Raw genomic sequence first — 72,089 nt, 5'->3', positions numbered from 1 at the left:
AAGATCAAAAATTCCTCTTGGATAAATATATAGCCAATCTGAAGCAGCCTGCAAAAGAATTTTGAGAAAAAATTGAGATAAAAAAGGCAGCACAAAAAACTTGATCATAAGAAATCTCTGCATATTGCAGAAGGCTTCCTGATATTTTTTGATAGTCATGCACATACCCTTGGACCAATTGGTATTCCGTTACGTTCCGCTGTAGAAAGAAGTTTAAAACATAAGTGAGTTACACTTAGTGGTCTTATGCAAAATCTCAAATAGGAAACAGTTTGATGGACTTACATGTTATATTGATGAGAGAATCAGTATTAAAGTTAGGTTTTCCGTTCCTGAAACTAGGAGCATATGCTGTGTAGCTGCTAGTGTAATAATTTATGCCAATGAAATCAAATGAACCCTTTATCTGGCTAGACTGCTCCCTTGAAAACTTAGGCAATCGACTGCCAACAAGAGAGCGCATCGTATGTGGGTAGTCACCATATGTCATAGGGTCCATGTACCTATCAAAGATGGAACATTCATAGGATTAGAAGCAATACATTGAGTTTGGACTCTTTGGAGTCCATAATAAAAACTCAAGAAACCTCCAGCTTGTAATCAACAATTTCAGACAAAATATCTTAAATCAAGTAGAAACTAGATTTGTAATCTATTCCTCACTAACTTACATACTCACCATCCAAACATAAAGTCAACAGCTCTAAGTGCCGCACTTCGGTCTTGCTTAGCTTGAGAAAAGGGGATGAACCAATTTGAATTCAAAGCAATGCCTATTACACCTTTTTGGGATGCCTGTGGTATGCAAAAGAAGTTACATATAGCTCAGAAATCCTACAATACATGCACTTTATCTGCATCTGATCATATCCATCAATAATCTTAGCATATTAACTTAAATCACGTCTTTTTTCCTATGTTACTTATTGATCAGGCAGCTAATGGAACCAAACATAAGATGAGTAATAAAAAATTCAGCTGAAGTTTAGGGTATAAGATTATCTTGTATATATCCTACCAAATTCAAATTAAAAGGTGTCGTGAATTCGCTATTTTCACTTGTGATTTGAGTGGTATGTAAAGCAAAGGATCACCCAAGTTTTGTCAACAAGGGCTGTGGCAAACTAAGAGACAGACCCAAAAGTAGGGGTGGACACCGGTCCCGGACCGGACCGGAACCGGTTTGGACCTAGACCGGATTGGAAAGAATAAAAACTATATCAACTTATAAGCAAAAAGGAGGCAATGCATATAGTATATAATAGAATGCACATCAGTTTTAGTATTTTTAAAATGTTAAAAGTTCAAATACCAACACTTATACCCATTGGAAAAGTTCAGGATATATGAAGTAAGACCTGATATTTCTGTCTATAAATTTGAACAGCTGCACCATGAGCAAGAATCTGGTAATGCGCAACTTTGTAAGGGTCAGTGGCTAAATCAATATTGCACTTCAGGGGGTTTACTGTAGAACACTGCTTGGACGAAAAGACCCCAGTTGAGTAAATGCCTGTACTATAGGACAATGGCTCATTGAGTGTAATCCAATGCTTCACCTTGTTACCATATTCTCTAAAACAGAGGTCTGCATAGTTCCGAAAATCACCCCTGTCCAGTAAAACAATATGTAACACATCAAATATACATAAAAAGAAAACTATTAGATGCAAAAAGCTGATGAAATGCCCCAAGTCAACGGGATCAAGGTAATAATGTCTTAAAACTGGTAGACAACTTTGAGATTGATTTAACATATTTCGATTATCAAAATTTCCACAATATTATATGTATACCTTTTTTCTTTTTTATTATACGTTTTAGCATTCTATACAAGGATTAACAATTCATTTATATAGTTAATTAACTTAATTTTCTCTCCATTCAAGACTAATCTTAACCAACTACAATTTAATTTTTCCAACATCTATTACTACATACTCAACTCTCATTGAGTTGAACATTGAATTAAAACAAAGCCAACCTTCACTTTCTACTGATATGATTCCAAATTACCAACTACTCAAAAATAACTGAAAAGGGCTAAAATAAGTACTAAAAAATGAAGTATGTGTATGTCTTACAATTAAGCATATTTCCATTATGCTATGAGAAGATCATTTCTAGTAATGAACCAGTGTAACCACTATGACAAAATTTGTAAGATTTCTACAAAGTTAATAACTTACACTATTTGAGGGTTAATAAAACCACCATATTCGTCTTGCAATGACTGAGGAAGATCCCAATGGAAAAGGGTGATGAATGGTTGTATGCCTGCCATTATGTAGCAACAAAATAATCACAATGTCGCATATAATATAACATACGAAGGAGTAACAAAGAGTGACAAAATATTAACCATTCGCCAAAAGTTCATCGATAAGGTTGTGGTAATAGGCTATTCCTTTCTTGTTCACACCCTTGCTTACTTTTCCATCTGAAAATTATCGAAGTATCCAAAGAGAATCAATGTCAGTTTGAGAGATTAAAGAGAAAAGTAGCTCACATTTCACTTATTCTTACAAGGATTTATCAAAAACAAAAAAGTTTTAAGACACAAGTCATAGATCTTTGGACCAAATAATTCGACTTGAATTTTACAAGGATTCGGGTATAGTTGGATCTAGAGCTTAAGTAATCATCAATAAGTGTTCTATAACTTTATCAAGAAAAGTACAGTATGGAGACCAAGTTCTTGGGGCTTATATTTTTATAAAAGACACAACATGGTGGCAGAAATGTAACAAACAAGTGCAGATAAAGTCCATCAAAAGCTTGCCTTTACCTTTTATACAGACTGAAATGTTTTGATACTAACATAGCTAGATTGTTTCAAAACAACAGTTTGGGTATCATCCATCCCTAATTTCAACCATTTACAGCAATGACAGCTTAAACTCCGCTCAAATGTACAAGTTAATGCTTTCTACATGTATAAATCTAGCAGAGAGATGACATACAAGGCAATAATCTGGGCCACGAAATTGAAAACCTGTAAGCATCTAGTCCCATTTCCTTTAAGATCTTCACATCTTCCTACAAAATGACAATTAAGATAAACATTTTCAAACAACGTTACTTTCTTGGAGTCTAAAGAGAGGACGAGAAGGTTGGACAAGAATCCAGCCATCCATTCCAATTTGAGATAATACTCCTGAAAAACTAGTGCATCTATTGATTCTATGAATTGTAACTACTCCCACCATTACAAAATAACGACTACAATTTAACTTTTTACATTTGCCAATATATATTTTGAAAACATTATTGATATGAATACAACAAGATCCCATGTGATTTTTTTTACATATAAAATCATAAAAACGATGGTCAAAGTAGAGTTTGAGTGATGTTAAAATTCAAACCATAACCATTACTCTTTTTTTTTTTGAAACAAAGGTAGAGAAAATTAAGTTTTACAAAGAACCCAATATTCTGTGTACATGCAAAAGTTAGCTACCATCATTTTTTTCAAATTCAATCTTTTATTTTTTTATTTTTTTCCCGGGGAATCTATCTATGGTAGTCATACTAATTACTAATACACATGAATTCTGCATTTCAACAAAAACAAAAACAAAAAATTAAAAAATTAAAAAAAAAAATTAAATAACCACATTAAAATTGTGATCATACGAGTAGTTTGCAAGCAAGGGATCCACACCTTATAACGATGGTATGAATCAACTGCCACATCCCCATTCTTTCCGTCAGCTATTTTTCCTGCATATATTATCACCAATAACCTTAAACAAACCTTCAATGTACATTATACATTACTTGAATAGAGTCCAATCGAATCTCATCTACATCACTGTTCTTTATGAGTCCTCGTATTTATCATACATATATGATATACACAAATAATCTAAATTTTGGTTACCATCCGAGAACATAAAAAAATAATTGATATTAAAAAAAAAAGTTGAAAAAAAAAAAAAAAAAAAAAAAAAAAAAAAACCAACCAGGAAATTTGTGGGTAAATGTATCCCATGTACTAGGCCCTTTTCCATCTTCTTTAGCTGCTCCTTCATACTGCACAAAAAACACACTAAATCATAAATTTACATTTCTACAAATAGAAACATAAATCATTTAAACCAATAAAAAAAAATTAATTAAAACCCCATTTCAAAATGTTTTAAAAAAAAATTTATATCTTTAATTTTCATTTCCAAGTATGAAAATGAAGAACCTATTATAATAACACATACTTAAACAATTTTAAACATTAATTAACAACATTATATTGAAAATAAAACAAGATATTGGGAAAAAAAAAAAAGTGGGGTAATCAATAACCTGGTAAGCAGAAGAAGCTGAGCCAAATAGAAAAGCTGGAGGAAAAGTGGTACGATTAAGGATGCTAATCCCGTAATTAACACCATTAATACCAATGTTGGCGTAATTACTAGTTGTAGCAACATCACCAAAGCTTGAGCTTACAAATGTGAACACAGCTAAGAAAAGAGCTAGAATTTGAAACTCCTTCATTTAATTTTTTTTAATTTTTTTTTTTAGTTTTTGTGTAAGAGAGAATATTTTGAGTTATAGAGATTTGTGTTTGGCGGTTTTGACGAGAGAGTTTTGGGTACTTTCTCTTTTGACGGTGTGTAATTGTGTTTGTGTGAGACAACTATCTTTTTTGTGTAATAGGGTATGCACAATATTGGAATGAATCTATAATGACTTGTGTTCATTTTTGGCGTAGGTGATGTAAGATATATTCAAGACTATAAGAAAATGGATAAAGAACAAAAAAAAAATTAGATGATGTGTTGTGGCGGAATTTAGTAAACAATAGTTGGTGTGACCAGAATGTTAAATTTATTTGCGGATTCTTCTCCAAGGTTAACACAATGCTTATATTAGATGTATGCAATGACTAGTTAATGTTTTGAGTCATACACACTTACTAAAATTAGAAACAATGAAACTTAAAAAGAATTGTAAGAGTGTATCAAAAAATAAGGATATTTTATTTTGTAGAACATCACTAATTGTTATTGTTTCCTTATTTGTGAGTGAAGACTATAATAACTTTAATAAGACAAAAGTGCACTCATTGAGCATTGTTATGAAGTATAATCCAATTAAAACTATGAGAGATGCTACACATAAACCTTGGTTTATGTGGGGGTAAACATAAACTTCCAATGAGAGGTTGACATGTCATTGCTAGCCAAAAAAAAAAAAAAAAAAAAAAGAGGGATAGGAGGGGAAATTATTTGGGTTTAGACCCCTAAATGCAAGGTTGGGCGGGAGAAAAAAGTTAAGCGCCAATAAACTATATTTAATGCATGCTAATTTCAATATTGTGTTACTCCGCACTAAACAATTACTAATAAATAGAATTTGTTACTAGAAATAATAATGTCCTAGTTTAGAGTAATTAATGATGAGAGAGATTTTTAAAAAAAAAATTGAATAATATAACATTTGGTAATGTTTCTTAAATTACAAATAAAAAAATTATTACAAATACACCAATGAAATTCTTTTTTAATGCTCTTTCTAAAGAAATCCATATCAATATATTTTCGAAAAAGTTAAATAGTTGGATAATTTTAACCTTCTATAGTTTTGTATTCTACCTTTATTTTTTTTACTCCTGATACTAGTAAACCTCGTTTTGTTATGCAAAATAGATATAATCTATCTATCTATATATTATACTAAAAGACAAGCGCCTCAATGTGAGGATGACAAATGTCACTCTCTCATTGACTTATCTTATGTATAAAATAAATCTATATAATTACTGTGTACATATTTAAGCATAGTTATTTTTGTTAAACTTCAAACAATAAAAGCAAGTTTCTATACATGCATAAGATTTTCATGATTTCCTAACATAAATATTGATTTAATTTTTTATAATAAATATATACTTTCCAATACTACAAATAATCCATAAAATCTTTCCAATCTTTATTTATAGTTAAGTTAAAGAATAATAACTAATTTGAAGCAATATGATTAAAGTGGCATAATTAAGGAAACAAATATTTCGTATTTTGAAAGGCTAATATTGTTTTTTTTTTATGAAAATTAAATAAAATCGATAATATTTAGTTTGACGTCAATTATGAAATCAATACAAACATTTAAAAAAAATCAGATGTACAATAAAATATTGTGCACCTATTATAAAAGCTACCCTGTAATGAATGAAAGTTATTTATGCTTTATTGATAAAAGTTACCCAAAATATCAGATGTACAATAAAATATTGTGCACCTATTATAAAAGCTACCATGTAATGAATGAAAGTTATTTATGATTTATTGATAAAAGTTACCCAAAATAATGTAAAAGTTTTTGATACAAAAGTTTTTAGTGTAAAAATTACTTTTATCGTTTGTTGTACTCCTTGACAAATACTGAATGTTGAGCCGAAATGTTGTCTTGGAAAAAAATACATAATCTTGAACATAAATTTAATTTTAATCGGCCTTTCATTTTCTATACAATGTCTTTTACAATGACCTTTTGTTTTTCTTGCATAAAAAAAAAATAAAAAACTGAACCAATAACCAATCTACACAAGAGGAATAAAAGTTAAATTGAATTAGACATTTGACGGAAAAGGGATAGATATAAAATATATTATAACTATTACTCATGTTTTAAATTGTAATATTCGTATTAACAATGCAATTACTTATAATTTTTTTTAGAAAAACTAACATTTTGATTTAAAAATCGTGCATTGCTCATGTACTATACTAGATATACAACAATCATGTGCAATAATTTATGTTGTTTTATACATAATAATACTTTTAACTATAATAGTATGTGTATATAATATAATATTTTTATAATATAAAAAAGTATACGTATATAATATAATATTTTATAACATGTGTCCTCCATACCAAGTGTAGTCCCAATCACCACTACACCAATTGGTTGTTGGTGTAGTGGTGATTGAGACTACACTTGGTAGGGAGGACCAGTGTGCTCCCCTGCAACAACAATCGGAAGGGGAGTGGAACCTAATAACCTAGAACTGATCCTCAAATCTAGATTAGCCCAAAGGGTGAACCGGATAGAACACCCAAAACTCAATTTATATATGACGGGAATTAACTTATCCTTTATCTATCTTATACAAAACTCCAAAGTCTATTTTTTTTTCAAAATATGATAATAACATTTGTAAATTTTTGTTAATATGAAAGATATAAACCTATCAAAATGTATATATAGTTAAATTGTTTAATAACTTATATCGAATGCGTAGTTTTATTAAAATGATTTACATGTAATCATTAAATGTGTTGGATGTTGTGTAGCTATGCAATGTCCAAAACTTTAGTTGAGCGACTTTGATTTAGTGATTGTACGATAAAAAGATATTGACTTCGATCTTGAAACCTAATAGTCTAATAAATTCTAAATAGAAAAATTAAAACAAAAGGAAATGAAAATAGTAAATGGCTTTAAATATTGAAATAAACATAACCTTTTAAATCAATTTAGCGAATTCAAGAGACAATTTTAAGGCATTTAAAATTAAATGGGGGAAAATATATGTAAAAAGAACATTTTTAGATATATAAATGTTCATGCACTATTATAAGAGTTTTGTTAACCTTTTTATAATTAAGCTAGGGATAAATCTTAGTAATATATACTCCGTATATTTTATTTATATAAAATTATTAGTATCCATACCTATATACGAAGTATTTGTGTCGTATACTATATTTAATCAGCTGTTGGTTATATATATATATATGACTATTATATAATATATAGTTTTTGGCACAATGCTTAACTTAGGAAAATATATGTTCTTGTAGGTCAAATATAAGGTTATTATTGTGTCTATAGATTTAATGAGTGCGACGGGTAAATAAAACATGTATATATTAGATTGATTGTAGCTACTGATGCGGATGGTATGATAAGAAAATTTTAGTTTTTTTCTCAACGGGAGATATAAATAAATTAGTCCACTTCTTATATAGCTATGTGGAGTATTATTCAATTATTTTTCAATTAATAAAATAACATTATAAAAAATTAAAAGAAATTCAAATAACATAAAATACTATTCAAATAACGTTCCTTTAATTTTTTTTTTATTGACCATTAGTACAAGTCCTTTAATAGTAAATGAATTACCTTTGTTTTTATTTTTATTTTTCCTACGGGTTTAATAATTTGATTAAATTTATAATCCGTGCATCGCACGGGCACTATGCTAGTTTTAAACTAAAATAGCGGAGTATAAAAATAACATGTCAAATCCAAATACTTACAAATTAAGGAGCAACTCTAGAAGTAGTATTTCTTGCTTTAACCATGCAAAACTAACAACAAAACTTGCATTGGACTATTTAAATCACGTAATAAAAAAAAAAAATTTAAAAAATAGGAAAAATTGCAAAAAAAAACCACCTTTTATAATAACTTTTTTGTAAAAAAACATCTTATAATATTTTTTTTTGTAAAAGAACACCTAAAACCTTTTTTTTTTTTTTTTTTTTTTTGCGATATCACACCTTAGTCCGGTTTTCGTCCTTTGACTTGGTTTTCAGGCATTGATTTGCACGTGAGAAGTACGTGTTCCGGTGAGTTCTCCCTTTTCTTTTTTTCCCCAATTTACCCTCCATATCTCCAATTTAACTTTCTCTCTCATCCCTTCTTCTCCAACAATATCCCAATTATTCACCATTGATGAAGAAATCTGCATTTTAAAGCATGCATTGTTGCAATTAACCTAATTTCAAGTAGGGTAAGTTGTTGTAATGACTGAAATTTCTTGTAAATTATGTTGGGTTTTTGAATTTTCATAAATTATGGTTTGTAATTGAAAATTAGGGTTCTTAAAGACTAGAATAGACCCGGTCTACAATAACTTATTGTAGACCCAACCTTCTAGTATACCATACGAATGTGATTATATCATACGAAATGTGATTATATTACTACAAAAGTGATTATATCATCCTGAAACTGTTATATAAATGTATCACTCAAAAAGTGAATTTATCATTATAAAAAGTATCAAATAGTAAATTACATCATTCAAAATATGATTTTTAAATTTTATCATCCTAAGGATAATTATATAATCTCATTAAATGATTTACTATGAGATTATATAATTCAAAATATGACTCACAAAAAGATAATTATATCATCTAAAAATGTGATTATATCATCCAGAATATGATTATATTATTTGAAAGTGTCAAATTTTGGGTCTACAATAATTTATTATAGACCGGGTCCAGACAAGACCAACTAATTGGGCTTTAATGGAGAAAGGGGATGAAGAGGTGAAGTGGGGTTTTTGGGTGGATGGGGCTGAATAAACGGGGTGCAATAATTTTCATGGGCGCATATTGGGTGAGATGGTGTTGGTGAGAGTGGTAGTGAATTAGTGGTGGCGGTGAGGTGGTGTTGGTGGGAGGTGGCAGTGTGGTGGCGGTGAGGGAAAAGAGAAAAAAAATAAAGGAAGAAGATCACGTGACCCACACGTGCAAAGTCAACGTCGGAAAACCAAGTCAAACACCGGAAACCGGGTCAAGGTGTTACTTTGCAAAAAAAAAAAAAAAAAAAAAAAAAGAAAAAAAAAAGTGGTTTTAGGTGTGTTTTTAGAAGAAAATTTTTATAAGGTGTTTTTTCGCAAAAAAGGTGTTATAAAAGGTGGTTTTTTGCAATTTTTCCAAAAAAAAATATAGTGTTAAAACCAATAACATTTGTAATTCAAAAATTAATTATCAATAGCTAATAAATATACTATTTAAATTGGAGGGATTAAATGAAATAGTGAAGGGTTAAAATCAAATAGTATGGGTTAATTAACGTTTAGAATACAAAATTAGTTATCGGTTACTAATAAATGTTGGATTATGTGAAACAATTTAAAAGTTTCAAATTACATACTTATAATATCAAACTTTTTTTTTTTTTTTTACTATGTAAGAAGATCTATAACTAATCTTCATTTTATCATCCTTTTCTCATCGTGTAATAAGAAGATTAGTAACTATAATCAATAATAAACCATTCATCCATTATTTTTGCAACACTAATATGATCTTGTTCCTTAATATTAGATAGTCAATTACTCCAAGATACAAAAATTATTAAACTTGTAGTGTACACACATACTAACTCTGGATCAATGGTTATTATTAAAAGTGAAATAATACTCCTTTTAATGAAATAATTCTCCTTTTTAATAATACAACTACTAAATCTCGATCAATTGTTTTATCAAAGAGTAAAATTATGCTCCTTAATATTAATAATAAATAACAATTGATTATTAAATGGCATAACAATTTTAATATTACACGGATCAATTGTTTACCAAAAAGTGAGATTATGTTAAAAAAAATCATTTACAAATTAGGTTATAATTATTGAAATACTTAATGTTTGCTTGAAACACCTAATACTAATGATAACACTTGAGTTGGGCTAAAATAAATAGTGAAGGGTTAATATAAAATGATGAAAGGTTAAAATAAAATAAATTTAGAATACAAATAATAGTTGTCGGTTACTGGTAATATATCATTTTGTCAAAATAAAAAAAATATTTAAAAAAGAAAAATAAGTAAATGTTTAAGACAATTTAATAATAAAAATTAAAATTTTTCAAAACTTTGTTTACTAATTGTAAGGAAATTTTCCAAACTTAAGATTTTTAAATACAAAATAAGTAAAAGTTTTAAAACATATCCATAATCGAAATCGCAGCATATTCACCATGTTAACAACTTGATACTTTATATTTGTATAGTATACACACCCATTATTTACAAAGTATAATATAATTAAGTTTTGAATACAATTTAGATAATAGTTGTTATTGTAATATAATTCTTGAATACTATTTAAATGAATGCTATTGCTAAATAAATTACAAACTTACAATCATTATAACCCCTTTTTTTTAATTTTGTAAGACTAAGCCCCTTTCCCCTTTCTTTTACTCACAATTATTTTAATTATCAATTAATTGACTCCAACATTTCATGGATGTGAAAGCTTGCTTAATGCTTGATTCTAGAAGTAAATATTAATTTCCTATTAATCTGCTGCCGAGATAATTTAGGGAGTTTAATGTGTTTCCATTGTGAATAGAATAATCCAGTGTCCATCTTCTATATATTACTGGTCAATTATAATATAACTTGAAGAAATTTTATACTTTTTGATGTTAAAATCTGAGAAAACTCAAGAACATTGAAAATAACGATATTTTCATTCACATAATACAATAAATTCCATTGAAATAGGATGAAAACTTGTCTTCAAACAAATTTAACAATCTAAAAAATCAATAAAATGAAGCTAATATATGAATAATCTGAAACTAACAAAATTCTTTTTTTTTCGAGTTTTGATTATAAGATTCATACAAATAAAAAAAATCACAAAAAAGATCTAAAACAAGGATAAAGAACAAATAATTTTAAAAAAATTGTACAACAAAACATTGTACATTCATATCAATTTTGTAAATAAACAAATTTTTAAGTAAAAGATGAACTAATTTTTACAGAAAATAAAGAGCATGAAGAACATTTAAAGAGAGAAAAAATCGGACCACAAAAATTTCAGCCAAAAAAATGAGAGTAGAACTTTTCGCTAATTAGATAGATAACCAATGTTTGATTCATGAAACATTATATTACCTTCGTTAAATATTATGTGCAACTTTGAAATATTTTATACCTCACAAATAATACTCTAAAGTTGCACATAACAATTAACGGAGGTAGTATAAAAAAAAAAAAAAATTAGAAAAAATCTAAAGAAAAAAAATAATTCAGAAACATTAAAAAATAGAGAAGTGAGAAAAAATGAGACCATAAAAAATTTCATCCAAAAAAATTAGAGGAGAATTATTCATTAAGCTATTAACTATTACTAAAACAGAAGTTGCTGACATCACCATTACCCACATGTCGCTTTCTCAATAAAAAATTTCCCGCCTAAATGCAATGATGATGTCATATTTCCTTTTTTTTTTTTTGAAAACTATCATATTTAACATTTTTGAAATTTAAATATTAGAAGGTTATACATTAAAACTAAAATCTATCAATTTATCGTAGGATATTGAAACAATTTTAAATAGCACACTAATAACTGACCTCCTACATTGAACTATGAATTAGATTACGTTGAACAGATACTATATCATAATTTGATTAAAATAAAAATAAAAAATTAAACTAAAAAATATACGTGATTTTTTTTTTTTGAGAGAACGTGATTCTTATTTATATTCATGTATAATAGTGATTTATTTTTAAAATGTATAAATTAAAAATAGGCTCTATATAAACCGTGTATCGCACGGTACATACCTAACCTAGTTAGATACATAAACAAACTCTGATTAAATTATAGAAAAAATCTTTTAAAAAAATAAAATAAAATAAATTCATGAACATGAAGAATTTAGAAGAGAGAGAGAGAGAGAAGAGAAAAATCAAACCCAAAAAAATTCTACAGTGGTTGGGAATTTGGGTACATCACGAATTCTCGTGTTTAAGATAATTTCTCCCTTGATGAGAACGTCATCCTTTTCGAACCCATCAATCAATACAACGAAAACGTCTTTCTTTTCAAACCCGTCATATTTTTCTTCTCCTCTCACACAATCTCTCGTGTTTAAGGTTTTTCTCATTCTCTCACACGAATTCTCGTGTTTTTCATCCTCTCCTCTCACACTAACTCTCGTGATCAAGGTAAGGTTGTTCATCCTAGGATCTCCCTAGGCTCTTCCCAAAACCTTAACCTCATGATGACGAAGTGGAAACCCAATTTCAGACCATCAGCTGAAAACTTCAAGAACATATCCGTTTGGATTCGATTTCCAGAGCTTCCAGTCGAATACTACGACAAAGAAGCGTTATACAGCATTGCAGAAGTAGTTGGTAATCCAATAAGGGTCGACTATTCCACGGATAAAATTAGTAAATGCAGATACGCCAGGGTCTATGTTGAAATTGACATGGATGCACCATTGATTACCAGAGTTTGGGTTGGTAGAGCTTGGCAAAAAATTGAGTTCGAAAAAATTCATACTCTGTGCTTTGAATGTGGTAGGATTGGTCACACCAAGGATCAATGTCACATGAAAAAAGGAAAAGAAATTTTACAAAGCACGCTGGTGTTGGAGCAAAGCCAGGAACATGAAACATAGAAGACCCTGGGTACAACAAATCAAGTTACAGTACCTGCTACTACCTTACAGTCTGAAAAAGGGATACGGATAGAATCACAAATGGAACAAATAGATACCTACGGACCTTGGGTGTTGGCAGCACCGAGAAAAAAATTTATTAAAAAAGATGACAAAAATAAAAAGGAGGGAAAGCAAGATAAGGAGCAGAGAAAAGCAATTGAAAAGAATAAAGGGAAACAATCTAGGGAACCAAACAGCCGCCAAAATCGAATTAAAAATACTCAGTGGGAAGTTCTCTTGGAAGAAGAAGGGGAAGAGACTGCGATAAAAAATAAAGAAAATACTTCAACTCCTCGAAACCCAGCATTCGAAAGAAGAGGATCTAGACAAAGGTCTTACCCAGAAAAAACATTAGTGTTGGGAATAAACAACATTAATGGTGGTGAAATTCCCAGGAAGAGCAACCATGGTATTACCAATGGTGCCTCTTCATCAAACACCAATCAAACTTCTTCAATCAATATATCCCCTCTTATTATTCCCATTTCCTCGTCCTCTTCTCTTTCAAATAATTTACAACCTTCCATACCTACCTCGTTCTCGCCTATTTCCAATCATGGAGAATCAGAAATCCCAAGAGCAAGATTCAATGATGAATTGCTCGAACAATCTACCCACTCTCCCTCGAATCCAAACAAGTCGAATGAATATGCCAACGAACACACAACTTCTCAGATTAACACCATACCACCCATCCCAATTTCAACTCCAATCCCCCCCAACTCGACCAACAATATTTCCACATCAATTCCCGGCCAGAAATCGAACCCAAACCCCATCCTATCTATCCCAGGTCTCACCTCAATTACTAGCACATCACCTCTTCCCAACCTTCTCGACACCATACCTTTGGCCCGTAATGAGAATGAACCCAATTTCAATGGAGCGATTGAACCTAATCAACGCCGGAATACAAGTAATGATGAATCAATTTGTGCACCCCTCCCTCCCAGAGTACGAAACACTTTTCATCCCTATCGAGGCACCACCAAAAAACCCTCAAGTTTATCCCCTTCAATTGGTAAGTCAATGTTTAAATCTCATGGAGCACAGAAATCTTTTGGTTGTATTGGAAACAAGGAAGGAAGCGGTGGGGGTAGATATCAACCTCACATACATGACAACGGGAAACTTGATACAGGACATCAGGATGGTTGAACAACCATTGTCGATGGAGGATATATGGGCAATGGGGAAGCTCAACCTATGGAGGGATTGGGGGAAATTGCTACCGACAAAGAACAATCATCGTGAGCACATTCAGGGGATTTTCCCTGCTTTCCCTTTCCCAACGGTTAATATGAGGATAGTTTTATGGAATGTGAGGGGAGCCTCTAGCAAGGATTTTGTTCTGCATGCAAAGGAAGTAGTTCGTTTACACACTCCTGATATTTTGTTTCTTTTAGAAACCAAATCTTCTAATGATATTTCCCAAGCCGTTTGTAAAAGGCTAGGGTTCGAGCAATTCCGTACCCTCCCTGCTAATGGGCTTAAGGGTGGAATGTGGCTCTTGTGGCGTAAGCCAGCCATGCTCATCGATTTTGCTACGGACTCTCCACATGTCATACACTCTCTCTTTAAAATTTCCTCTACAAACCCTGAGGTGCTGATCTCGGGAGTGCATGCTCCTTCGTCTTCAAAAGACAAAAGAGAATTGTGGAAGATGATGGGAGATAATTCACCTCCTGTCAATACACCCTGGCTGCTTCTTGGTGACATGAATGAGGTCACAAAGCAATCTGAGAAAATGGGAGGGAGACCAGTTACCAACACCCAAGGAAAAGCTTTCATGGAATGGACTGATGCTGAGGGCTTTATTGATCTCAAACACAACGGACCTGCGTTCACATGGGATAATGGAAGAGAAGGAACGGAATTAATTAGGGAAAGGCTCGATCGAGCTCTTGCAAATGCTGAGTGGTTGAAAGTTCATCCCCAAACTCAGGTATATCATCTCCCAAAAACCTATTCGGACCATTGTCCAATTCTTGTTACTACTAATTGTGTTAATCATGCTTTAAATTACCCTTTTAGATGTAAAGAAGCATGGTTAGAAAACCCTAGTTTTGATGATTTCTTCTTCAATTCATGGAAAAAAGGAACTAATTTTTTCGAATCCAAATTTTTTTTCACTGACGAGGTTAAAATATGGAATAAACGTGTTTTTAACAAGGTTATTCAAGATAAAAACAGGTTAATTGCTCGTATTCATGGTATTCAAAAGGCACTCTGTGTTAATTATTCTTCCTTTCTTATTCATCTTGAAAAAGATCTCCTTAATCAGTTAAATAACGTTCTAAAAATTGAAAGAATTACTTGGGCTCAAAAAGCGGGGGTAGATTGGAGAAAGTATGGTGATTGGAATACCAAATATTTTCACATCCTTGTTAAAATTAAAAATTGTAGGAATAAAATTTTATCTCTAAAGGATGGCCATGGAAACTGGGTGTACGACCAAAGCATGCTTAAACTGATGTGCGTCAATCACTTCGAAAATTTATTTACTTCACATCAAAAAAAGTCAGCCTAGGTTAGTGTCTTTCACTCCAAACGTAGTGGTTAATGGGGAGGATTCGATTACCCTTACTAACAGTGTTACAAATTTGGAAATTAAGAATGCCTTAAACATGATGGCTCCCATGAAAAGTCCGGGTCCGGATGGAATTCAACCTAAATTCTTCCAAAAATATTGGGATGTAGTTAGTAATTCTATCGAGAGCCTTGTGTCTAATTCTTTTAAAGAAGGAAAAATTCCGGAGTACATTAATAATTCCTATATTTGTTTAATTCCTAAAGTTGACAAACCGGAAAGTATGAATGATTTTAGACCAATAGGTTTATGTAATTCGATTTATAAACTTATCACTAAAGTCATTGCTAATAGGATTAAACCTTTATTGGGAAATTTAATTAATCCGGTTCAATCAAGTTTCATAGAAGGAAGAACTATCGATGAAAATATGTTAGTTGTTAAGGAAATTGCTCACTTTTTCAAAAAAGCGAGTAAAAAAAACCTTATGGCTTTCAAAATTGATATTTCTAAAGCCTATGATAGCTTGGAGTGGGGGTTTATTCGTGAAACATTGTTAGGTTTTAATTTTCCTGTTAAGCTTGTCAATTTGATTATTAGTTGTATTACTACGCCATCTATATCTATCCTTTGGAATGGAGAGGTGACTAGTAGTTTTACTCCTTCTAGGGGAATTAGACAAGGAGACCCTCTCTCCTCTTACATCTTTGTTCTTTGTCTCGAAAGACTTTCCATTATGATTGAGAACAAGGTTAATGAGGGTAAATGGATTCCTATTAAAATTGATAACGTGGTTAATATTTCTCACCTTTTCTATGCCGATGATGTTTTCCTTTTTGGAAAAGCTACGCTTGAAAATGTGGATATTATTAAGGATGTGCTCCTTGACTTTGGGAATAGGTCGGGACTTTTCATAAGCCCTACTAAATCTAAGGTTATTTTTCCACCAAAGATGAGTCTCTCCCTTAAAAGGGCCATTATCGATGTTTCTAACATTAAGGGAGCCCCATCTTTTGGGAAATATCTTGGAGTAAACATTAGCCTTAATAGACTTAGGAAGGCGGATTATGTGGACCTCCTTAATAAAACTAAGAATAAAATTAGGGGTTGGCAAGCCAAACTTCTTAATATGGCCGGAAGAAGTACCTTAATCAAATCCGTTCTTAACTCTTATCCTCTTTATGTGATGCAAACTACCCTTCTCCCTAATAATATTATTAAGGAATTGGAAAAATGTTGCAGAAAATTTCTTTGGAATAAAGTGGATAAAACCCATTATCTTCCTAGGACTAGCTGGGAAAAAGTTTGTCTTCCGTCGGGATTAGGGGGTCTTGGTATGCGCAATTTACAAAATTGGAACCTTGCTTTCATGGCCAAACTTGGGTGGAGAATTATTAAAGACCCGGACAAACTTTGGGTTAGAATCCTTCGTGCTAGATATTTTAAGAGATCTTCCTTCCTTAATAGCATTCCTAGCACCTGAGACTCCCCTCTTTGGAGGGATATTCTTAAAGGAAAAGAACTACTTTCGAAAGGAATCTCTTATAGAATAGGTAATGGGAAAGACATTTGCCTTTGGTACCATCATTGGGTGGGTGATAAGCCTATTTACTTGGTAGTTGACAATCCCATTCCTAATTATATATACAATGTCATCAACTTGCTTACTAATGACCTTTCATGTGAAGTTGAATTACAACCCTAATTTGTCATACACATCTTCTAGATTACTATAAAAATAAGTAATAAAACATAAAATACAAATACTACTCCTTTTTCTCTAAAAGTTTACTTCTGTTTTTTGGGCAATATTCTGAGTACATTGGATTTGTGAGTGCCCTACAAATTCACGCTCGTGCTAATCCTAAAAGGTGACTGCTTAACGTCTACTACATCGGGGTAGTAAATAGTACAATTAATTTTGTTTTTTTTCTTAAAATATACTATATCCGTGTTTTAATAAGTGTTACACTTACCAAGTCCGGTCGTGTTTAATAAGTGTTACACTTACTAAATCCAGCCTTGTTTTAATAAGTGTTAGACCATCTCCAATGGTGAGACTCAGCTTTGAGTATTGAAATACAAAATGAGTTTTTTTTTTTTTTTTTTTTTTTTTTTTTTTTTTTTTTTTTTTTTTTGTGATACCTAATTCAATTCTCAATTTAGCAACTCATGTGAAGTCTATTTTTTGGCAAAAAAAACTCACTTAAGTCTCACCATTGGAGAGGGTCTTACACTTCCTTTTTTGGCAAAAAACTACATTTAAATATTATACCTCTCTCCTCTCATGGTCCCCACCCAAACCCACTACTAAATTTTTTATTATATTTTTCTCTCACATTCATTACTTTTCAATAAATTATTTACCCCATTATCTTTCTTTTATAATTTTTTAATACTCCAACTACTCCAATTATCTCTAATTTTATTTAAATCAATTAAATTTCCTAAAACTACGTATTGGTCAAACTGTAACACTTGTTAAAACACGGAGGGAGTAACAAATTCCGCCCACCCTCCATAAATGATGCCTTTATTTTAATTTTCTATTTTTTTTTAATGTATAAAAAATTCGTTTATTAAAAAAATCATATGACATCTATAAAATAAATCAAATCTTGCATAAACAAATTAAACTGAATCCTTGTAAATGGTATTTTGCATTTTTTTCACTTGATAATATCGGCACATTTTTTATGCTCTTGCTAATTTTGCCTTTTCTTTTAAAATAAACTTCTAATGGAGGTTTTACAGCCTTTTTAAATTTTAAAATCTTTTAACATCCCCTTCCTCATACAACGTCGTTTAAGATGAGAATTGTGCTCAAAGAAAAGAGAATCAAATATAGTAACGTTTCTTCCCGGGCAAATAACAAAGTTTTGCACAGCTCTCACTCAACTAATTTCTTTAACATTCAAACTCACAAAAACAGAAACAAAACACAAAGATAAAGAATCTCTTTCTACATACCCCTAAACAATTCCTTTCCTATTTTCCTGTCTAATGTACAATCACATATAATCTAAACTTGTGATACCCCAAATGTTACACTTACCAACTTAATCACGTACCACATTTTATTTTTTAAGCAAATGTCTTTGAGTCCTCCTCCAACTCCAACTCGACCTGACTCGACTCAAAATTTTAATTCTTATTGGTGTTACCAATGTCGACGGATTGTCCGAATCTCCTCGGACAACTCGTCGGAAATTGTTTGCCCGCGATGTTTTGGTCAGTTTGTGTGTGAGATGGAAATCCCTAGGCCAAGACTAGTTTTTAATTTTACGTACGATGACCCGTCCCCCCAAGCCCGTCTCCTTGAAGCCTTGGCCCTTATGCTAGACCCGCCACTGAGGTTACGAAACCGTGAGCCCAATAACCCGTGGGCCGTCCCACGACGACAGTCTAGTAGGGATGTAGTACTTGAAGGGCCTACTTCTGAAAGGCCTAGATGGGTTCAAGTCCCACGGCCTTCGAACCGTAGGGATGACTGGGATATTCAGCCGGGGTTACGTCCCAGGCCAAGGTGGGTCATTGTTAGGCCCACGGGCCTGCCACCCGGGTCAACAGGCCCGGTTTCCAGGCCCGAGACCTTACCCCCCTTTATTGAGTCTGATCCAGGAAACTACTTCCTTGGACCTGGCTTACAACAGCTAATCGAAGAACTGACAGAGAACGACCGCCAGGGCCCACCACCGGCCCCGGATAATGCGATCGAGGCGGTCCCAATGGTGAAGCTGACTGCAGAGCATGTGAAAGAAGGTGGGTCAGAGTGTCCTGTTTGTAAAGAGGAGTTTGAAATAGGGACTGAAGTAAAAGAGTTACCATGCAAACATGTTTACCATTCAGACTGCATTGTACCTTGGTTAAGGCTGCACAACTCCTGTCCTGTTTGTCGAACCGAGCTACCGACATTGCCTCAATGTGAAGATGCAGGAGGAGGACTTGAATCAGAAAGTTCAAGTATTGATATTAGTAGGCCTCGTAGATGCTTGAATTGGAACCGGTTGAGCTCGATTTGGCCCTTTCGTTCTCGATATTCAAGGATTAGCCCTCATGATGATCGTAATCCTAGGTTGCCAACCAGAGGTCAGAACCTTAATCTTTGAATAACTAGCTGATTATTATGCAAGCAAAGCTGAACAATGGCAAAACAGATTAACCAAAATAAAGTCATTTAATGTCTATTTTCGCGATAATTTATGATACCTTTAATTTGGTTATTGTGAAAATAAAGTCTACATACACTAGCTTGCAAATAAACTTGTGCATCTCTATGCTAGCATAGTACTAGCATGGCATTAAAGAAAATAATTAATTCATGTTACATAATGATTTATTATTGGTCTTTTTTGTTACTGTTAGTTATACATATAAATGTTGACATTGGGTTTACTTGAAAATACAGCAATTTTGTTGACATGCACCTTACTCCTGATGCTTGTCATACCCTTAGTGACATATCCTCAATCCTAATTTAAGCTAACAAGCGCGATTCTCTACACTTTCTTCTGCAATGAAAGAGATAGCAGCCGCGCCAGGCCAGCAACTAACAGCAGCCACAGGCTCTGACATTTTAGAACTTATAGAGATAAATTCAAATCCTTCAAACATACATGTTACTATGTTAGTGTATATATGTTATGAGCTTAACAGAAAATCATGCTTAATTTTTAGACATTAAGATATTTTCTGCCAATTGTTGTACTTCTGGCTTCATTATATATTCCTTGCTGTAAGAATTCAGAGAATCGCGCTTGTTTGTGATTGTACTGAATTGTGCTACTATATCTACCTGCTTTCAGCTGGTCGATCAAGGAGGCCATTCTGCCCTATTCTTTAGGAATGCTGTTGCTGCTATCATTGTACGCTATCTGGACATTTTTATTTCCTAATCATTGATATCTAGCTAATGCCTGCGAGTTCAAATTCTCGACGATGATGATGAGGCGTATCTTATGACATTCGTTCATTATGTTATTGAAGCCACCCATACTATCATGTCATATGTCTATGTATCAATGACTCAATGTATGCAACCAAATAACAAATTGAAAAAGACAACAAATAAACTCGGGAAGATAAAATAGTCTATCAACCTGGTGGTTATGATGTACTTCGGACCCAACATATTAATTCCATATTCTCTCTTCTCAAATTCTCTCCACTACTTTTGGGGTTTTACAATTTTTTATTCTTATCAACCTCACTACCTCCATATTTTATTACTTTATCAAATTTCTCCTAAAAATCCGCGCATGGAGAAATGGAGCAAGTATTTAAAAACGGAGGGAGTAGCATTTAAAAGTATCACAATTGTCAATCTAGATTTTGTGCTGAATCATATGACAATATAAAGAGATTTATATCTATTGAAATAAAATGATTATTTTATGAGAGAAGGAAATTAAGAACTAAAGGGAACTAAACTGATTGGAGCTAAATTGAACTGAAATGAAATTAAACTGAAGTGAACAGGCTCTCAGGCACATAAATGATAAAAATAATACCTTAAAGCTAGGAATGACAGTGGGTCGGGTTAAATGGGAGACCCGCTCCATCCTCGCCCCACGGCGGGGATGGAGGGAGGTTTGGAGGGTGATGGGTATAAAATGTGTACCCGTCATGGGTGATGATGGGGCGGGTATGGATTTTAGAGTAGACCTGCCCCATATCCGCCTCGACCCGTACCCACCTTATACCCGTATCATATTTCTTTTATAAGAGTTGAGAATTTATGAAACTTGATGCCCCCTAAGACCCAATAAGCTTGAATAGTGAAAGTCTCAATTTTCTTAACCTAATTTGATATAATCGTCATTAATGTGATACAATATAACATCATGGCAAAGGGTTTGAGACAATTTTGGGATGAGTATGAGATGGGTATGAATATCCAAGTGATGGAGCGGGGATGGATCCTATCTTGTACCTGGTAGGGCGGATATGGATGTAGATATTGTGCCCGCCACGAGTGGTGGGGTGGGAATGGGTATAAGATTTTTAGGCGGGTATGGATATGGAGGTATCATCATCCGCATCCGACCCGCCCATTGCCATCCCTACTTAAAGCAAATCATGTACGTCATCATTGTTGCACATGAAACATTCTTTTATACACTCTTTCATATCATCGTGTTTTTACAAAATTCTTTCATGTGTCAATTAATAAAGATGTCAAGTGACGCTTTCATGCTTGGAGACTTGGGAGTATTAGATTAAGCTATAGATGTTTACCAGTTTTTATTTAGTGTATCGAATTGGGCTACATTTAGTTTGTGTACAGAATTGGGCCAAATCCAATTTCATACGCTTCCAAAGAACTCAATTGACCCTAATCCAACATTTGAAGTGAAATACTAAATCAAAATCATTTAACATCTTCAATTCTAAATTTGATCACAATTTGTGTTACCAAGTTTGAAACACCAATGCAAGTTCTTATCACTTTTGTCCTGTCAAAATTACGATATAAGAAGTAAAAAATTAAGAAAAAGAACAATAATTTCATTTTTTTATGGTTAATTTATATGTACCTCGTGCATTTTATGAATGTAAATCAATCCTTGTAACATTTTGCGGGAAGGAGCCAATACAATTCATACAGACATATTTAATCATAGTACGTAAGGAAATTATTTATTTATTTATTTTAAGAAACTTGCAAGTGAAATTTTAGAAATACCTTAGCTAGAAATCCATATTAATTTATAGCGAGGCTAATAATGTTTTAAAGACAATGTTAACCAATAACCACGTCCCTAATTCTCTATTCCCATTACAAGTTAGCTTAATATATATGGGAAAATTTCTCTAACAAGATGTAATTAAAAGTAGAGACAATCCTTAAAATTAATCACATCAATTAATTAATTAAATAAAAAGGTATTAAATAGTGGAGGAATATAATCCAAAATCTATTCACAAGTTGTTATGAATCTATTCCTAATATTAGTTGCTGGTCCTACTACTTGTCCAATTATTCATAAGTTTAGATATGAATTCTTTTAGTAGTAGCTCAAGCAAACTATCAGGGGCCAAGCTAAGGCTAACAAAGTTGTCCCATCAAATTTTTGGATAATTAAAAGCTAAAACTTCTATTTTAAGAATTCATATATAATCTTTTTTGAAAACGAGTGATTTTATTGTAGTGTATAAATTTCATCAAATATCCCCTTTACGTTTTTTATTTTCCACATTACTATTTATTTGAGCTTGACATCTGTTGTTTTTCTTGGTTGGCCAATGGATGAGAATGTTCAATTTTAAGCCAATCAAATTCGATTAATCTTATCCATTTTATAACTTTTAATTCTTGCATTTATACAGAATTACAGACGTGAGTACTTGGAATTAGACACACATCAACAAATTTATGTTCCCTTTATTTATTTTTCGTGTTTCAAATAAACAAATTTTCTTGACAACGAGATGATAGAATGTTTGAAAGTTACATTTGCCTATATATGTATACATTCGAGGGGACATGTGTAATAAATAGACCGATATACTACGTATAAAGTTTACAAATATAAAATGTTACTATATTTGGAAATGAGTATGAAGTAGAAAATAAGAGATAATCTTCCAACAAGGGAATCATCAAAGGCAAGCCAACAAATTGGACAAACACAAGCAAAACTATATGTGTACAATATTCACTTTTCTCTGTTGTCTTAGATAAGAAGGCCAACACATGAATGGTTGCAAGTTGAACTTCAATTCATAAGCCCCACCAAATCAAAGTCATTAATTATAATCCACGTCGTCAACTTATCCGTATTGTTTTTGGATAGTGAGAAATAGACTTTGATATATTTAAATTTTTGTTTTGGATAGTGAGGAATAAACTTTAATATATTTAAATTTTGTTTGTGGCAATTTATGTTTCAATTAGTTCACTTGTTTACCCTTATTTGTAGTTATATGAATTTGAGTCTAATACGGAGTAGTAAACTAAACTCTTATTTTTTTCAGAGCATGGGCGGAGGCGCGGAGCCAAAGGGGGTTGGGGCGCTGGTGGAGGCCCGGCCCCCGTGGTCCAAGTGGTGATATATGTAATGTTTAGGTTTGTTGGAGTCTTTGCGTTCTTTTTTTTTTTTTTTTTTTTTTTTTGGGTTACTTTATTGTTTCTTTGCCCTTATAGATTTTTATTCCTAACTTCGCCCTTATTTTCGAGTGAGTGGAAATAAAGTGAACGAACTAGGTTGTTATTGCAACAGTCAATTAACAGCAAATGGATATAGTATCATTAACATATTTCTATTTAATTTCGGTGGTGGTAGAAAGGAACTATTAAGAATTAAAAATAAGATTTAGACGTATAAAATATGTAATAACAAAACAATTATTGTTTCAAAGTTGTAATAGTATTTGTTCATAATTATAAGAGGATAAGATTTTAAAACAAATTAGTACTACTGTATGACAATTTAGGATAAGAATTAACTTTTCATGGGAGTAATAAGAGATTTTATTTTGTATACATTTCCGATTTTCTTTCCTTACTTTTCACATCACAACAGCTTGTAAACTTACCAACAAGAAATTATTATTTCATCCGTGTGATATGCTCAATATATCGGTTGAAAATAAACCAACCATATTACAATAGAAGAAAGCTAACAAAAAGCTCATTTGGTAAATAGAACATTTTTTTTGGAGGTAGATGCTAACTCTAGCACATGAAGTTTGACAATTCACCAGCAGTTGGGTCAAGTCTGTGTAAAGATAATTAACCAACTAAATATAGTTCGTTAGAGATCGTTTCTTTGGTCCACCTTTGGCTAGCTTTCTATCTGAATTCAGCATTTGAAAAACCCCCAACCCTACTCGGCCACTCCTACTCCTATCCGTAGAAAGTTAATTTTTCAACCACTAATTAATGATAGGAGTACGGGTTTGTTCTCTTCAGCTTAATTCATATTATGTTCAGTCCAGCTCCTAATTTCTTTCTCTCATAAACAATTCATTTTAGCTCTATTCAGTTCAGCTCCAATCAATTCAGTTCAGTTCAATTCAGCTCCAATCAGTTCATTTTCGTTCAGCTCAGTTCAGTAAATCAGAACATGCACTAAATAATTTGGAGTAGCCGAGTTAAATTACATGGAGGTGGTGAAATCTCATCTACATCACTACCATTAATCACTTTTTAATTTCTTATGCAGTTTTAAAAAAAAAAAAAAAAAAAAAAATTGAAAACATTATACAATCCATTACCTTACTAATAAATCTGATTAATGAAAAATTGAAAATTATATGAGCAAGGTGTTTGAACTCCGTATAAATTAGACAGAATATGTAAATTGGCATCTTCACTGAAAAAGGCCAAGAGTACATAGTTAAAATGGATAGCTATCTCTAATGTAAATTTGAAGGAAATGTGTCCTCGACTCTCGTGTAATTACTAATATAATATGGATCGTATTATGGAGATAATAAATTCGTTTAGTTGGGTCGTCTTTACGTCTTGCTAGAGATCAATATTGATCATTGGGTTAAACCAATGCCAACTAAATGGATCCTATGAGGTCACACGTTACAGTGTTAGGTCGAACATGAATACCGAGTCCAAAAGTTGGGCTTAGTGAAAGACTGGCCATACGGAGTAAGATAGGAATAAGTCTTGCCCTAATTAGATAATATGATTATATATAATAAAGGGCTTGGGGAAAAATAGAACAGACGTTCATCTCTCAAAAAGAAACAACGTAATATTTTTCCCTTCCTCTCTCTCTCTACAACCGGTTAGAAGCTCTCCATAGAAGAGGAGATTGATATCTCCCGTCCAACTAGCATTGGTGGAGGTTCGATCTACACTTGTGGACCAATATTAGAGGAGCAATAACTGGGGCTCTAATCTCCGCAAGAAGGTAGAAGAAAGCTTGGAAATTCACGCATCAAAGGTTAATTCTAAACTATTATGTGATTCTTTATTTGTATATGCATGAGATCCTGTTTAGGTGCGTATGAATGAGATTCATGAAATTCCGCTTAGAGTACCTAAAACCCTACAGTGGTATCAGTTAGCCCCTTGCATATAATTTACTGGTCACAATAATATGATTATTTTGATGTGTAATTAGGCTAATTTTAATTTGATTAAGGGGATCGGAGGAATTGAATTATGGATTAAAATAACCTTATTAAAATATGATTTTAATTGATTGGAATTGATTAAATTGTGAATTTAATTGCTCAAATAGCCTCTAACCATATTTTTTTTAAGAACCCTAAAGCCCCAAAATTTCGAATTTGATGGTTATGAACCCTAATTTTCGATTTTAATTGTTAAATTCATATAATATAATCTATTTTTCATATTTAAAATTGTTTAGATATGATTAATTAATTCATGTAAAATTGGTTTTATATGAATTGGGAATTATTTTATATGAAAAGCCCTAAATTAGTTAAAATGGAGATTTTGATTAATTTTTCTGAAATTATGCATAAAAGAGTTTGTGTTTAATTGTAATTAGATCACCAAAATTAATTTTGCAAAAGTTGTAAAATTAATTTAACTCAAAAAAAAAAATAAAAAAAAAATTAAATAGCTTGAAGGGGAGCAGCCACGGCTGGGTGGCAGAACCACCCGTCGGTGGTCCACCGTGGTTGCTCCGGTGGTCGTCAGGGGCGGAGGGCAGCAAGAGTCGGTGTGGGCAGGGGCAGAGCTGAACGTGCAACTGTTGCACGGTTCTAGCTCTGCTCGGGTTGGTTGGCGTGCTGGGATGCTTCCTGGTGCGCCAGCCAGCGCTGTTGTGGCTGGGCGGCTGCCTGGCTGCGGCGGCCAGCTGCTGCGGTGGCTGGGCTCCGACCTGGCTGCTGTAGCGGCTGTGACGTGGCTGGGCAGCAAGCTCAGTCACGGCAGCCCTGTTTTTCAATTTTTTTTTTTTTAAAAAAAAAAAATTGATAAAAATTAAGAAAAAAAAAAAAAACAAAACAAAAAAAAAAAAAAATTCCGATTTATTTATTTTGGATAATATTGAAAAACTGATTTTAAGGGGATATTGAGCAATTCCAATTAAGGTTGTTTTGAATTTATTATAAGATAATTACATAATTTGATTTTTTAATCTAATTAAAATTAGTTGGTTAGCTTATTTTTAGGATAAAATCTTTTAAGTAGTTAGGAATCCAGTTTATCAAATATGATTTATATTCTAGGATTTCCTGATTAATTGATTTATCCACTTACCATTATTAAGAAAATCTGATATTTTGATTATTGGTAAGTATAATATGTGATTATCCATAATTTGATTTTTTTTAATCAAATTAAAATTAGATGGTTAACTAAAGATTAGGATGGAATTTTAAATTGGTTAAGATAATCCTAGAATATAAATGTGATTTATTTTCTTAGATTATATATTTATTTGATTTCATCTCATTCCTAATTTAAATATATGATATTTTAATTATGGGAATGAATAATATGGAGATATTATCTAATCGTGTCCTAAAATATGTGATATTTTGAAATATACGTTGCCTTAATTAAGAATATCTGATATTTTAGTTTAGGCAAAGTATGCTATGTGATTTATTATGTGGCAATTGTATGTTATATATGATATATTATTATTGCTATAAATGACTAGTATGGCCCAAAGTTTAAATTAGAAAATACGATCTGCGTATCATTGTGTATTTTTGTAATTTAAATACGATCTGCGTATCGTTAAGTATTTTTGTAATTTATTTTAATTATGAGTTATTTTAATTATTTAAATACTTGATTAATCCAAATAAGAGCCCAAGATGAGAAGGCCCATGATGAAGATGGATGGAGATCCATGAAGAGTTCAAGGAGGTGCCTAATCAAGCTTAGTTCTTAGGATTAGGGGCCATACTAGCTCATATTTAATTTTATTCATTTTATTATTATTCTTAAAATGTTTATATAAGGTTACTGAATGTTGTTATCAAATGCGCTAGAGTTCACTGATTCATAACAACATAATAAACTTAAGTCCCACAAATATTGAGGCTCGCTTTTCCAAATATAAAGTACTTATTAAACCCTTGATTAATAGTAATGGGTCATGCCTCCGCAGGGTATTATTATTAATCTTGGGAGGTAAGGTGAAATTGCGAATTTTGCACACTTAATTTGGTCACCCTCAACAAAATCATCAAAAGCGTTTTGGATTTTGAAGCAAGGGGATAGTTGAACATGTGATGTCATCTATCCAACCAAGAATTACAAGAAGTTGTAATTAGTAAAGGAGTTTACTTACCTTGAAAATGTAACCTTAAGGAAGGGCCTCCGTCCGCTTAATGCTACATAGGGATAGGATCTTGGAATCACGTTATTCATGAAGGGACACAAAATGAATATAGTGTAAAGTAGCTAAAATGATTTCAAAGGATGTTTGAATCATAAACTACTTCGATAAGCATAGTTGAACTTTGTAATTATTTGCAAATATTATGTCTTTATTGATTAATTTTTGTGTTATGAATATCTCCTCGATTGAAAGAAATATTGAGAAACGTTCTCAAAACTAAAAGAGTATCTGTAAACCATTATTCATGCTTTGCTAAAAGGATTTTAAAGGCTAAAAGGAGTGTTAAAACCTATTTAATAATGTCACATGTCTAATGATAGCTTCCAAGAACTCAAAAGGTTTGAATAATTGAATGGCTCCACCATTGACTCATTTTGAAAACGTTTCAAGTGATTGGACTCGATGGAGAGGTACAAGACCTCTAAAGACAACATGAGTGCGACTCACATGAAGAACTCAATATTTTTCCTTGATCAATATGATTGAACATGGTGAATGACTTGGATTTTCATACTGTCAAATGTTGACTAATTTAAGTGACATCATTCATCACTTATTGCATGCGGTGTTAAATACAAGATTAAACTCCAACATGAATTGTATTGAATGGTTTTGGCAAAATTATGTAAGATGCTTAAAGTAGTTGAGCATAGTATCATTTTGAGCTTGAAAGAAATGTTCTAGATGGTTCAAATGAGAAAGGGTTAAGAAGGATGGGACTACAATAAAAGCCAAAGGATAAAGAAAAGACAAATAAGTTGTCAATTCTTAATCACAAGGCTACTAAATTGTCAAGTGCTATTATGAATAGCAAATGTTTAAATTGAGGACTGACTCCAAGAGATTGAAAACTACCCCATAAAATACAGTTGGAAGGTAAAGAATGGAAATGTTCCACATCAAGTAGTTATAGAAATTGATTTAGCAAAAATCTACTTATTTGACATGTGATGTCAAGATTAACTCTCTTGTTGAAGAATGAGGTTGAGTTAAAGAGTTAAAACTTTGATAAGGGAAAAGTAAATCTACAATGTGAGAAACAAATGTTGTTTTACATGTATGACTTTAAATTTCACTTAACTATATATAATTTAGCATCGACATAAATAATCGTTATTATATTCTTGCTAAAATCAAAACATCATTCCATTGCAGTTACCACTGAATGTCAAAGATTCAAAGCATCGAACAAATGTTATTTTGTGCTTAGTTGAATCAAGGGATGTTTTGAAATGCTAAATAGGTTAAAGAGTTCTATATGTTAGATATAGATGAACCAATTCTATGTATGAATCACTTCTAGAAATGTCAATATGATCAAAATACGAATAGAATTGCATATGGAAGCTCCGAAGGGATGGACTTCTAACATCATAAGAATATGAATCCATTAATGCATGCAAATCTTATTGTAGTTTGATGATTGAAAAGTTTATCTTTTGGAGAAAAGGTGACGTGAACCCATGGTTGAATACATAACGATGTAATTAAGAAACCTAAGGTTCACAGGCTAGAGATGAACATGGACACTTCTTTTGAATATGATCACACATGCTTACATGAAGCATGAATCTGAAAATTTTGAAGGAGTTCAATAAGGTTCAAAAGAAGAATAAAATAAGACTTGACAAACATTGCGATATGATCGTAACAATTTACTTTTGAGTCAAATTGTTGACTTGGAAAGAATTCAAAAGCATTTATGATGTGATCGTAGTGATGAGCATTTGAGCCAAGAACTTGATGATCGTCCCAAGGATTGTAAAATTAGTTTACAACCTACTCCACTAAAAGAAAATGTTTTTCAAATGGAGGAATTAAACTATATAAGATATAGCATAATTCATGATGAACTGTACCTATCTTCCAAACAATAGTTCTAAGGATACAATTTTAAAATGAGCTTTTTACACTAATTAAAACTGCGTCAAATCATAACGTAGATAAGACATCATATAAGATATGGATAAGAGAAGTTCTTATTTTGTTTTTCTACAAATTTAAGAATAAGAAACTTGTATTAAATTGTTTAATGCAATGTTGAATTCTAAAGCTTAGTACAAGGGTACTACAACCACGAAATGTTTTGAGGACAAATTGTTTGTTACTCTAAATTGGTGCCTTTTTGAAAAAAGGTGTCATTTCTAAAAGGCAAGTGGAAGTAATTCTCGAATAGGTTGAGAAGAGCAACATACCCTATGCTAATTGGCCCAATTGGCCCTTTTTCATAAGGCAAGTGGGAGTATAAGTCTCGAAGGTGTTCGAGATAAGGCAAGTGGCCGGGAGTATAAGTCTCGAAGGTGTTTGAGAGAACCGACAAATGAGCATGATTCACACCATGTTAAAAACAACAACACGTGATCTCATTAATGTAATGGGATATGTAACCATGTGTCAAGGGCCACATTCCATGTATACCCTTCTTATGTTGTTCTTCATTGAAAATAAGTTTTCACTTGTTGTGCATAAACCCACAAAGTCTAGTAAATCTAAGCCAGAGAAATAAGTTCGATGGTTAAGAAATTCTAAAATATTGATTTTTGAATGTAAGATTTGACGAGTCACAAAATAGCTTAGTATAATGAAAATCTGAAATGGTTTCCATGTCTGAAAAATTGAGTGTGAGACACTTGGCTGATTTGCATGAATTGGGAGAGAACCATTGAATGCAAAGAGTAGACAAGGAAGGAAAAATGTTTTTCAAGAATTGATTAGTCACTAAAGGATTTAACGAATTCATAGTATTGACTATGGTGAAATCTTTCGTTGCTAATATTGCTTATATCTATTCAGACTCTTCTAGTGATTTCAACTCTATGTGATTTGGTTGATGAAGTTCAACTCTATGAACGTATTTTTGAATTTTTTTTATTTCTTTCAATTTTTTTGTATTTTTATATATAAAGAAAGCAATAAAACTAAATTAGAAAGCAAATAAAAACTACACTATATGTCTATTTTATATAGTGTTTTACCCCCGTCCCGTGGTCATTATTAGTAGTGTTTTTGGCTCTTTCAGGCCACTTTTATTACTAATATGTGTTTTCTAGTGTTTTCGTAGTTTTGGTTGAGTTTTGCAGGGAATTGCACTGTTGGAGCATTTTTCCGGGATTTTTATGAAGCAACTACGAGCATTGGAGGAACACGACCACTTTTGGAGCCCAAGGCCGGCTAGAGCCATCGAGCCGGTGATTAAGGGCTCGGTATTTGGAATACCGAGGTTTGGACCGAGTATTCAAGATCCGAAGAGGAGATCCGGATTGGGCCGAGGAGTCGAGCCCAATCGGAAGTCCAAAGCCTCGAGGAGCCACAAGGGCCCGATCGGGCAAGCTTAGCTCGATCGGGCAAGAAGCGCAGCAAGCCAAGGACGAGTGGCCCAAGGCGCGCCCGATCGTGCGAGGGTTAGCACGATCGGGCGGTGCTGCTGAGGTGAATGTGCTAGCAAAAAGGCGCGCCCGATCGGGCGGCCTCTAGCCCGATCGGGCGCGTGTTTTTGGAGAAGCATTTTTTACGAGCAATTAGTTTCTAATTAGGAGTTGTTTTAGTTTTGTTTTAAATACGTTTTGTACGGAATAATTAAGAATCTCTTCTCTTAGATCTTCTTCTACTTCTTCTTCTCTTAATCTTCTTCCTTAGACTTTCTCTCTCTAAACTCTCTCTCTAAACCTTTGTTCTTATTTCTTTGATTAATTCCAGATTATTTTGGTAACGAGTTCTCTTCCTTTAATCTTATTTATTTTATTGCTTTCATCATGATTTATTTTATTGCTTTGTTTAGTTTATATTTAATTATGTGTGAGTAGTTTAATTTCTAGGGTTTATGGGGATCTAATAAATAATATGAAGGGGTAAATTATTGTTGTTGATTATCAATGCTAGCTAGATTAATTTCCTATTGATTGAATTAATGCTCTGTGACTAGATTAGGCCTATCTTTTATGCATGAGTTTGACAATATTGATTCAAGAATCGAGAGATGAGAATTAATGTTTAGGTCTAGTTTCAATAGGCAAGTTAATTTATAAATGGTTAAGTCAAGAATAGAGAGATGAGATTTAATACCGGTAAATTAATTGTGTGATTGTAATAAGTAGCGAGAGCCCTTTACAATCTGGTTAATTGATGCATTGATGATTGACTATTATTGATTGTTGGTATTGCATGATAATTTCTTATTGGATTGTTTTAATGTTTTACAATTGCGGCTTGTAAAAGTATAGCAATATTAAATTGATGAATCGAGCAGATGTTATTTGATATTAAAGGGTATTTTCAATAAGAACTTAGATCTAGTAAATTGCGAGAGCCTGTTAGATCTATGTTGATTAGTAAATTGCGAGAGCCTGTTAATCTTGCTATCTATGCAATGTCAATGATTGATTACCCTATTTTACCCTGGAGTATTATTTATTGGTGAACCTACGCCCTAGATCCTTTATATATTATTTTCTCCCTATTCCTACTCTTTTTAGTTTAGTTTCTTATTCATTCATAAATATTGGTTACTTAAATAATTTAGATTATAATAATTAATTAGAAGTAAAAAGACTTGTTTCCTTGTGGAGATCGACCCTACTTCCCTATCTACTTTAGTTAGAGGACTTAGGAATTATTTTTGATTAGGGGATACGACTTTACCTTGTCAATAGCACATTGCTTATCAAGACTCAGTGCAAAGCAGAGACTGATGAGATTTAGCGAATGAGTGACATTCCTTGTGCATTTGCAAAGGATTCGTCATAAAGGCTACGCATTATACTCATTTGATGCATGTATGCAATTTTCAATCGAATTCTGATATGTGATATTGGAAATTATAGAATTAAGAGTTTCCTGAAGTAGTTGGAGAAGAACAAAAGGCAACGTCTAAGTATATGGAGATAAACTATCATAAAAGAAAAGGTCGCAAAGTTCATATGGATGAGAATGTCTCAAAATTTGTTAACTAAACTATTTCAGAAGCCTAAATATGAAAGTCATATTAGGTTCAACAAAAATTGAGCATATTAGATGGCTTTGATTGTGTATTGGACACAGTTGCAAAACTATCAATTGTGTTCTCCCTATGTTTATCAATGTGAAACAAAGTTTCATACTTATTTAATCCTGGTTTAGTATTAAATAAAATGTCCAAAATATTTTATGAGTTTCAATGGGTTTGTCAAATGCGTGATTTGATGAATAATGGAACCCCATAAGTGAACTGAATTCATGGAATATTTAAGTTCCTAATCCAAGTCGTTAAACTGGACATAAATGACTTATTGAAGAGGAATAGCATATAAGATTGATTGATAGAGAAGTTTCATGGGCTATGGGAACATAGAGATGTTCAGTTAATTATATGGATTTGTATGGTTGATACAGATTGAACTGACCTACTTAGAAGTTTTGGAAAAACTTTGCAAATTATATTAGTGGATTCCTTAGACATGAGTGGAACACTACTCAATTCAATGATTAGTGTAACCTTGATGTTGTCAAACGTCATGCCGTAAAAGGGGACTATAAAGGCGACACTCGGGTTGCGCTAAAAGTTGAGTGGGAGTTTTGGTTGCCACAAGATTGAATAGGTCCTCCTATGTTAGATAGGATGGGTGTCTTGGCCTCTTGAAGAGTAAGGATTGGAAATGCATGGCCGTGCTCAAATGGATTACTAGATAATCATTTGTTTAGCAATTCGAACTCGGATTTCAAGAAATAATTTGAACGCTAGTATGGATGACATAGAGATGTAATCATACTATCAAATTGGACACTAAGAGACTTAAGGAATTTGAAGATTGCACGCTTGTCTCACACAAGTGGGAGATTGAAGGAAATGTGTCCTCGACTCTCGTCCAATGACTAATATAATATGGATCGTATTATGGAGATAATAAATTCTTTTAGTTGGGTCATCTTTACGTCTTGCTAGAGATCAATATTGATCATTGGGTTAAACCAATGCCAACTAAATGGATCCTATGAGGTCACACGTTACAGTGTTAGGTCGAACATGAATACCGAGTCCAAAAGTTGGGCTTAGTGAAAGACTGGCCATACGGAGTAAGATAGGAATAAGTCTTGCCCTAATTAGATAATATGATTATATATAATAAAGGGCTTGGGGAAAAATAGAACATACGTTCATCTCTCAAAAAGAAACAACGTAATATTTTTCCCTTCCTCTCTCTCTCTACAACCGATTAGAAGCTCTCCATAGAAGAGGAGATTAATATCTCCCGTCCAACTAGCATTGGTGGAGGTTCAATCTACACTTGTGGACCAATATTAGAGGAGCAACAACTGGGGCTCTAATCTCCGCAAGAAGGTAGAAGAAAGCTTGGAAATTCACGCATCAAAGGTTAATTCTAAACTATTATGTGATTCTTTATTTGTATATGCATGAGATCCTGTTTAGGTGCGTATGAATGAGATTCATGAAATTCCGCTTAGAGTACCTAAAACCCTACAAAATTAACCTAAGAAATATCAAGAGAGTTCCTTAAAGATTTGATAATCTTAAATATTTTCTAGCGACTATAACAGCTACCTATTTGCAACGCATAAATAATAATGAAAATGTTATACTAATAAGCAATAAAACAGAATTAACTTATCTCTTGATGCGTGAACCAAACTGACAATAGCCGCGTCGTGGAGAACCACTGACCTAAAAGACGATTCCGCGCTACCTCCCGGTGCAGTAGACAGTTGCGGTCGCCCTCCAGGATAAGCATGGCGCCGGAGTTTATGTGCACTCACAAACCCGACTGGAACTCAGAATACTTGCCCAGAAAACAGAACGAGGAGAACATGTGTTTAGATAATTTTAGAGAAGAGAGAAGACTGATTGTGTTGTGTGTTTAGACTTAGAAAACCACCGAGTATTTATAGGCTGAAGAGGAAAAACGGGAAGCATAAAAGGTGGGAAGAATCTGGCCAAGAAAATGACCAGATTAATTTGGTCAGTCAACAACCGAGGCAAGAAACAAAGAATTAATCAGTCAGCTACAATCAAGGAATTAATGACTGAATTAATTCCGTAATCCCAACAGTCAGAAAAGAATAATCCCAACAGATAAAAAGGAATATTCTGTTTAACAAAGAAAGGGAAATAAAATTTCTCCAAAAAGATAACAAGGACCCACGCCCGCGCATCGCATTCCCCTTCCCCAAGTCCCGAGCCCGACCCGGCTCGGCGCGCGCGCGCGCGTGTGTGTGGAGTAACACACACCTCCAACTCACTCAACTAAGTAGTGATAAAGCACTACAATATAATAACAAGGAAACACCTCACTCCCCAATCAATGTGGGACTTTTTCTCCTCAATTGTTTTTCTCTCTCACTTTGTTTTTCCCCAACACTCTTGTTTTTATATCAAGAACTTCCAACATAAAATGGAGTTACTACTTTATGAACATGTCCTTTGCCAATGATCATTATAATAATTTTCCATTCAACCAAGTTTTCGTTACCACTTAAGAGGTAATATCGCCTTGAAAAGAAAAACAATGAAGAAATATAACCTCCATTACTATTTAATTTAAAGTTCTATCAACTTACTTTGTGTACATTTGTGCAATAAAAAAGATTGTGTAATTTACGGGACCATTTGCTTTTAAGGAAAAGAGGAGATTTCCGGTAGGGTCGTAGGGAAAAGTGTGTGGGCTGAAATCAATAATGAAAAGTGGTTAGAATTTTATGGAACGAACAGAAACGAGAATTAGATAGAAATTTATACAACAAAAGTAGTACACGTTTGTGGAATTAATTTCAAAATGATGGGCATTACATGAGATAGTTCTTACAAAAGTATGTAGATAGTATAAATTGATAATCAATTAGATTGATAGCTAAGTTCTAGTAGCCAAATAATGCTTGTTAAGATATAAATCAATGCCAAGTTTGTGTCAATGAGCCAATTATTGCTATTAGGTCGAAGCGCATGTCACTAATAAATAGTAATTTCCTTGATAAAGAAGAAATTGCAACCAAAATCGTACTACATTAATAGAGTAAATTAAAAACTTGCTCGAATTTCAAATTAATTAGCTTACAAAGAGAATCAAAAGAAGTTGACTAGGTTGATTCAGTTTTCCAACTTAATCAATAAAAAGTGACTACATACTCGTATAATTTAGCAGACCAGATAATGTTGTATTTAATTTACAATCATAATCATATTTGTGCGTAGTGATCACATTCCATGCAAGTGATGTATTTTGTTAGGTACACATTAGATTTCCTTAGTATTTAATTGATTACCACTTCCTTACACTATTCATTAGCAAGCTTTTCTTTGAATTAAGAATATGGAAAGGAAAGGTCTTGCTTCGACGTTTATTTATTTATTTACTTTGACACACACACACCACGTAATACAACAAAACAAATGTCGTTCAAGTCGAGTATAATGTTGTGGTACTTTTTTTTTTTTTTTTTAATTTAATTTAATTTGAGGATTTGATTTAGAACAGCAAGAAGATTCGTAGAAATTGCATGATTAAAAAAAAAAAAAAATCCAGAAATTTGATTGTAGAGATTATGATAGAAATTAATTTAGGGATTAGAATGTAGAAAGTAGAAATTGATTTTAGGGATTAGAATGATTTTGGCTTCGATACCATGTCACTAAAATATTTTCCGTAGTTTCATTTGAGTGTAGAGTAGAGTATTTATACAAGTGATTAGGGCTCAAGAAATAGGTCCGTTAACTATAAAATATAAACACTAATTATAGGCCCTAACAGAAATCATTCATAAAACATGCGTCCTCAAGTCTCTCATTTTTTGTCCTAGGTTAAATTTTAAAATCTTTAATTATACCCCCTAGGTAGTATAATTTGTTTCATTTCTCAGGCATGTAAACCAACACAAATATTTAATTAGTTTTAATTTATCTTTCATTATCATGAAGTATAAATTATAACAATTGAAAATAAATAATGCAGTCATTGAGACAATTCCAATAAATAATCACAAGACTATATTGTTTTTCTATGTATAAATCACAATCATTAGTCAAAGTGTAGGTCAAATGAATAGTGTAAAAAAGGCAAATGCACTACAAGAAAAAAGATCAAAGAGGGCAACATAAATCGATTAAGGAGGGCGAGTTGTACTTTGCCTTGTTGGTTTCTATCAAGGAGGGCGAAAGATTGTAGTTACCCTTTTTGAAGTTAATAGGACAACGAAGCTACTAGGGCAACTTGAAGGCGATTTAAAATTACCCTCTTTGCCTAAGATGACTATCTAATATCTTGTGGTGATGGAGCAAGTAATATAATACCGAGAGATAATATAGTCAGATGCGATTTTGTTGCATTCGTCATCTCATTATATTTATTATTAACATTTTATTTTCATAATTTCTACACGTATGAAAATGGAGATATAGCTGTTTTAAAACGCGTTTTGGAGATCACGAAAAGTCAAAATGAGCCAGTAATAAAATATTCTATATTACTCCCTCCGTTTTTAAATACTTGCTCCATTTTCCTTTTTTGGCTGTTTTTAAATACTTGCTCCATTTCTTCATTTGGAAAGCTTTTACAATATTTAATTCATTTATCTCACATAGTGGACCCAACGTAAATTATATTTTATTAATTTCATATTCTTTGTCCTCACTACCTCCATATTATATTATTTTTTCTAATTTCTCCTAAAACTCCGCGCATGAAGAAATGAAGCTCACTACCACAAGTATTTAGAAACGGAGGAAGTATAAGTTTTTTTTTTTTGGTGTTTAGAGAGCCATAGGGGCGGGGGTGAGAATCGATCCCAGGACCTCCTAGGATCGGGAGGGAAACTCTAACCACTTGAGCTATTTCTCACTCTCTCGGAGGAAGTATAAGTAGTTCTATAATTAATTAGTATGTATATATAATTTTCTTTTGTTGATATGAATATTTAATTTGAATGATCGACCTAATTTAGAGTTAATTTTTTTTGAAAGATAATTTAGAGTTAATAATTGATTGTTAATATATCATATCATTTGCTAAGAGACATAATAATGTTGGTGAAAGCATATATAACTAATCGCTACGACTTTTTAACAAGAAGTTGAAGTTATATCAGAAATCACTATCAATTTAGTTTATGAACCAAAGTGGCCAACAATGTATCTAATGCGCAACAAAAGACGGCTAATAAGCTAGTAGTGGGCAGTGGTTGCTCGTTGTAATTTAATTTACAAGTTTTGTTCATTTCATTTTTCTCAATCTCAATGTCTAAAGGAGTTGTTGGATCATTTGACATTTCTAAAAAACTTCAATAGAAAATTGATTGAATTATAAATAGTGTTGTTTTTTTCTTCGGAAAACATTGATATTGTTGTATGATTGAACAACAAATATAATAATGGCAGTAGGTCAAAGTTGAAATTGACGGTGTTGTCATATAGTCTACTTCTTTTGTTAATGTACATAGAGTTAGGTTAAACTTACCTTGAGAGTTTTTTTTTTTTTTTTTTTTTTTTTTTTTTTTTTTTTTTTGAATAGAACTTGAGAGTATGGTTATTAATTGAGAAGTAATTAATTATTTTTTTCTTCACAAAAAAAAAAAAAAAAAAAAAAATTGACAATTTTCTGATTATTAAGAATTTTTATTTCCGATATGTTTGATAATTTTAACCCAAACAAACATTTATACTACCATACTACGAGTACTTAACTAATTAAGTGAGTACATAATTTGTATAGTATGACATCTTATATATGTACTAGCTCCAATCTCCTTTTTAGTTTGTTCATTTGAGTTTACCATGCACTACAAATTATATTATTTTGTAAAAAGAATCACGACTTTACTCTCGCATTTAATTGCATTTAGTTACATCACTTTTCTTTGCCAAAAATTAAGAAGTAATTAAGTGTCATCTAAATGAAACAAACAGTTAGGAGCAAATTAAATAATTGGTGCCTATTATCTTTTAATTCGAAAAAGGAGATAGTTTAATTGGACATAGGCTGAGCCATCACGTCACTATAATAGCCCAAGTTAACGCATGTATGCCATAAAAGTCAAGTTAGTGTCATGGACTATGAATGAACATCACTTACAAATTTTGGCATAAGCTTGACATAAATAAAATAGCTCGATCTACCTTTTCAATTCATTTATTTGATCCATTTACAAAATAAAAATCGAAAATAAAAAGTATGATGCTAATAGCACAAGACGCCTTTTTCTTTTTCTATTTAAAACACAACTTAAAAGCATGCTAGCACGATACATGAGCCGAGTTGGAAGAGAAGTCTAGCCCGGCTCATGCATTTGTTCTATGCATCTCTTCTAAAGAGAATCATGGGAATCCAAAATGTGACTTAACTACTCAACAAACAGTAATCATATCCTACGCCAAATTGGGTGCCTATATTCAAAAATAGTTAAACCTTATCTTTCTAATCTCTCTTCTCCCCCATGAACTTCTTTACTTAAAATAAAAATTGCAGTAGTATGTTTGTTACAAATTGAAGAAAAGAAAACAAATTTTAATAATAATAATAAAGTATAATAATATACCATGTTTGGATGAAATCTTAAAGGAAAACTTTCCTTGTCAGAGAGGTTCTAACACAAAAAAATGGGCCCACAAAAATGTGTTTAAATTCAGCTTCTCACCCTCCCATTTCTTCCAACTTCAAACTTAACCAATAACTCAACTTCCCCCTTTTTTTCTCTCTCCTCTAATTAACCAAACAACCCTTTACTCCATTGTATTCTTCTTCTTCTTCTTCTTTTCATTTTCCCAAAAAAATTATAATCCCAATTATGAAAATAAAAATGTTGGGATTTAACAATATGATTATGTTAATCATGTTGTGTTACATATGTTTTTCAATGATTTCCCCTGTTTATGGGAATGTTTGGTATGATAATAAAGCTATTACTATCAATAAACAGAGGAGGATTCTCCTCTCTGGGTCCATTCATTACCCCAGGAGCACCCCCGAGGTAATTATGTTTTTTACGGGGTTGTCTGATTTGTCTCGTTGATATGCATATCACTCGTACATAATTTTGTCACTATGTTACCTCATTAAGGGTATTATAGGAAGTTCGGGTAAAAATGAAAATTTTATAAAAACTTGGTATATAGTAGTAAAAATTTTGTACATAATTTTTGTTGTTGTTTGATGATTGTAGATGTGGCCTGATCTTGTACAAAAAGCTAAGGAAAATGGATTGGATGTTATTCAAACTTATGTTTTCTGGAATGGGCATGAGCCTTCTCCTGGCAAGGTACTCAAAATTGGAAATTCACACCTTTTTTTTTTTTTTTACTAGTTTATTTAGAATTATACTAATTTTGTAATATATTGACTAATTTTGTTTTATTTGATTTTGTTTTGTAGTTTAATTTTGAAGGAAGATATGATTTAGTAAAGTTTATTAAGCTAATACAGCAAGCTGGACTTTACGTTCATCTCAGAATTGGACCCTTTGTTTGTGCTGAGTGGAACTTTGGGTAATGCAAAATTTGTTACTTTTAACATTGGCAATTATATACGAAGTAGTTAATTTCAAATTATTGGATCACTTTTTCATATTACGAAGTATAAGCAAGAAATTTATATAAATAAAGTTACGTTAAGAAATGTCACATAGGCTAAAGTGCTAAACTCATAAGCAATCAAAGATCGTTCTCTTAAAAAATAAGACACTTAACTTATGCAATGCATTGTAAGAGTAACTAATAAAGAGTAGTTCTCAATAAAGGACAATTGACTTAGGTGAACACAAAGTCATTCGAGATGACCTAATCAAGGATCAAAATAGATAAAATTAATAAATCATACTTAGTGCCATAAATTAGTGTACAGGAAAAGTGAATGGTGCTTTCCTTTTGTCTAATATTCACTCAACCACTTTTTTTTTCAGAAAGTATTTTATTTTTCAATAATGTGGTTATTTATTAATTAATATTTTTATAATGGATAATTGTTTTGTTTCATATTCAGGGGGTTTCCTGTGTGGCTCAAGTATGTGCCTGGCATTGAATTTAGAACTGACAATGGACCTTTCAAAGTGAGTCACTAATTTGTTTTTATTGTTTAAAATTAATTCTTTTTTTCATTTCATTTTTGTCTTTTTTGGGAATTCTAATTCATCTTTTCTTATATCTTAAGTTTTTTATTCACATAAAAGTTTAGTAAAATTTGTGGCTAAAATGTTTGTTTTATCTTTTTGAAAATTTTGTACAATGAAGGAAAAAATGCAAGATTTCACAGCAAAGATAGTCAACATGATGAAGGCTGAAAAGTTGTTCCATTGGCAAGGAGGTCCAATTATACTGTCTCAGGTTTGAAATTTGGACTAATGATTCTATTCTTTGTCAAAGTTCATCCATTAGTAGTTATAAACTGTCTTTTAAGAGTAATTATTATATATTATTTTAAGGACATCGTAAATTCTAATTATTGTCGAAAATTCTAATGATTGTTATTTGTCTATCCTTTCTTTGCACCATGCAAGGTACGGAGTATTTAGTAATCTCGTGATATATAAGATAAAATGTACAGTATATTCTATCTATCATCCTTGGAAAATGATATTTTCCTATAGTCTAATAACATGTGATTGAAATTGTATCCGTGTTCTATTAAGACAAAAATTTCAATGATTGTTATTGTTCTTTCATTAAAATACGTCATGTATACTTTATCATATAGTATTATTTACTCCGTATCTCATAAAGTAACTGATGTGACGTTATCAAAGATGTGACATTTTAATATACCTCGTACAAGTTAAAATATTCTTATAAATTGCGCCATACCATGATGTTATTATCATCTTGTGAATTGACTTAAAACTTATTTTTCCTCTTTGATATTGTATCACAATTTTAATAATCTTTTAACTCATTACTTGTTACAATTTTACTACACAACAGATAGAAAATGAGTATGGACCAGTAGAATGGGAAATAGGTGCACCTGGTAAGGCTTACACAAAATGGGCAGCTCAAATGGCTGAGGGTCTCAATGCTGGTGTACCTTGGATCATGTGCAAGCAGGATGATGCCCCTGGTGATGTTGTAAGTCCGACTCCTAAGTGTGTTTTAGCATTGCACAGTCATGATTGCCTTCGCGTTTTTATTATTTTGCTTTACAAACTCCCTTACCAATTATTTTCATATCATTAAAGGTTTTACTTACCAATCTACCATATGTAATAATTGATCAAAAAAAGTTGGTTTGAAATGATTTTCCACCAACTTTCTGTTATTCAAATGTTTCTATTTGGTACTATTTTCACCTAGCATCATATTCCTTGATTGAGTTGCACCCAATACTTTCATTCACTAACCACTTTTTGGCATTTGACTATGACAGATTAACACTTGCAATGGCTTCTACTGCGAAAATTTTGTACCAAACTCCAAATCCAAACCCAAGATGTGGACAGAAAATTGGACTGGCTGGTATGTCACACTTACACATACAACGCCTTTTGTCATATTTTTCCCATCTCGTTCTTCTTTTGATCATAATTAGTTTCTGAAATTGTTTACTTATATGATTTCTTAAGGTACACAAAGTTTGGTGGAGCAGTTCCTTACAGACCTGCAGAAGATGTTGCCTTTTCAGTTGCAAGATTTATACAAAATGGTGGTTCATTTGTTAACTATTATATGGTAAAAAATTTCAACTGATTATCAACTGTCAATACATGTTGGACAGTCCATGAACTCAAAAAACTTACCATCAATGAACTTGCTTCAATTCTTTACTTGCTTGTTTGCCTCAGTTTCATGGAGGGACAAACTTTGGCAACACTGCTGGTCGTTTTGTTGCTACGAGCTATGACTATGATGCTCCACTTGATGAATATGGTAATCACATTAGGACAGTAAACTATAATCAAGAAGTAATTTTGTATTGGTTAATAGTTTGTGTAATATTTGAATTTTGATATATGAATAGGTTTACCAAGGGAACCAAAATACACTCACCTGAAAAATCTGCACAGAGCAATCAAAATGTGTGAGCCTGCCTTAGTTTCTGCAGATGCAAAAGTGACAAAACTCGGGAAAAACCAAGAGGTAATTAGACTAAACTGCACTGCAGTCTGTAAACGCATTCTGAACAATTATTTGTTTATTTTATGGCTAATTTGATTGAAAAAAACCTTCTGCAGGCTCACGTCTACAGCTCAAATTCAGGGAGCTGTGCAGCCTTCTTGGCAAACTATGACACGCAGTGGAGTGTGAAAGTTACCTTCAGTGGCACACAGTATGAGCTTCCTCCATGGTCCATTAGCATCCTTCCTGATTGCAAGAAAGAAGTGTACAACACTGCAAGGGTACGTAAATCATCAAAATTTTGTTCTTCACTGTCCCTTGTTTCTCCTTAAGATTCAAAGTCAGAAAACATCCCTTGGGGAACAATGTTGAAAGCTCGGCTTTGTTGTGAACCTTATGCTTACTTGTTTTTCTACAGGTTTCAGCTCCACGCTACCATGCAAAGATGACACCAATCAGTGGTTTCTCCTGGCAATCATACATTGATGAAACTCCAACAGCTGATGATGACAGTACTTTCTCAGGTTCAGGGTTGTACGAACAATTGAATGTGACTAGAGATAACTCTGACTACTTGTGGTACATGACAGAGTATGTGTCTTCCTCTATTTGATATATGTCGCCTTTTCTTTCACTGTGTCATGATTGTTTTGCTGATTTCTGATTTACTTCGCATTTTCCAGTGTTACTGTGAAAACCTCAGAAGAACCAATTCTCACAGTTATGTCAGCAGGACATACTTTACATGTGTTTGTCAATGGCCAATTTCAAGGTAGAAAGAGATAGTATGACATTGCTCTCCAACTTGTAATACTTGTTCATTTTACATTTTTTATTGTTAAACTTGCCGATACCTATGATTTTCAGGTACTGCTTATGGCTCACTGGAGAAACCACAGTTGACATTTAGCCAGAAGGTGCCATTGAGGGCTGGTTTGAACAAAATTTCATTATTGAGTGCTGCAGTAGGACTTGCGGTTAGTTTCTATCATGAGAAGTGTTTTTCTGACTGACTCACTTGCAGTTGTCACCTTTCCTTCATGCTAACTTATCTGATTTTATTGAATTCCTTCAGAACGTTGGTGCACACTTCGAAAGGTATAATCAAGGGGTTCTAGGTCCAGTAACACTGCAGGGTCTGCGCGAAGGAACATGGGACTTGACAAGATCAAAATGGTCTTACAAGGTCTGTCTTTGTTCACACTTTAGGAAAAAGACCTAAAAGTTACCTAGGAATAAAATATCTTAACATGTACTACTGTGAGCAGGTTGGAATGAAGGGTGAACAACTTGGTCTACACACTATCAGTGGAAGTTCTTCAGTGGAGTGGGAGCAATCAGCAGTGGCGCAAAAACAGCCATTGACATGGTATAAGGTAAGGATATCCAAGTAAAACAACCGTTCTGTTTCTTCTCTTCACTGATGGTTATTGAAAAAATACTCAGCCTTACAAGAGCGATTTCTGACTTCTGCTCCCCATATTCAGACTACATTCAATGCACCAGCAGGAAGTGATCCATTGGCTATAGATATGAGCAGCATGGGAAAAGGGAAAATGTGGATAAATGGTGAAAGCATTGGTCGCCATTGGCCTGCAAACAAAGCGAGTGGCAAATGTGGGCAGTGCAATTATGCAGGAACTTTCACTGAAACTAAATGCCTAGGCGAGTGTGGAAAGCCCTCCCAAAGATGGTAAAGAAAATCCCCGTCTCTTTAATATTTCCTACTTATATATTATCTTAGTGCTTGTCACAAATATATATTTCATATTATAGGTACCATGTTCCACGCTCATGGTTGAAACCAAGTGGCAATCTTCTGGTTGTTTTCGAAGAGATGGGTGGTGATCCAAGAGGAATTTCATTGGTGAAAAGAACAGCTAAGTAACTGCAGACTCAAAATCTGCTGTTGGATATGATCACTTGGTTTACTTAACTACAAGATGGTACATAGCGTTCATGTTTGATTCTGTTTCTGGTATATGATAAGCACCCTTGGCTGAGAATCAACCAAGAGGTGGATCTGTGCTGCTATATCTCCGTTTTACAGGCCATTCGATTAAAGCCGAATGCAACTGCTGTCAAAAAAACTGCCAACTAAGTTGTAGTTTGTACATAAATACACAACAGATTCGGAGATGTAGCTTTCTTATTGTAAGAAATTTTAGGGGCTTGAATGAACAAAAAAATATACCTAGCTCTTGTTTGTAACATTCAGAGCAGAAAATTGTTCTGACATGATACGCTCTATATTCATCTTCATTTGTATACCTAGCATTTCAGCCTATGTTCATACTATCAGTGAAATTCGTAGTATAAAATGCATCCTTGGTGTGTTTTATAATGTGTGCTACCATTTTCTCATTAATTAAGCAATACAATTCTGTTATACTCATCACCTATTTGTCAATTCAGTCAATCAGGTTGTTTTCAGGTCAGATAAATGTGTGTTTGATGTCAGCCGGTTTACTATTGGTCTTTTTTTGGAAAAAAAATTCCTACATTTGAAGTTTTTGAAGACAAGCAACACCAGAAATTGCTAAAAACAAGTAGTGTAAGCTACACTTATAATAACTTTCACGATTACATCTCTATGATTGAGGAAGTTACATTAATACACGGAAACTCTTAATTTTAGCCACGTATCGTTTCCGAAACGTTTCCGAAACCTCTTACGTTTCGAAACCCGTTTCGAAACGGCTCATGGAGTTTCCTTGTTTTGTGAAGCGTCTCGCATAATTTAACAGTTCGAAAACCTGTGGGAAACTTAATTAAAGATGTAAATAAGCGTTTCCCCTTTAATAGAAAGCAATTAAACCCTTATATTCACACATTACGAACAGTCAAGCAGCATATTTATTTGAGTTGTTTCTATAATTGTCGTTTCCATGCTTTGGAGATCCATGTTTGCTGCCATCACCGCCTAGCTAGAACAAAGTCGATCTAACTACCACCGAACGATTTCACTAATTTGATGTTTTTCTTGTATTTAATTTGGAAAAAAAGGAGTTCTTGCAATTTACAGAACGAAATATCTGTTTATTTTTATTTTTTTGCAAGTTTATTTGGTATTTTATTCTGATTAAATGTATTTATTTATGTATTTTTAATGTGTCCCCGTTTCCCATAATTTTAAAATTTCCGTTTCCCCGATTCCCCGTTTCCCCGTCTCCGTTTCCGTTTTCAGTTTCCGTGCAACCTAGCTTTTCATTTACTCGATGTTTAAGAGGGCAGTTCAAGTAAAAGAAAAGGGTGCAAGAGAATACTTGTAATGAATAATAAGGTATACTTTTGTACTTCTGCATACAAAAATTAACCAGTATCAAAATTAGGTAACAAAGTATCAGGAAAAAAAAATATATAAACTCACAATCATGTAGGAGCTTTTCTGATACAAGATCACAAGAGAATTGAAACATCCCAACTCCATATGGTAGCTTAAGGGAGGAGATCCCATAATCCCATAAAAACCCACATCAACCCCCATATAACCGATGTGGAGTCAAGTTTCATTACCTTAATAGGACTTTAAGGTTCCTAGCCTTGGACGAGTACCAATGTCATCTCTATTTTGATAGATGGATGATCAATATTACGTTCAATTGTAAGGTCATGGGACTTTTAAGTCACATAGCTACATAAATTCATAAATCATATGAAATACTCCATGTAAGAGGTCAATAATCTCAATACAGGGTTCTAAACTTCTAATTGAACCAAATAAAAAACAAGTAAAGCTTGACCCAATGGTAAGAATTGAGCCTTCTACCTTTAAAGAAAGGAATTCCTTCTTTAATCCTCGTTAGGATTGACCTGTGAGAGGTTCCGGTCTAATAAGATAATCTCACCTATTTCCCTACTTTATAAAAAGTAGAATCTTGCTCTTATGAATAGTGTTGTGACAATTATAACCCCAAAAATGTGTATTTACGCATTTGCCCCCATTTAATATTACAAGATTTTTTTTTAATATTGTATATCTTCTCTTTGTTATTCAGTACTTCCCTACTTTATAAAAAGTAGAATCTTGTTTTTATGAATAGTGTTGTGACAATTATAACCCAAAAAATGTGTATTTATGCATTTGCCCCCATCAATATATATATTAAAACTCAAAGGCAAGCATTGTAATCTTGCCACGTGTTGTCAATCTCGCCACGTGTTGCCATGTCACATACTATTACCAATCATCAATGTTTCCACACAAAAATTAATAATTTGTGAGCAATAGTATTTGAACCCATGACCTCATCTTCATTAAAGTTAAACTCTAACCATTACTCCAACAACAAATCTTATGATAATAAAGTTGTATTAAAAAGAGTTATTCATGTTCATAAATACAAAAATTTTAATAGCCAACTTATATGTGTATATTTTGACAACAATATAATTATAAAATTAATTTCATTTTTTTCCATTACTCAACCTTTAGTATAAGTTATACACTTATATTTAAGTATTAAAATGTGTAACCCAAATTTAAATAAAGGTTTTTTTTTTTTTTTTAACTAAGAAATTTGTTACTAGAAGAAATTTTAATGATACGATATAATATTTAGTTACTTCATATTAATTAATAATTAACAAATGGTCGATATTGTTTTTATAAAACCACCAATGTATGTAGGTGGCTGGCATGGGCGGTTGCCGGATTGGCTAGGTGGTTGGGCTTTGGCTGGTGGGTTTTGTTCTTAATTTGTTTTAAAAAAATTTTTTTAATTTTTTTAGCCAATTGATTCGTGACACGTGTCACTTTAATTAAAAAAATAAATAAATAACTCATTCAACCAGTAACCGGTATTTGGGATTGAAGAAAAAGAAGACCCCCCAAAGTTCGGATTATTCCAGAATAAATGAAAGTTGGGATTATTTTTTCTAATTTTTCCTTTTTAATATAGTATTTTTATATGCATACAATGACCCGAGGCAGCGCCCGGGCCAAAAAACTAGTTTAATATTACAAGATTTTTTTTAATATTGTATATCTTCTCTTTGTTATTCCGTACTTTTTCATCTCTTCCCATTCAATCGGTTGAATTATTGGTTTCAAGTTTCAACCACAAAGTCAGTGACAATCTTCAAAGGTATTTTTCAATTTTAATTTCAATTGTTTTATAAGGTTTTGATTGATTTTAGATTTTAAGGTATTATCCTTTTTAAATTTTAGCGTATGGGTATTAATCTGTTTTTCCTAAATTTGATTGGATTTTGAAAGAAAAAAAATATAGTAGATAATTAAAGTGAATGGAGAACCGGAAACACTATAAGCGAGGGAAATATACCAACTTCCAAGCACTACCCCATGGAAGCCCCTCATGTCTCTTTATATTCTTTCAATATGATCATTTCATGAATATTTGTCAGTGACTTTGTGGTTTGTCCAGTTAAGCGCTACCACAAATCCGATCAAAAGGTACTTTAATTTTTTCCCTATACGATTTTTTAGGATTTTTATTTATGATCTTTAGATTGTACTTTGGTTTTGATTTTGGGGATTGTAGAATTTTACAAAGGTCGCTTTCAACATTGCTATTAGATTCGTTGTTATGAGATGCAAAACATCTAAATTTCGATTATAATTTTGGGATTACGAGCGTAAAATGAGAGTCCACAACTTTAAAAGATGCAATTTTTCAAGGTACATGTTTTTTAAAGGGAGTAGAATGTCTTTGTGCTTAGGCTCTGGATGTATATTCTATATTTGAAGGAAAGGAGGTGTGAGTAGTTCTCTTATCAATCCTAACCTACCTTAAAGGTTTATTGTTACTTATTAGAAGAGAAAATACCACTTTTCTGATGAGATTCTGATATGATGCATCCTAATAATGCTATATGCTCTGCATCTAATGAGTATCAGCTTATTAATGATTTACTGTATTTCTTTGTATTGTTGAGTTGAATTAAGCTGAGCTCAAGCTTGCCTGCATTGGATAACTAAGCTCTTCTTACATTGGGTTTAATTACAAAGTATTAAAAAATAAAAAAATAAAGCCCCTAGACCAATATACAAAGAGAGGAAAAATAAAAGCTACTCCGTATTTTATTATTTTGGATTTCTACATTGGGTTCAAGATACCAAAACTTTATATTAGATGATCATATTAGATTTAACAACAATACTAAGTATAAATGCACGTTGCATTGGACTTAGGCAAAATCCAAATTCAAAACTAAAATTTAACACCTAAGAGTCCTAACTACTCAGAGGGTACTCAAGAATAAATTGATGCAAAATTTCATTATTCCTCTGTTTGTTTCTCTTTGTTTTTCAGCTTGTAATATGTATCAAAATTTTATTCTAGAGAATCATCTAGACTCTATAAGAAAAACATATAAATGCTATTTTTTACTCTTTAAAATACATAAGAAAAAGGGTAAGGATATATGATTTTGAATTTAATAGTCGATTATTACTTTTTCTAAAGGTTCATTGTATTAATCCTTACCAGTTTCAAGGTATTTAAAGATTGCATAAGACATTTTTCCGTGCAAAATGCTTACTAATCATAACTATGTACAAGCTAAAATCTTAAGTACGAAGACAAGCCTTGATAATTTCTCCGCATTGGCTAGCCATGTCGCGCGCATCGCGCGCGTTGACCACCCTAGTTAAACAAAAAGTAAATAAAATCAAATTCGTCCTCCGTTCATGTTTGTTTTAGAAAAAAATATTTTTTTAAAATAAACAAATAAAAATTAAATTAATTTTTAAAAAATGATCAGAAATTGAAATGGGGAAAGTGTGGTGGAATGGAGAGTACAAATCTCTGCCCTCGCCGGCTATAGTGATCAGTTGATGGTCCATTCCAGACGATTAAACCAATAGACACCAACACCAACAATTCTGATTTTTTTCCGTCGAAATTAATCATAATACAGAAAAATGGGCGTCAAATTTGGCACTTCTCAACGACACATTCTAATTGCGACGCTAATTCTTCATTTCAGCTTTTGTATCATTTCTTCAGCTTCAAATCAGGTCAGTAATCCTGACATTCAATCTCCAGTCTTTAAATTTTTTCCCCAATCTTGCTATTTAATTGCTTTAGTTTCTTGAATTGTTAAAAAGAAAAAATTGTATGATCTGGTAACAAGTTTAAGAGAACAATGAAATGTGATTTGCTTCTTCTGTTGAATTGTTCATTGTAACAATTTTTACTTTTTTTTTTTGGTTTCTTTTTGTGAGATTAGTAGAATGGGAATGTTTTAGGTTGATTAGGATTTTTGACAAATCGATTTCTATTGTACAACCGATTTTACAGTACAACTGAGTAACTTTTTTATGCTTAATTGCTCTGTAGTGAGGTTGTATCGTGCACATGGTATAGCCGGTTGTATCGTGGATGCTTTGTCAATTATTTGATTGTGCAATGGAATTAGTTTCTGTTATTGGATTAGGTTTGTGGAAGAAGAATGGTTTTAGACCATGTTATTGAAATATTTAGAGTTAACCTATTGATGAAATGTAAGACATCCTATTAATTGTTTGATTAAGCTACAGCGAGTTGGCTTAGGAAACCATTCTGTTTTTGGGCCAATGTAACATTGTAATTACCAATTGGTTGTTTGAGTGGTGATTGGGACTACATTTGGTAGGGAGGACCCATGTTCGATCCTCCGCAACAACACTTGGGAGGGGACTGGAACCTAACCACCCATAATTGATCCCCGAATCCGGATTAGCACAAAGGGTAAACCAGGTGGAACACCAAAAAAATGTAACAGGGTAATTAGGTCTAGATCTTTTGTCGAGTTAGGATAACAATATGGAACATTTGCTTAGAGTCCTTGGAGACGACCTTTCTAATGCTCTTTGATTAGTAGGGGTGAGGCTGCCAACGTCTAGATTTTCCCCTCGCCCCATTCAGATTGATCTTGAAAACAGAAGTACTTATTCCATACATAGGATGTATGCCTCTTGTACAAGTTTTTCGAGAGATTAGAGCCCATGTCATGATTAAACTTCTGGTGGAATTGTTGGTTGAGACTGATAAGACTTTTCGCCTGTTTCTTTTTAAAGGACTCCAGATGTTTAGCACCAGAAACAATGCTTTACATACGCATATAATGGCGGAAGCCGGCATATTTTTGTGCTGGCGGATGTGATGTCTTAACTCTTAAGTGCATCCTGTTGTGTGGAATTTGAATATTCTGCGCGATACTCAGAAGTCTTGGCTGGAAATTCTGTCATGAACTTACATAATGCCATGTCATTGTTTTTATTTTTGCATGGGAGGGAGGGAAAATTGACTTAATTGCAAAGTAGTGGTATGTTGTTGGATTCATTTTGGTGCTCTGAGATATGATTGATTGGTTGTTACTCTTGTTGTATTCAGAGTTATTGTTTACTGAGTCCTAAATAACTCTCCATAGCAAATTGCTGTGTCATTATGGAAGTTATTTTTTCATTTTCTGAATTATGTATAAAATTTTCTATTCCTAAAATGGTAATATTTTTTTTATCTTTTGAGAAATATAACATTTTGTTATGGCATGTGCATTATTCGTAATTTAACATTTAATGACACTCAGAAGATCATTTTTAACATTTATCTCTTACGAGTACTTTTCGATCGAACTTTGGTTCGGAACAGATATGGTATTGCATGCTCTGGTCTATTTTGTTATCTATTTGAACAAGGAAATTCAGTGTTTGACCATGCTTGCCTTCATTTTGTTTATTCCAGGAAACTCTTCATGAGTATAATGATAACACTCAGAAGCACAGCATGAATTCCTTGCCTTGTTTTGCAAGATATGTTCTCGAGTCATTTTCCAAAGAGTATGAAAGCTTCACTGATTCAAATTTTTTAGAGTATATGGAACAAAAGATTCTTGTTCGCTCTGAGCCAACATTTTTTAAACTTTTGAACTTAGAGCGCCGTTTAATTGGAGAGGGTTCTCATCGTCGTCTATCTTCATCATTCAAAATAAGTGTTCAGCCAGATCTGATTGGTGACTTTTCCTCACAGATCTGTGAGCTCGTGATCATTGAAAGACTACCATCTGGGGTTTTTGCTGATCCTTTTGAGCTTCAACATCTTCGTGACCGAGGAGGTGCTTCTTATGTGTATTTTTGAAATTTGCACTAACTATTAATCTGTCATTCTTTCCTGACATTGATCCAACGGATCTTTGTTGCAGTATTCAAGGATGCTTCTGTTTTTGGAGATACAAATTTGGAATTGCCATCATTTCTTTCCAATCAGTCAGTTGTTGAAGTTCACTTGGATGCAGCCTTGAATAATTCAGCAGGGCAGCAGACTGTGCTAGAGTTCAAGATAGAGATACCATTGCATGCTCGATATTCTGTAAGCAATATCATAAATTATCATAGTAACTTTAATCGGCTAAATCCTTTATAGAAATGTTACTATTACCTGAAAGTTTCTGGCTTCATAAAATATTTATGTCTGAGGCTCTGAGCATATTGTGAATATGTTTTGCTAAAAGTTTCTGCCTAGTGCCTACACTGTCCATTATTTCAAAAAGGGCTTCTTGCTTCATGGAGCACTGATGTCCCTTCTCTATATTGTAAGGTTCCTTATGACGGTTCATGTTACCTGACCCCAAAATCATTTTGGGTCTAAGGCTTTGTTGTTATTGTTGTATTCAAATATCGTGAGGAGTTATTGTTTCTTGTACTAATTTTGTCCAAATAAAAAAAAAAGTTTCTTTCACAAAGGCAGATTAACTTTATATATTGGCTTGGGAACACATAAGAATTAAGGCTGCTTGGAAGATTGCACTTCATAGACAACAATGTTTAAGTTTCCATTTTATCAAATTTTCTTACTAAATATAGGGAAATCCTATTAGCCTATAACTTATATGAAGTATAGGAATGGTGATTCTTTATAGCCCTAAGAGATATGGAATCAGTGAATCACTCATCCAACCTAGGAATATAAGCAAAATTTTTGAGAGATCAGAGTGAATTGCTTACTAGAGGTCATTTAACAGCTATCGTGAAGCTGAGGGTTTTGGTGCTGTCATGAATGTTTTGGTACTGAGTTCAAGTTAAAAGGATATCATATAACCTGGATACAGTGCTTCTATTTGGTGTCTGGACTGGGGTTAGGGTTTAGAGAAGCATATTGCACTAGGATGAATGGTGCATAAATGCTGAATTTTAATGTTTGCTGTAAATTTTAATTCTAGCCAGACATTGCAATTAAGTTAATATCTTCTTTTGGCAAAAACTCTTTGTCTTCTAAGCAGCACAATTGTGTCATTTAATTCACTGATATAGAGCATTGTGACTTTATGACCCTGATCGGTCCTGATGTTTCACCTAATACTCTCTTTGTCCCCAAATGATAGTCCCTTATGGTCAAATTTTAGTCCCAAAATGTTCACCCCATTTGCTTTTTCCAACAACCATTAATATTATTTTTTTTTACCAAAATTCCCTCCAATTTGCAACAATATTTGTGCAAATTTAAATTTTCCATGTAAATTTTGTTTTCCCATGTACTTTTATTACTTTCTCTCTCTACTTTTTTGCATACCCAATGTCAATTTACTTTTTCAATGTACTTTTACTATTCTTATATGCGTTTAAAATGCCCATAAGGGACTATCAATAGGGGACGGAGGGAGTATAAAGCAATTCTCTAATTTTGCATTCACCATTTATCTTTTACTTGCTTAATAATATTCTATTTCATCATCTAAAAATTGATTGACTTAGCTCAAAATAGAAGGCATTCAGACTTCACTAACATTCAGAAATGGTTTTGCACATTTATTGTACAACCCAAAAGGCTATAGAAATCCTAGCTCACTTCATCAGCAGATGGATGCATTGTCTAAAATAGTGCCACCTACAAAATTGTACACCTTAGCTAAGCATATGTTGCTGCTACTTTTCTTTGACTTGGCTATGGTATCTATAAATGTATGTTGATAATTTGATATTATATACTAGTTTCTAAGCTTGCATTTACCATCCCATGTTTTTTAACAGCCCCTTGAAGATAGTGGATATTCAAAAGTCAGATTCGGTGCACCTGACTTGTTCTTGTACTGCAAATTGCACGGGAAGTCACCAGCTCAAAGCTGTTCATTGTTACCCATTACAAGTAGTGGTTCTCTGGAACTTGATGATATTGTGTGGACCATTCCAGCGGGTATCAAGGCCCATTCAAGAATGGTATCTGTTGTTACTTTTACGTCAGCACTCCTGTCAGCAACTTTTATCATCATTGCTTCCTTGCAATCTTCACCTATGAAACACAATGGAAGATCAAAGCAATCATGATAAGTGATAACTAGTGATGATCATGCTGTCTTATGCCTAATCCAGTGGTGACAAACAGATTTTGATAAGGTTTTCCAAGAGCCTTTCTGCACAACCACATCTTTCGTTGAGTTTCTATAACAGTCCTGTGAGGAGCATAGATGTCAGGTTTTGCAAACCCTGGTAACTTTTATGTTTGATGTTTTTCTGCCTCTGAATGTTTTTTCATATGGTACATTGCTTTACAAGTGTGGATATTAGATTTATGTGTTCTGTAGAGTTGGCTGCATGTGTGAAGTAGTTGGGTTATACTAGCCAATTGATTTAGGGCTAATGTTCTATACAGAATAGGAAGCAAATTCGGGGATCTGTTGTCAGTAAGAAAGTCATTGAGTTTTCTGTGCCAGACATTCCATTAGAAGTTGGCTTTTCATAGAGATGTAAAATAGAACACGATGTTGAAATTGATTCATTTATGAAATTCGAGTATAACAAGTTTTGAATTAATGTATAATCATCATAGTAAGGGATATTTTACAAATTTTTTAGTTTTCACCTTTCTGTGAGGATTATTAAACGCTGCATAAGTCTCAAACTTATAGGCCATACCTTTATTGTCAATATTTATCCGCTTTAACTATGAATTTAACCAATATGAGTTGTATAGTTACTCTAAGTCATACAATAAATCATTTCATATTGCGAACCTGTTTTGACTTGCATAGTAAATAATTTAAACTTTTAACCATTAATCTGTCACAACTTTCACGAAGTATATTGATTTTCAGTATGCATATTTCTTTTATTGTAAGAGACAATTTTCGTAATTTTATGTTTTCGATTGTTTTTCTATCTTATTATCATTAATAAAATCATGCTCATAATTTGACCTAAAAGGATTGCAAAAGAATAAACAAGGTTATGGTAACGACCCATTTTACCCTCTTTCTATTTATTCTTTTGCAATCTCTGCCAGCACATGAATGCCAAGGGGCTATTTATAGGCATTGACTTCAACCCATTTGGTTAGGATAACTACTCACTATACCCACAATCTAAGTAACTGCCCATTTTGAGGTTAGTAAATGGCTGACAGAAGTCTTGGTGGAGGAGCTTGCATGTGGATCCCTGGGCACATGAGCACTCCCAAGCAAGTTAATAGCGAGATTAGGCTACCACTTATGAAAAATTACTCTAAATAATCCAACCTTTGCCCCGTTCTCCTAAAATAATCTCACCTGTAGATTATTCTAGAATAATCCTGCCTTTATACCCCTTCTTCCCAAAATGAACCCAAATGACCATTGACCTAAACAACCGGTCATGTCTTTCTCTTTCCTTCTTCCCACCATTTGCCATCACCTTCCTCCATTACCCCCACCCAAAGCTCCACCTCCATTTTATCTTCCCTTTCTCTCTTCCTTCCCCAACCACCCCTGCCCCTTCCACCCAACAGACATGCCACTACCCGTCCCCCTCAGCCACCTTGCTTCCCCTCCCCTTCCCCGTAGCTACCTTGCCCCTCAACACCCACACACAACCTCCCCTGCTCTCTTATTCACCACCTGCTACACACCCCTTAATGATTCAACACCAACACAAACAGCCGCACCTCATCTCCTGATCTCAGCAGCAAAACCACCATAATCAGCGGCGCCTCTCCATCAGCGCACCATCAATCGCCTGCTGGCCATCCACACATAACAACCACCGTCACAACCCCTAATGCATCATCCACCGCTGCTATCACCGCACAGTAGTTGCGACCCCCCTTCTCCCCGTCAATACCAGCAACGACCTCCGATCAAAGCAGCGGCACCTCAAGTCACCCGCAAGCAATATACAAACCCCCAAATCGCCAATTTGGCTTACATGTAGCGGCAATTAGCAATTACTCCCTCCATCCCTTATTTTTTGCTCCATTTGACTTATCACGGTTTCCAAGAAGTGTCTTTAAACGCATATATCTTTATTTTATAAGCATATAAATTATAAAAACTAAATATTCATAAAATATACGACGAATTGAATCCAACATGACCCCACTGGACTTTTAATATTGCAACAAATGGACTTTTTGCACTTTTCATCACTCTTGTTTGACCATATAATATGATTTATACGTTAAACAAAATATAGTCATGTGGGATTATGTTGGATTTGTCTCATAAAATACTTTCACAATATCAACTTTTTATAATTTTTACTCTTACACATTCATAGATATTTAGTATATAAAATTTGCTTTGGGATGCGTAATTTCATCCTTGTTGCAATATTAATAGAACGGAGGAAGTATATATTAACGAGAATTAATGGTCAAAGTTATCAAATTTTGACCCAAATATTAGCAATGGGGCAAACAATAGGGATAAAGGGAGTAGCAATTAAGGTCATGGAAGATGGGAAAGGAGAGAGAAAGAAGGATGGTGGTGAGTGGTGACTAAGGTGGTGAAGGAGGAAGAGAGAGAAAGAAGAAAGAAGGTGAGGGGAGAGAAACCAATTGAGGTGGGTGGGGATTTTTTTAACTTCTTTAAATAACTCAAAATTTTTTAAAAAAAAGTAAATTAAAAACAAAAACAAAAAACAAAAAACCAATCATGAAGTGCCACGTAGCACATATAAGCAGTTGTACCGGATGCAAGGTGTGATATGGGAAGATGGGGGTAAAAGGTTGGATTAATCTGGAATAATCGAAAGGTAAGATTATTTTGGGAGAACGAGGCAAAGGTTAGACTATTTATAGTAATTTTTCCTTCTGTTTATAGGGTGGGGGGAGTTGTAGCTTCTCTAGTCGCGTTCGGGCTCAAAATCTGATACCATGCAGTACTAATCTAGTATGGAGAGCACTTGGAGAAATCTTTAGTTGGTTGTTTAAGCCAGCTATTTACAAAAGTGTGTGGCGAGATTACTTGTGGCTATTAGCAGTTTATTAGTGAAAAGTGGGCCAACAAGCCAAAAGCTAATTAAAAAAGCTACTCCTATTGGCTTTTAGTTTTTGGCTGGAAAGCCAGCTTAAAAGCCAACAACCAAACATATTTTTTGGTTGTTTGACTAAACTAAAAGGCCAAAAGCTAGCCAGAAATTTAATTGCCAAACACCCCCTTTGACCCTTATGAGAGTATGAAAATGCAACCACAGAAATGTATGATGCAACTAATCAAGGTGATAGGTATTCTTTGGTGCCTCATTCAATGATACACAATGGTTGCAAAGATAAGTTCTTTCCAAATGACTGTAATCATATGACAATGAGCTAGTGACAAAACATTCCTTTTATAAGTTATTAGCTACTTCATGCATGGTCCCTATTAACAAGAAGGGAAAAGAGCGAAGATTTAATCGAATATCTTGAAAATTATTTTAAGGCTTTCAGTTTTCTGGCCGTCACTAGGATTTTATAGCTTGCATTAGTTCAATTGTCATCACTCCTCATTGATTCAATTGTCAATATATCTGAATCATGTTGTTCATCTTCGTAATCATCATATTTACTGTTCCCAGTGGCTCTGAAGTCTGATTTATGTTCATGTTTGCAATCTTCGTGGAATTTTGGTTATTGTCGTTATCGATCTTTATCACGTACTGTAATGTAAGTAAAAAATTTACTTAAATTCTCCTAATCATTAAAATTACATTCATTCACTGTTTCAGAATATTGCTGGTAGCTGCTGTATTACTGGTTCGAATCTCAGAATTGTAGTACTCTGTATTCAGCAGCAGCAGCAAAATGTCCTTGTTATATCAACACAAGGAAAGCTTATTGCGTTTACCATCTTGGTTAATGGTTAGAGGTAATTCTTCCTATAACGAATTTATCAGTTTGTCGAAAATCTGTATGATAACATTTCGACATATAATGATTAGAAGTGTAGTAATTATCCGGATAAAAAGTTGCAACATCAACAACTGTGATTAGGAAGTGATTCCAGATTGTTGCATTTGAGGCTTTGATGTAGCAAACACTTGGGATTATTAGCCACTCAGATCTTGTCTTATCCTCTTTTTTATTTTCAAATCATTTGCTTTATTCTTGACTTAATCTCCAACCTAACCAACCTTTGCTTTACATTTCACCTAGTTTGCTTCAATAGAACAAAGTTCCGAAGTTCAATCCTCTTCAAGTTGATCAAAGAATCCTTTCTTTCCCGTTTTGAAGTAATTATATCATATCAAGTATTGTCTTCAGATGATCTTTTAGGTTTAAACACGCATATTAAAAAGTTCACTAAGGTGAGGGTAAGGATATGAGAAAGAGAGTATGGAGAAATACACATCAACATATGTTGACTGAAAACAAAATTCATATTAAATAACTGGAAGATTTTTTGTAGATATTCTAAAGCAAATACAGAATAACTATTTGTGGACTTAAGGAGTATAAATACACCTAGTTAAAACTTCATAACATTAAGTATGAATTAATTAAAGGAAAAATTGGGTTTAACCATTGAATAATCCCAGTGGATTTTCTTCAAATAATCTCAACTTTGAATTATAATAGTATAATTGAACTTTAGAAGGTATTGATTTTTATCGGGCTAAAATGACAGAAATAGATATTTTTTTCGATCCTTTGACTTCAGTCAACTTCGAGTCACCACTCCTTTGACCTCCCTCCCAACCACCATCTCCCGTTCTCCCTTTCCTCCAAACCACGCCAACCCACATTTTCCCCTCCCCTTTCCCACCATCCATCCACCATCCTCACCATTGCAACACCAACCCTATCAATTCTCTCTCCTTAAACCGTCGACATCTCTCTTCTCTTTCCTCTAACCCAACCTCAACTTCCTCTACCTTTGTCGCGCGAAATTGCCAACACACCAACTACTCCTCAACAATTGTGGCGTCGGACCTTGAAAAGCTTGTTAACGAAGCCCACCGTAGCAGATACATTAGCCTCAGTTGGATTGGTTTGGGGACTGGAAGGGGAGGGGGGGTGGTGGAAGGTGGTGGTTGGATTAATTTTAATATTTTTTTTACCATTCACGTGGTGTTACGTGTTGCTAGGAGTGCTAATCGAGTTGAGCAGTTCGTAAGCAACTCGGACTCGATCAAAGCTCGGTCAAAACTTTTACTCGATTCAACTCGAGATGTTAACGAGCACGAGTTGAGCAAGCTCTAACTTGACCTGATAAGCTCATGAGCAACTTGATAATGTATTTTATTAATATAGAATATACAAACAAGTTATTACCATGAATAAATTTGACACTTAATAAGAGTTAACCTTTATATTATCAAAAAAAGAAAAAGTAAACCTTTAATAATAAATAAAATATTTTTAAAAAAAAAAAACTATATATAGTGAGAAAAAAAAACACACACACACACAATAAAGGCCTAGAATGAGAGTGAGGGATAGCTCAAGTGGTTAGAGTTTTCCTCCCGATTCCAGGAGATCCTGGGATCGATTCTCACCCCCGCCCTTGTGGCTCTCTAAACACCAAAAATAAAGGCCTAGAATTTTAGAAGGGCCAAAACTTTAACGAGCAGTCGAGCAGTTTTATTGGCTCGAAACATTAAATAACACAAGTTGAGCATATGAAAAAAGTTTTCGAGTCGAGCACCCCATAGGTCGTGATCGATTCGTTCGATTAGCACCCCTACGTGTTGAAGTAACCTATGGAACTGTAATAGATTGGTGACTGAAACCTAATAAAAGTCAGCCCCTCTGAAATCGTGATTAATAAAAGAAACTTGGTTACACTTGAGATTATTAAAATTATTTTTTTTCTTAAGTGTATTATGGGAATATTAAGGATAAATTGATTGATTAAGTACTTATAAAAGACTTACTTGTATTTGCCTATATGGTGTAGTAGTAGTAGAGAAAACAATTGTTGCAACACGAGGTGCGTAATCCTTGTTTTATCATTTTGAATACAATCTAAGAGCTACAGTCTTGGTCAATATATTAACTCAAAAGGAACTCCTTTAATTCTCAAACCTAATTAGTTGTGATGATGAGTTAAGACCATCAATTGTCAAAATGTGGTTAGGTGGACCAAGCTAGGCTTAGATAAAGACCTAACCTCCTATATAGCATGTCCAATGAGTAGAATGTTTTATGCAAATAATGTATTTTAATAGCTTATTTGCATATATAATTTAACTTATCTACTAAACAACTATCCACTATAGGATTGGTAAGTCTTTTTAAAAACATTGTAATGATATTACTATCTCAAGTACAAGTTATGATTTTGGAGTCAAGTTTCTTAAATTAACAATTTTAGTGTAATTGTTACCCTAGATTGAGATTTGAGAGTTAAGGAAGCATATTAAACAATTGATTAAGGTACCAATCTCTTAGGCAAACTCCAAGAAAGCTTTTTTCAAAGAAAATTGATACCTTAAAGCAAAAATACATAAACTTTACTAGAATTTATTAAAGAGATCAATACTCGATCAAATCAATCTCTTTGCTCAATCTAAGAAGCCAAACATAAATACGGACTTCAAGCATTTTTGAGTAACGATTTTGTTCTGTAACTTTATTCTTAAATTGACGACTTCTGATTTGCAAAATTCACTACTTTAAATAGTGATTTTGCAAATAAGCTATTAAAAAGTTTATTATTTGTGTTTTCCTATTAGTAGACATCTAGATTCCTCCACATATAGATTGTTAAAGAAGCTCTATTTCGCTAGGTCTTCTTTAAAACAAATAACTATGTTGGGTGTTAAACTCTTTATTAAAAACTTGATTCCATTATGATAACATTGTAAATTCTTTAATTTCGTCTAATACTATAGTGTTTATATTATTTCATCATATCTAATGATATCATAGAAAACGATAAGCCCTTTTCACTTGGTGTGAATAAAGTAAAATTGGCCCCAATGTTTGGCGACTTTTTTTAGTCCAAGATTTGCAAATCACCACTATGGATAGTTTGCTCAAAAGCATTGGTCAATTTCATTTGTAAAATATTATTTATCAAATATTATCATAAAATGAGGAACATGTAATAAGTTAATTGATGATGTTTTAGTGGAGAATTGTTTCCTTTTAACTTCAAAAGGGAAGAAAGCCCATGCACTCAAACAATGAAATGGTCTTATCTTTGATTGGTGCTCCTTCACTAGATGAACAAAGCATATAATTAATTAGTGTGATGTCCCAATCTGATTAGTGGCCATATTACGATTTGTGCTACCATTTAGGCTATGTTCAATTCACTTTATTTTGTTTAATTTAATTTTCACAAGTTATAGTCAGTTAAAATTGGTAAATATAAGGCGGGTTAATAAGTTTAATTTGAATAAGAAAAGAGTTGATAATTTATATATAAGATAAATATAAGGCTATTAAGTTTCAATAAAGTCTAATAAATTCTTATATTGTTCAATAAGGCGTTGTTTAGATAATATAAGAACCGGTTGTGCATTAAACACATGTAGGTAATCTAGATAAAATTAACTGCTATGAATAACTTAACACAAACTCTTAGATAATCCGAAGTAGTCATTGTCTAAACAGGCATAAAAAATTAAATTTATTGAAATTAATCTCCTTTTGTAGATCTAATTGATACTAACGTGACTAGACCTAGTTTACCTAATTAGTTAATTAAATAGAATATGAGGACATTTTTACACTTGAGTGGAGAAAGAATAATTTAATTTCATGGTGACTAGAGCTAAAATAAACCTCTCATTCTCATGGATGTCTCTAGAAGAAAGTGATATCTCTAATACAAAATTTAGAAGTATATTAATAAGTGTTGTGTGTTCAGATGGACACATAGTATTTTTCTTTCATCATCGTTTGTGTAGATTTTGGTTAGAAGATATTGGTGTGAATGTGAAATGTATCTTTTTATTTTTTCCATTTATTTCACATGGTTTATGTGTATACATATTCCTTTTTGTGTGCCTAGAGACTCCTAAAAAGAAAATAACGTAGATAAAATTTTATTTCAAGTCTTAAATACCAAAATTTTATGTAAGATAGTATATCAGTTAAAACAAACTTATTCTATTCGTGAAAACTCTAGAAAATAAAAAAGGTGTGAAGTAATAATATCCAAATATCATGACAACTACATAGGGCTGTTACAATAATAAGCCTCATTTCTGTTATTTGGATGAATGACAACAACATAGGGTCATTTACAATAATAAGCCTCATTTCTATGATTTGAAAATCATGCTAATGAATTAATTCTAGAAAGTTTGCTAGTGAAAAATACCTATCACATGTTTCTCAAGTGATATCACCTATCTATATTTTATATGTGGTTCCTTAAATATGCCAATAATGTTGTATTATCTTTACATACTTTAATAATAGGTCTCAATCGGGGGCCCTTTGTGTTAATTTCATGTCTAAACCAAAAATTATTTTGTATTAATAGAAGTTTAGGTGGCATATGAGTCGTGGTGTTAGTTAATTTATCTTAATTTACTAATTAGAGCACTCGTGAAACACTAATACTCCCAATTAAGGCAAATCAAACATCTAAATCATTTGACATCTTTAGGTAATAATTAATCTAATGATAATTATTATCTTTATTGTATAATTGATGTCCTTAGTAGTGATAGAAAGAGGATCACAACTTTAGTCATAAAACATTTGGCGATTGGTAGGGAAATTACGGAAGATATTGATGTTGTGTGTCCATGATTATGATGTAAATGAGAGAGACAAGTGACACAAATTGATATCTTGTATAGTACACAAATCATTTAAAGTGTATTGTAACCTATAGAGACATTGAGGGCCAAACACATTTTTCACTGTCCTAAAGTATTACATAATTGATGTAACTTCTCTAGTCCATATTTCATTATTTATTCCCCAATTCAAAGTAATTTTTGCTACGTAATTTGCTTGTCCATCGATCGATCACTCGAGTACGCATTTGTTCAGCACTTGACGAATGTAAAAAGATTGGAGTCACAATGTACAATAGAGTCACTTAGCAAGGTACAATAGTCACTTATGCAATCGAACTCAATGAACTGAGTTTAATTTATTTTAAAATGTTTTTTTTTTTTTTTGGGGGGGGGGGGGGGGGTTTGCAAAAGTAACGATACCTATGACATCGGCTCGTTCTTAAGAAATAACGGTGTTTAGACATAAATTTCGTAATATTGATCTTGAGTGCACCAACTATACAACTATATCTTGGGAGTAAGAGCATCAAATCTTGTTCGAGTGCACTACACTATACGGTTGGATATAACATGTGACATAAATGATGTAAAATCCTTATGTTCGACCTGAACCATTAAAATTTCATTATTTTTGAATGATAAAATTAGCTCGTGCAACATCACTAATTACTACAACTTGTGGTAAAGTACAACACGTTTCGTTGTAAAAAAAATAAAAATAAAAAAATACAACACGTCACGTAATTGCACAAATAACATTAAAATCTAAAGTTTCGCTAGTCATGTGTCTACCCTTAAATTGATTGCCTCCCCTCCTAAAAAAGGAATGAGGAGGTACAAAATGGATGGAATGACCCAAATGTGGAGGGCAAGTGTGGTGGCCTGGGATGGTTATTAAAGCTCCTTGTTTTGACGAGGATGGTGTGATGAGAGTGATACCTTGTTTTATAAAAAAGGATTTATGGTAGATTGGACTTCTTATAATTGAATTGCCTAGATGATTGTACCTTTACTTTGGCTTTAAGTATTGTGCTAAACAAATAGAACTTTTCACCTTACTTTGGCTTCTATTAATCTACCAGGACAACCCATAGTTCTATGTGCATCAAGAGCACCCTGCACCCAATATGAGTCTCCCAATCTAGTGTGTGCATCGATAAAACGTTAACACACCGGACTAATAAGAGCACTATCGTGGATACTCACAAGTGCATGAAATAATTTACGCTTTTGATAAACTAGGGGTTATTATTGTTTTGACTGCTGGTAATGATTAGGTGTTATTATTGTTGCATTGAGGGCTGAGATGCGGTTTAGACAGAAAGAGAAAGGATATAAAGTGCTGCAAGTTTCTGCTTCATCATTAAGTAAATCCAGTGCTCCAAATACAATCATATCCAGCTATACATAAAAGAGCAAGAGACTAAATAACACAATGTTGCACAAATTAAAGTAACTCAACTCAGCAACAAAAACAATCTATAAAAATTCAAAAGAAGCTTCTTTTGTTCATCTACTAGTACATCTAAAAAAGCTGTCCCAACCTCTCTTTTTCATGACTAATATCTTGCATGATCTCTTACCAATTTAGAGAGTCCTAAGTAACAATGAACAGAAGTAACTGTCCAATAGGAGGGAGACAAACCCGCTGACCGGGGCGATAATTAAAGATGATTACCTAAACTGTCTAATTGTTCAAACCAACATAGTGTTGTACAAAACCTATAAACCACTAGAATAATCAAACAAGAAAATAGCAATGAAGTAGATTGATTCTCTCTATTTTGTTGCAACATAGCCAAAGTTGTAATTTTTGAGGACAATTTACTGAATGTCGGTAATATGTTTGACCAATTGGTAGTGCTGAAGAAGCCTACTAGCTTCCCTCACACCACTGAAATAAGCACCATGTGTTGTGGAGTAATGGGTTCTATGTGTTGCTTCCCCGGCAAAGAGGACTTGTAGAGGTGGCGAACCGGTCGTAGAGCCACGGTTCTCGGCTCTTGGCAATGGTTGAGCCAGTGTATCGAAATCATCACCACTAGATCCCACTGCAACATAACTGTATGACCCTAAGAACAAGGGGTCTGTACCCCATTTGCTCTTCAAGACTTCTCTGAACTCAAACTCTGAATCCTTAAAATCCATATTGCCATTGCATTCTTCATGGAATTGATTAGGATTTGAGATAAAACTCGAAATCGTTGTCGAAACACCATCGATAATGGCCTCATCATCGAGAGACTCAAGCTCTAGAGCTTCTTTCCCTGCAAACCAGGAAATCAACACACTAGAATTGTTGTAAATTGGGTAAATGGAAGATGTTTTTCTCATCCACCATGGAATTTTCTTATGCCGAAACTCGGAATCTGGCCTATGAAACACCATTTTCAAGAAGGGCATCTTACAAAGATTGCAATCTTCTTGACTTTCTGATGGACTTAATTGTAAGAACAACTTGTTGACCACACCATACCCAAGTCTCAAAATTGCTTCTTTTTTGACAAAAGGCAGTGGTGGACTAAACAACCCTGCACCAGATTCTTCACTGACTCCAGCTTTTAGTATACCCAATGAAACTGTGACAATGACATGATCTGCTTGCATAATTGAACCATCAGAAAAATGCAATTTCACAGGTTTACCACTGTTTTTACCACTAAGATCATCATTTTCAGATCCTAGCCATTCAATCTTGACAACTTTCCTACCTAATTGAATCATACCAGGGGGTAAAACTGAGGCCAAGTACTCAACAATGGTAATATAACCTCGAGGGATCGTGATCTCGTCCCCAGAAAACATCCGGTACTCGCTTTCTGCAGCATAATCAAGATTAAACAGATCACCAGCACCAGTATATGTTCTCTGGGTATTCTCACAAACAGCAAAAATAGCCTCTTCCAGCATTTTCCTGCTCCAATTACCACAAACCTTAACCTCCTCAATATCTTCGGTTTTATCGGACTTTGAATCCCAGTACCGCTGCAGCCCAAGCTTCAGAAATTCACCAATGCTGCTCACCTGAATCCCACCCAGATCACCCTTTTCAGCTTTGCATTGAGCAACACTCATTAACCTATCAAAAAGTGATGAAATTGGATCAACAATATCAGGATTAACCACAAACCCACCTTCAGCTCTAGTCTCAGTTACTGATCTTTTCTCCTCAAACAAATCACCCATACATTCCCATGGTTTCTCAGATTCTAAAGATTTAATCTTTTGAGCAATTTCATAAACTGGACTCCCACAAATCCCATGAATCCAAGTAGCACCCATCTCAATTCTATCACCCCCAAATTCTCTAGTGTTAATTCTACCCCCAATTCTCTGCCCACCTTCAACTATACACAAATCAAATGCATCTTTTCCCCCTGATGCTGTATACAGCTTATGGGCTGCTGTTATACCTGCCATTCCTGCTCCAATTATCACAATTTTTGGCCTTTCAGCCACCATTTTCACCAGATTATTACAACAGTTTTCTGCTTGTTTTGTTTCAGAATGATTGAATTTTTTCTCTGAGGCAAAACAACAAACACTTGGTGGGCATTCACAAAAATGATGAAAAATGTAAAGGGAGGAGAGAGAAAAGGGAAAAAAAGAACAAATTATTGAAGGGTCTGTGTGGTGGGAAAGAGGTGTTGATAAGAAATTTATAAAGGGTGGAAATTATGAGTTGTTTATGGCATCTAAGAGGCACAGTCACATTAGCAGTTGCATCTCTTTCCTTTTACTTTAATTTAATTAATTTATGAAAGATTTTAGGTAATCATGTAAATGAAAGACAGGACTTTACTTTTAATTGAGCTCTAATGAAGTTAAGGATGCTAATTATAGGACTACCAAATGCTTCTTATGGTTATCACAGCTCCACACTTGTTGCAACTACTTGTAACACTCGTAAGCTACTATTCACGGCAGGTGTCTGGTCTTCACTCTTCTCCACCTTTTTTTTTTTTTTTTTTTTTTTTTCATGTTCTCGACGTTTGGGTAGAGGTGTCAAAATCAGACCCGACCAACCTAGTAAATCTCAATTTCACGTGAAATTGCCTGATTTAGATTTTGACTTGTATGTGCACGCTGATTTAGCATGACTCAAATTTGATTTGGATCCAACCCAATCCAATTGAACCCCAACCCTGTCACTCGATTGACACAATTGGTCGTTGGCAGTCAGCTGGTTTGATTAGCCTAGTTTGGGTGGTTGACTGGTTGTTTATACGGAGTATCGAGTTTTTGTTGCTTGTTTAACTTTTTATTTGTTAAAAACTTGTTTGCTAAAATTGATTGTTGGATATTATTAGCAACTTAGGTAAGCAAAAGACAAAAACAAACTCTAAACATCTTTTTCATTTTAGGCTTGTTCATATATACTGAAATGAGCTGAACCGAACTGAACTGAATAGAGTTGAAATGAATATTTTATTAGAGAAGGAAATTATGCGCTGAACTGAATTGAAATGATTGGAGCTAAACTGAAATGAACTGATTAGAGCTGAACTGAACTAAATTGAACTGAAATTAAGCTGAAGTGAACGGACCATTTGACTACACGTTGCTTTTTTCATTATGGCTAAAAAAGTCCTTTATCAAACAATTTTTTTAAATGTTTGGCCATACGAAAAAAGAGGAAGTTAATGGACTTTAATGAATTCACCGTTCAGTAAAAATACATTACTATACTTGTTTTAGTCTTTTACTATAACTCTTTAAGGTTATGTGATGTGCCATAAAATGTTATTTTTACTTTCCTTTTCAAGTGTTTTTTATTTTTAAGCTAGTGCATTGCGTATTTGGAATATTCTTACACTCTTCTTCTTACTAGTTGAAAAATATTGTTTACATTAACATTTCCTCTGTCTCATAACAAAGTTTTCAAAGATATACCTTTAATCATTAAGATCTTAAATTATTACACATTAATACAAAAAATTATGTATTTTGTATATTACTTCGTATAAACTTCACATTGAGACAAAGTCTAACATTATAATATTAATGAAGTTTTTTTTTTTTTTTTTTTTTTTTTTTCAAATTTTGCAAAATTTTACTATGAAAATTGAAATGAGCACTATATTAGAGGAAGTATTAGTTTTAAGTACGTGTGATGTAGAGTAACGTGCAAAAAAGTAAAAAACTTGTGTAAGTTTGAAGTGTATCGCTAATTGAGATGAGTTGAATTGGGTCATAATTCCAAGTTTCCAACATGATAGATCGATCATATGAAAATTTTAATCTGTATCCAATTCGAAACCTTTCAAATATTATTATTTTAAGGTTGGGTTTTTAGATCAAAATACCATATTTTCGGATTGAACCATAGATTTATAGGAAATATGCAATCCTTATCCGATCTGACAATCTGAATTTTTTGTTTCAGATATCCTATTCCAAACATCCCAAACCAAAAAACAGATGGAATATACAAAATTTGGGATAAAATTGCCGAAATTTCGGATTGATCAAATGGATCCTTTTAAAATACGGAGTACTTATTTACGAGTATGTCACTTTGATTTATTTATTTATTGATTTTAGTTTAATATTTTTTTTTATTAGGGAGTATCAAATTACATGTTGATTTATTTATTTACGTTTAACATTTTATATAAAGCTTCTGTTCATTTAACTTTAATAAATTATTTAAATCTCGTTAACTGGTTTCAGATTTTATGTACTCGTATGTCAGGTGAAAAGCGATTTTACTCCTAATTAATTGTTCCTAATTGATAGAGTACGATGATCCATTAACTCCATGATTTTGTTACTACTTGTATACGGATTTGGTACTTGCAGTTCCCAACAAGGCAACAAGTGGAAAACTGAACACAGATTGTTAATATTCATTTAATAGCTAAGTAGTGTGTAGTCCGGGCGTTGCACCGGTTGCTACTTTAATTATACCTTGTGATTATCAATTATATACATTTATTTTCATGTTTATAACATAACTTATTTTTGGTTTAGATGGTTAAGTAATTATCTTACTTATAAAAGGTTGGGTATTCAAATCCCGAAATGGAGTAGGTGACGTGACGTGGTCTACGTGGCACAAAGACGTTCTTAGTACGTCTTTTAATATATTAGTATAGATCTTCGTTAATTCATTTTTAATCTTTTAAACAAGCCTTTAAAGCCTTTAATCTTCATCAAAAACTGTGCTAATACGTCCCGTATCTTAATATTAATTGAGAAAGAAGACAATAGTGCTAAACAAAATTCACTACTCCCTCCGTCCCTTTTTTACATTCCTGCTTTCCTTTTTTGGGTATTCCAAAATTACATTCCTCCTTTCCTTTTTTAGTAATGTTTTTTTTTTTTTCCAAATATCCAAAATTATCCCTCTTTTTCTGTTTTGTAATTAATGCTCACTCTTATTTTCTCACTCCTAAATTTAGATGAATATAATTGGTTCTTAACTTTCCAACAGGAGCATGTTATTGGTCCTTTTTTTTTTAAAGGATTGATGACATCGCATCATTAAATATTAATCTATCTTTGTTTTCCTCAAATACATCATTTAATGTTTTGTACTTCCCATCGTGTTTTGTTTTATTGTTATTTGTTTTATTCTTAGTTCCTTAATTCCCGTGTAATTTTACAAACAGGAATGTAAAAAAGGGACGGAGGGAGTAGCATTTTAGCAATAGATACACCGTACCAATATTTTATTATAAACCTTCCTCAAAGGTTGTCCGTTTTTAATTAATTGCAACACGGTCTTTGTGACATGCTGTAATTTGAGGTCGAGATTATTTTTGATCAAATAATTTTCACTCATTCCTTCTCTAATGCATGATATGTGCATCATGCGCTCATGGTGCACCCGGTTAAATAAAAAAAGGGCAAAAAAACATTTAGATGTTCGAAAAAGAACATGCAGATTTTTGAAAAAAACATGTTTGGCGTTTAACAATGAACATGATTCATTAAAGAACATAAAGACATTACAAAAAGAACGTGATATAAAATTTATTAAAATTTTATTAAAAATTACATTAATGGAAAAGATCTTTACCAATGATATCATTTCCCAAAAATAGTTTTCTCTCTCCAAAAATTTAACTTTTCATAATAATATTAATTTTCTCTCCCTAAATTATATTCAACTACAAAAATTCAAAATTTCATTTTCAAATTAAATTTCAAAATTCAAAATAACATAAGTTAAAAGAACATAAGTTATAAGTTATAATGTAAAAACATATAATTCATACCTGAAGAACACATTGATCAAACTCAAACAACATACGATAATAAAAAAAATGATATACGATAATAATAAAAAAAAATTAAAAAAAAAAAAAAGAAGAATTTGTGCGTCACTTATTACCTCAAAAAACATACGAGCCAAATTCAGAGAAGATACTTTATATTGTTGAAACCAAAAAATATGTTTAATTACCATATGTTAAAGAATATAAGTATAAAAGAACATATTATCAAACACATATGAGTATCTTCTTTGTCAAAAATAAATATGTTCTTTATCAAACAACCATATGTTCTTTCCGCCTTTCGGGCATGGTGCACCCGGGTGTACTATCCTATTTTCTTCTCTAACCCTAGCGTTAAAATAATTTTTTAAAAAATCGTTCATTTAATTTCACTCATCTACGCTTAATACCGCGTGTCTAAAGGATGTGTTGCAAGTAAAAGAAAATGAAGAAAACGGAATATCTAAATTTCATTTTTTTTTAAAGATGTTTTGTTCTTGTAAAAATGGAGTATCAAACAATTAGTTATTACGTTACAACATCAACTTTTACTCACACACAAAAAAAAATTACTAAAAGCAACAATCTGGCTGAGGGGGGATAGTGGTGCTAATCGAGCGAATCAATCACGAGCAGAGGGCTGCTCGACTCGTGCTCGTTTAAAGGTTTAAGTCTTTGGAATTTCATAAATTTGTTGATTATATTTTCTTCTCTTTAGATAAATTTTTCTTATTACAGCGTATTAATTTAAATTTATTAAGTGTTAAGGTAAAATTTGATTTTAAAAATAGAAGAACAAAAAAATATTGAATTTTTTGTACATTTATCTTGTTTCGAATTGATTTGAGCGAGCGCAATCCAATTAGAATCGAGTTTTGACCGAATTTTGACCGAGTCGAATTTGAGTTATTCGCCAATTGCTCTTCTCAATTAGCACCTCTAGCCGAGGAAACTCGAAAGTTTCGGGACATTGCCGGGGACCCTCACAAGTTATTTTAGCTGAAAAAATAAGCCAAAATGAAAGATGCAAACAATCACCGCGCGGCTAGTAGGCTTATCAAAACATCATAGGCTCATAGCTATATTATATGATAACCATAGGTATCTAGTTGGTCAAATGTGATATGATTATTTGGGGTGTACGGTTTAAGCAATGGTAGAATAAGATTTTGAAAGTCTAAGACATCATTAAATGGTTTTTGGTTAGTTAAGTTAAATTCATCATTATTAATAGTTAAAGTTTATCATGTCATTGTCATATTCACTAATCACTACTCTACTCCTATTTTTACTCCACTTCGTCTCTTGTGATATTTTTGTTTTTCTTCGCATTATTCCTCACTTTTTGTGCCCCTTTAATGCTAATCGATGCTGAACCCTTTTTTTTTTTTTTTTTTTTTTTCAAATATATGCGACTAATGCGAGTTTTCTTACTATACTCATAATGTTCAATTCAATGCGGGATAAAAATCATACTCGTCATGGATGATGGGGCGGAAATGGATTATTTTAGGTTGTAACTGCCCGCGTCACTTCTTACCCGCCTTATACCCACCCCATATCCACATTTGTATATTTTGAAAATATAAAATTATATACGTTTATACTAAAAATATTAAATACTACGTATAATACTTTGTAATAGACTTATAAAATAAACCAAAAAATAGGTGTAATATTAACACGGATTTTTAGAAAATAACACCACATAAAAGTCATAATTTGGATTTTATCACCGCCACCACCACCAAAAAAAAAAAAAAATTATTAAAACACCACAAAAAACCAAAAAAAAAAAAAAATGATTCCATCAGAGCAAATTTAGCCCCAAGTCTTAAGACTTGGGGTGACATCATCATTTTGAGTCTTAAGATTTATACTTAAGACTTTTTTCATTTTTCTTCAAAAATCTCA

General features: G+C 33.0%; 5 protein-coding genes across 5 annotated transcripts in view; 3 read left to right on the top strand and 2 right to left on the bottom strand.

Annotated features, from left to right (window-relative positions):
- LOC145635854 (beta-glucosidase 24-like) overlaps positions 1-4,609 on the bottom strand; it is a 6,451-nt gene extending 1,842 nt beyond the window's left edge. Inside the window, exons 1-11 of the mRNA XM_081687224.1 lie at positions 4,306-4,609; positions 3,969-4,038; positions 3,668-3,726; positions 2,964-3,039; positions 2,363-2,440; positions 2,190-2,277; positions 1,359-1,611; positions 680-795; positions 286-503; positions 168-199; positions 1-48 (exon numbers count right to left, since the gene is read on the bottom strand). The exon at positions 1-48 is cut by the window's left edge and continues 55 nt beyond it. Of these exons, the coding sequence (XP_081543350.1) occupies positions 1-48; positions 168-199; positions 286-503; positions 680-795; positions 1,359-1,611; positions 2,190-2,277; positions 2,363-2,440; positions 2,964-3,039; positions 3,668-3,726; positions 3,969-4,038; positions 4,306-4,497 (1,230 nt within the window). The 5' untranslated portion in view covers positions 4,498-4,609. The remainder of the gene's footprint in view (positions 49-167; positions 200-285; positions 504-679; positions 796-1,358; positions 1,612-2,189; positions 2,278-2,362; positions 2,441-2,963; positions 3,040-3,667; positions 3,727-3,968; positions 4,039-4,305) is intronic.
- Positions 4,610-18,832: 14,223 nt separating this feature from the next.
- On the top strand, positions 18,833-20,744 carry LOC145634590 (E3 ubiquitin-protein ligase RING1-like). The gene is made up of 2 exons (XM_081686008.1): positions 18,833-19,853; positions 20,570-20,744. Exons 1-2 carry the CDS (start codon positions 18,857-18,859, stop codon positions 20,605-20,607), a joined length of 1,035 nt encoding a protein of 344 aa, XP_081542134.1. The 5' UTR covers positions 18,833-18,856; the 3' UTR covers positions 20,608-20,744.
- An 18,962-nt stretch (positions 20,745-39,706) lies between these two features.
- LOC145635853 (putative beta-galactosidase) lies at positions 39,707-45,471 on the top strand. The gene is made up of 18 exons (XM_081687223.1): positions 39,707-40,003; positions 40,196-40,291; positions 40,405-40,517; positions 41,011-41,077; positions 41,259-41,351; positions 41,946-42,089; positions 42,388-42,476; positions 42,584-42,689; positions 42,803-42,887; positions 42,979-43,097; positions 43,193-43,357; positions 43,495-43,667; positions 43,760-43,848; positions 43,944-44,053; positions 44,152-44,262; positions 44,345-44,452; positions 44,564-44,769; positions 44,853-45,471. Exons 1-18 carry the CDS (start codon positions 39,821-39,823, stop codon positions 44,962-44,964), a joined length of 2,169 nt encoding a protein of 722 aa, XP_081543349.1. The 5' UTR covers positions 39,707-39,820; the 3' UTR covers positions 44,965-45,471.
- Positions 45,472-49,835: 4,364 nt separating this feature from the next.
- LOC145634589 (uncharacterized) lies at positions 49,836-54,600 on the top strand. Its single transcript, XM_081686006.1, has 4 exons — positions 49,836-50,058; positions 51,767-52,136; positions 52,224-52,390; positions 54,049-54,600. The coding sequence occupies exons 1-4, from the start codon at positions 49,963-49,965 to the stop codon at positions 54,340-54,342; spliced, it is 927 nt and encodes a 308-aa protein (XP_081542132.1). The 5' UTR covers positions 49,836-49,962; the 3' UTR covers positions 54,343-54,600.
- A 9,814-nt stretch (positions 54,601-64,414) lies between these two features.
- Positions 64,415-66,789, bottom strand: LOC145634588 (putative polyamine oxidase 5). Its single transcript, XM_081686005.1, has one exon. It carries the CDS (start codon positions 66,412-66,414, stop codon positions 64,777-64,779), a length of 1,638 nt encoding a protein of 545 aa, XP_081542131.1. The 5' UTR covers positions 66,415-66,789; the 3' UTR covers positions 64,415-64,776.
- Between the last annotated feature and the right edge of the window lie 5,300 nt (positions 66,790-72,089).

The sequence above is a fragment of the Chenopodium album genome, chromosome 6 (assembly GCF_948465745.1).
Source record: "Chenopodium album chromosome 6, dcCheAlbu1.1, whole genome shotgun sequence".
In the NCBI taxonomy this organism is placed as follows: domain Eukaryota; kingdom Viridiplantae; phylum Streptophyta; class Magnoliopsida; order Caryophyllales; family Amaranthaceae; genus Chenopodium; species Chenopodium album.
Note: the sequence above shows the minus strand (reverse complement) of the source record. Positions and strands in the feature narration are given on the sequence as shown.

Coding starts and splice junctions, on each gene's coding strand:
- LOC145634590 (XM_081686008.1), top strand. CDS start 18,857: ATGTCTTTGAGTCCTCCTCCAACTCCAACTCGACCTGACTCGACTCAA. Junction 19,854..20,569: donor TCCTAGGTTGCCAACCAGAG/GTCAGAACCTTA, acceptor ACCTGCTTTCAG/CTGGTCGATCAAGGAGGCCA.
- LOC145635853 (XM_081687223.1), top strand. CDS start 39,821: ATGAAAATAAAAATGTTGGGATTTAACAATATGATTATGTTAATCATG. Junction 43,358..43,494: donor AAGTGTACAACACTGCAAGG/GTACGTAAATCA, acceptor GTTTTTCTACAG/GTTTCAGCTCCACGCTACCA. Junction 43,849..43,943: donor TGTCAATGGCCAATTTCAAG/GTAGAAAGAGAT, acceptor TATGATTTTCAG/GTACTGCTTATGGCTCACTG.
- LOC145634588 (XM_081686005.1), bottom strand. CDS start 66,414: ATGGTGGCTGAAAGGCCAAAAATTGTGATAATTGGAGCAGGAATGGCA.
- LOC145634589 (XM_081686006.1), top strand. CDS start 49,963: ATGGGCGTCAAATTTGGCACTTCTCAACGACACATTCTAATTGCGACG. Junction 50,059..51,766: donor TTTCTTCAGCTTCAAATCAG/GTCAGTAATCCT, acceptor TGTTTATTCCAG/GAAACTCTTCATGAGTATAA. Junction 52,137..52,223: donor ACATCTTCGTGACCGAGGAG/GTGCTTCTTATG, acceptor TCTTTGTTGCAG/TATTCAAGGATGCTTCTGTT.